Genomic DNA, 71107 nt, shown 5'->3' with positions numbered 1-71107 from the left:
AGATTCCAGAAAGTTTGTTCCTTTTTGTAGTAAAATGAAATTTGAAAGTGTTCTAAACCACTTTTCTTGAACCAGTGAATATCCAAAGAGAGCTAAATCTGAAGCCTATACAAAGCTTAGCCTATAACATGTGCCAAACCATACAAACTTCTGCTTTTGTCAGCCCTTAACACCTCTCTCTCTGAATTTTCATGAATTTCTACTTCATAAGAATGATTATTTTATATACACTGGCAGCAGCATACAAATAAAATACTTAGTATAAAAAGTAAAAAACAAAACAAAACAAAAAACAACAACTCCCCAAATAAACAATAGGCTCCTGAGGTTGGTCTTACACTTCCCTGGATCTGAACCCCACTGCGGTCCCTAATACACAGGAGTGAATTCTTAGATTAAGGCAGAATGCATTTAGGGTCACTCTATTTTATTCACTTTCTTTGATTTGGTATTGTTTCTTTAGCAAAACTTAACCTTAGAGTGTGGTTGGCATCATCCAGCTCAGGTTTCTGGTGTTTTTTCTCCAGGCACTTGGGTGTCACCTGTCATCAAACCTGGCCTACTAACTGTCTGTGATGTTCTGGACAACATGTCTTCTCCTGTCCTCCCTCACTTGATTGATTTGAAACTGTAGATCAGCACCATCTAACTCAGATAGAATTTGAACCATATACTATGTAATTTAAAAATCTTTAGTATCCATACTAAAAAAGTAAAAGGAAACAGGTGAGACTAATCTTAATACTACATTTTATTTAACCCAATACATTCAAAATATTATATCAATATGTAATCAATTAAATATTTAAATGAGATATTTTACCTTCATATTTTTTTCATACCAAGTCTTCAAAATCCATTGTGTATTTTCAAAGTTAATTCAGATTAGTCAATAGCCACAGGTGACAGTCTCAGGAATACCTGATACTCTTAATTTAGTCACGTTCATTCCTACATGTCCTAAGGGGGTGTGGGCAGCATTCAGTTGACCTCCCCTTTATCCCACCTCACATCCCAAATCAAAAGAAATGTTCACATTTCTTTAAATTGTTGTTGGTTGTTTTGTTGGACTATGTAATTATTGGCATAGTCACATCATTAAAATGTTTCTGAAGCTTTTCAGACTTTGAGCTGTTCCTCTTATCTAAAAGGCCCCATGCCATCATCACGCAGGTACTCCACTTTGATGAACTTTCCCAGGAGAAAACCAAAGCACCGGATCCCTGTCTGAAATACAAGGAGCAGGAGTCACAGGCTGACAGCCCTCCGGAAGGGCAGAAAGGAGCGACCAAAACTCCAACTCCACAGGTGAGCCACCTGTAAACTCTTGCTCCTCATCTTTACAAACAATTCATGCTGGCAGTCCGGTGGTGCTGATGGTTGCTTATCCTCACACATGAGGTTCTGGCCATCATCCACAGCTCCAATAACAGTAATAACTCCACCTGACCCACAATTCCTGTCTGTTTATGTGTCTTAAACATTCTTGGCTCTAAGCCACTTTCCTAAAGAGTAGAATCTGGTATCGTCTGTTCAAAGCCATTCTACTCACCTACTTTTACAGACCACAGCTCCCCAGGATGGAGCCTGGAGTAAGGGGAGGAGGGATGAGCTGTGGGATTTTACTCTTCCCCTCTCCCTTTTGTCTGTTTTATTTCCAGCTAAAATCTGTACTAACACACACAATTTTTATTGGTTGTCCCATAATCAGGAGCAAGGATTACATATCCCTCCACCTTAAAAAGATTAAGAGGCGGGTGCAAAGAAGATTGTCTCCAGATATATTTTTCATGGATAATTTTCCACGGGGACCTTTCTGCTCTTCTCCTTCCTCTCTTCATCTCAAATTGCTCCCTTACATGCTAACAAAGCCAATTTGTTTTGAACTGGCTAAGACCACATTTTGTTTCTTTTGTTAGGTGGAGTCTTCAAAGGATGGGAATGAACTTCTCAGTTGCTACTTTGGGCAGCTTCTCTCCAAACTAGATAGAATCAAATCTGATTACACCCTGAGTATTGCTAACAGGCTTTATGGAGAGCAGGAATTTCCAATCTGTCCGGTGAGTTGGGCAAGAACGGTGTTTAGAGCTATCATGGAACATACTGTTTACAAATCAACCGCCATCTGGAACACAGACCTCGTTGACAGGTTGTGCACTGTGGACTGGTTGGATGTCAAGGGCCCACTTCCTCTCCTATGGCGTCTGTGGCCCTCTTCCCAGTTTTCAACTTGAGCAGTTTATGAGGCTTCTTGTGAGTGGGCTAGAGTGGATGGAAAGAGGGTTATAGGACTAAAAGCCTTCAGAGCATGTGCGAGTTTGATAATGCTGTTTTCTCTTGTGACCTCTTTCCCAATCAAGGTGCCTGGTAGCTTCTCTTTCTATTGTTCCTCCTACCCCTGCCTTCCAAGGCACTTCCCTAAAATCACCTTTGGTGCCACCATCAAGCTACCCTGCTTCCCCTCCGACCCCCTGCCCCGAGAAATTGTGCTCACTTAAGGAGCAGAGTAGGGTAGCAGAAGGAGACTGTATTTGGCACCTGTCTTATCTCTGTGGCTACACTGCATTGTCCCTAGAGCTTCAGTTTCCTCTGTCACCACTAGAAGGAGCCATATACATGGCACTAGACATGAGGGGAGTGACCAAAGGCAAATGTGCCACACAACCTAAGGTTGTCCTAGAAAGGGAGAGGCAGCCTAAAATAAGTAGTTTTCTCACAATTGAAATGAGAGAAAACTCTATAATACATGCTCTTTCATTAAAAATCTGGCTTTATTGAGACATAAATTCATATATCATACAATTACTAATAAAAATGTACAAATTGATGATTTTGGTATATTACATTATAAAATTTAAAAATTGTATATCTGTAACAAAAATTTCCACTTTAATAATTTTAAATATACAATTCAATGGCATTAATTATATTCACAATGTTGCATAATCATCATCCTATTTCTAAAACTTTTTGTTATCATTTTAAACAGAAACTCTGTAACAATTTAGCAGTTTAATTTTTTTTGAATTAGAAGCATTTTACAGCTAAGTTGCTCAAGATAGTTGATATTTATCTTGTGATGTCTTCACAAATGGAATGTTCAAATACAAGGCTATTTGGTAGAAAGCCTTGTGCCATTATAACTGTGGACTGCCCCATAACCAAGCATTCTAGGTGAAACTGTCACTGCAATGAAACTGCCACTGCAGCAGCTGAAATGTCTGGCTTATCAAGACTGGGGGTAGACAGAGACTGACACACATCCAGTTTGAGTGACAAGGCCCACGACTGCTTCACTCCTTACTATTAGCATAATGATGTGATTTCCATTTGTTCTAATTTAACAGGCCTACCTAGATGGTGTGACTCAATTTTATCACACAACGATTGAAAGTATAGACTTCCGGAAAGACACTGAAAAGTCTAGACAAAAGATTAACTTCTGGGTTGAATCTCAATCCCAAGGTAAGAAAAACCAAACTTGTTTTAGCTGGTATCCCTTCCCATTTAAAAGCCAACAGTTCAGCCCAGCTTTTCACATTGCTCATCTGCCAGGGACCAGATGCTTACAGGTGTGGCCTGGGCCCAATGCTGCTTTCACGTGTGTCAAACAGTTAAAATGCGCAGGTGCTATCGTGACTGTCCCTTCTCTCCTCTGTCATAAAGGTGATGTGCCTTTTAGCTAAGCACAGGGTCAGCAGGACATTAACTTTTTCCATTTCTTTTAAAAGGTCAGTAAAAAGATTGGGAAGAGAATCTAGTTATTCATAAGGACATGGAAATAATAAAACCCTTTTTCTTATCAACTCTTCACTAGAAACAAGTATTCTGAGTGAAAGGGGATTTTCGGATAGTGATGAGTGGTGAACATTTGAGTTCAACATAGATGGCATTATTTTTTTTAAATTATATTTTATTAATTTTATACAGAGAGGAAGGGAGAGAGATAGAAACATCTATGAGAGAGTCATCGATCAGCTGCCTCTTGCACACCCCCTACTGGGGATATGCCCGCAACCAAGGTACATGCCCTTGACCGGAATCAAACCCGGGACCCTTCAGTCCCCAAGCCGACGCTGTATCCATTGAGCCAAACCGGTCCCGGCAGATGGCATTATTTTTTAATATGAAATTCCCTTTTTAACTTCATCAGCTCCTGGTAAAATGGAAATTTCTAAATGGACTGTATAAACATGGGGCTTTCAAAGCAGCGCCCCCACAACCCCCCCTCCCCTCCCCCCATCAAATTTAAATACAACCGGCCTCCCTGCCTTGCTTGCTGGCAGCCCAGTCATCAAACCATAATCCTCAGCCATGACCCCTCTGAGCATTGATCTCCATCTACCCTCTACTCTTTACTGTCTTCCTCCTAATGTTTACTTCAATGTAAGCCATTTCTATGGCTGTTCCAAAAGACATAAACTGTACTACTTTGGAATAGTATCAGCCATTGTGTATTGTGCATCTCTCACTCTTATGCTTAACTTGGCAGAGTACAGGGTTCTTCACTGCTGTGATGTTTGCATTAAAGCAAAACAGAAACTGCACAAAACTGGGGCTGATAATAGTTCAATTGCTCAAATGACCTTGGTGTTGATGACCTTTCTAGTACTCAGTAGCCACATTTGTAAAATAATGGAGTAGGAATGAGAAGATGTCTTATCTCCATAAAATTTCATAATTTGTATTTTCTTTAGTAAATGGAACCCACAATTTCACACTCTAAATAGTTTCTCCTCATAGGTTCAGTTTCTTATTTCAATATTTATAATGTTGTAAATGCTTTCATTATAATTTAGTGTTTTCTTTGATACTGTTGATCACTCTAATTTTTTAAACCACACCAGTGTTTTTAGCACTAAATGTTCATTTGCCCATAGAATCAAAACTCATCTTCCCTCTAAAATATCCACTGATACTGGAGTTTGTCTGTCATATTAGGAATATTTGGGACCCCATTACAATACCTAGTTTACAACAAAATAATTTAAAAACTATCCTTTAATTGAGCTGTAAGGAGCTTCAAATCTGCAATAGCATTTTATTGTGTTATATTTATTTATAATTAATATACAAAGTAACATTGCCTTAATAAGAACCCTCCCAAGTGTAGAAATTTTTAGAATTCATTTACATGATGAACTAAGAACAAAAGAAAGCTAGAGAAGGTTTAAGGCAGAGAGTGTGTCTTTTATTTTTTTTAAATGTTTTTATTTATTTTAGAGAGAGGAAGGGAAAGGGAGAGAGAGAAACATCAATGTGAGAGAGAAACATCAATTGATTGTCTCCTGCATGCCCCATACTGGGGATTGAACCCAAAACCTGGGCATGTGCCCTGACTGGGAATCAAACTGATTCCCAAGAATAGAAGGATGTTCAACCAACTGAGCCATACGAGTCAGGGCAGGGAATGTATCTTTTAAAAGACATCTAATTATAGGCTGGAGAACAGTTCAGAAGTAGACAAGGGTAGAGATGGTGAGAGGTGGATGAATTTGAGAGATATTAAGATATAGGTCAGCCGAAACCAATTTGGCTCAGTGGCTTGAGTGTCAGCCTGTGAAGTGAGGGGTCCTGGGTTCGATTCCAGTCAAGGGCATGTACCTTGGTTGCGAGCACATCCCCCCAGTGGGGGGTGTGCAGGAGGCAGCTGATCAATGATTCTCTCTCATTGATGTTTCTAACTCTCTATCCCTCTCTCTTCCTCTCTGTAAACAATCAATAAAATATATTTATTTATTATTTTTTTCAATAAAATATATTTAAAGAAAGATATAGATCAGAAAAATTTTACCAAACACTTGGATAAATGATGGATTGTTTAATTAGAGTTAGAGTCATCAGGAATGACTCTTACTTAACACTAACATGAAATCTTAATTTCTCAAAATGAAAAGCAGAGGCTATGAGCACAAATAAAGAAATCACCTTTCTGACATGCCATTCATGTCACCTTATAACAGATGTCATATATTTTAATTTACTTTTTCAAGTAAAGATTTTCCTACCTGGGAATATGCCCTATCCTCTTCCTGTCTCCAGTCTTCCTCACATTGGCTTAGGGCTGGGGTGCTCCTGCCTTTCCTTTAGGGGAATAACCAAACTCCGAAATTATTTCTCTTTACTTCTTTCACATGCCATAAAAAATTTCCCATGCCTTTAAATTTTCATTTAGTTGCCAAGAGGAAAAACTTTAGATTAAGGTATAAATGTCTAGTTTCTCTTTAGTTACTTAACTCTCCCAGAGTATTTTCTTTTTTTAATATATTTTATTGATTTTTTTACAGAGAGGAAGAGAGAGGGATAGAGAGCTAGAAATGTCAATGAGAGAGAAACATCGACCAGCTGCCTCTTGCACACCCCCTACTGGGGATGTGCCCGCAACCAATGTACATGCCCTTGATCAGAATCGAACCTGTGACCTTTCAGTCTGCAGACCGACGCTCTATCACTGAGCCAAACCGGTTTCAGCTCTCCCAGAGTATTTTAAATATATATATGGTGACAAAAATAATGTATTATTATGATATTTAAGTGGAAATCTTAAGGTGCTCAAGCCTAGGCATGCATTCCTGTAATGAATGATACTGTTGAGTTGCTATTTTGAGGTAGAAAAGGATGTGTACTGAAAATGAACTATTGCCTAATAGCCTGGGCTTTTCCGGTCTGCCTTAGGGCTGTGCTTTTCTGGAAGGAGGCCCCGCACTGAACCAAGCATTGGAAGGACCTAGGGATTGATCTCAGTCAGCTTCCCTGCTTTTGGGCTGTGTGGCCTCAGTCCTCATGAGCTATAGTTTATTATCCTAAAGAGAAGTGATAACAATATCTACTTCTCAAGGGTGATGTAGGATGGAATGAGGGAGGGCATGTGAAAGTCTCTAAAAGATAGGTTTTATATCATTGATGTGTACATTTATGTGCATTTTTGTTTATGCATAAGCATATGTATACTGCTGTGATGAGTGCTTGAGACAGGAAGTTTATGCAAGAGCCCTTCTTTCTCAAGGATGTGATAATATAATCAGGCAGCAGAATCTCTACTCTGAAGGAGAAATCAGGGTGTAAGATGTCTGGTGCCAAGTTCCCACTACAGTGAGAACCAGAAAATCGCCCTCAGTTACAGGGCTCTGAATTAGATGCTCCTCCCACCGCTCCCAACCTTACCTCTACTCCTTCCCCACCCAGGACTCTGAGTGCTTTAATTTTCTTGGATTAGTTCTTGAATGAGACACTCTCCAGCCCTGGGCATGTTCAGCTGCATTAAGAAACAAATCTGTCTATGAATATTTTTGATACAATTCATATTTAAGATATGAATTGTATCAAAAGTATTTTATTTATTTATTTATTTATTTATTCATTTATTTATTTATTTATTTATTTAGGTAAAATCAAGGAACTCTTCAGCAAGAATACCATTAACAATGGGACTGTCCTGGTGCTGGTGAATGCTGTTTACTTCAAGGCCAAATGGGAAAAATACTTTGAAGTTGGAAACACGGTTGATGCACCTTTCTCTTTAAGCGAGGTACTACATTAGAGCATGTGTGTGGTTTCTAATGATTCCACTCACAGTTTCCACTAAGAATGGTTTGTAGTATGTATCAATATACTCAAATCTAAAGCTTAGACCCTGGGTTATAGCTTGCATTTATAATAAGAACACATTTGCTGTTAACAAAAATCAGTATCTGTAGTTAATTGAGCTTCCTTCCTCCCTTCCTTCCTTCCTTCCTTCCTTCCTTCCTTCCTTCCTTCCTTCCTTCCTTCCTTCCTTCCTTCCTTCCCTCCCTTTCTCTGTCTCTGTCTCTGTCTCTCCCTATCTTTAGTGTCAGACTGAGCATTTTCCATTTGTTATTTCATTTGTTTCCTAAAATAACCTTATGAAAATAGGTGATATTATTATTATTCCCACTAAGGAGCTGAGGGGAAAAAATCACAAAGGTTAAGTTACATAGCCAAATCTATGCATTAGGATTCACATCTGTGTTTGCCTGAAAAACCCATGTTCTAAACCACTAAGCTGTAGAATAGGAGGAAAGGGAAAAGTCAGATCCAGTTGGCTGGATCACTGTCAAGGGCTTCATGTCCTCATCTGTAGATTGCTAATTCTTCCACCCCATACTGTGAGCTTATCTGAAGTTTGAGGTGTCTGGGGCTGTGCCGTTGCCTCTGATGGAAGTACATGGAACAGCTATTGTTATTTACTATGTAGGTGACTATCATTTAACTAAGGTTCCCACTGGCCCTGCAGTGGGGTCATTCAGTCCAGCTCAGACAGGGGGTCCAGTGAGGCCATGAGGCTGGGGTAGCTGAGATATAAAAGTTAGAGAGAGCTGCAGGGATTGTTTCTGCTGGCTGAGCTATGAGTAGGTGCCTGAATAGACAAGCTACCAATAACTAGTTTTAGGAGTTGAATAATCCATTAAAACCACAGGAGGAAAACGTGTTGGCAAAGTAAGGGCCTGTGGGCAGATGACTCTTAGGTTGGGTCACTGGTATGGCTCAGTACTTCTGGGGAAGACCCTGCTCAACTTAATGGCCCCCTGTTTTTAGAGAAGTTGGGGACCATGTGAGTTTGTAAGCTTATCATGGCAGTCCTGACCTTCTACCTTGTTCATTCACTGCAGAATGAGAAGAAGACTGTGAAGATGATGAATCAAAAGGGTATGTTTAAAATGGGCTTCATAGAGGAGATGAATGCACAGATCCTTGAAATGCCGTATACCAAGGACAAGCTCAGCATGTTTGTCCTCCTGCCATCTCCCTCTGCAGATAACCTGAAGGGCCTACAGGAGGTAAAGCTTCATTTTCCTGTCTCTCCAAAATGTTTCATTATAGATCTTTGGAGAGCAGCACCATCTACCATTTACATCCTGAGGCAGGGTGATATCTGAGCTGTTTGAATCTGAATTTGCTGAACTGTTTATTCCTCACCTGTTTAGAAAAGAACAAATGCCAAACATGTAGGCTAGGGTTTTCCTCTCTAATCCCATTTTGCTCTCTGGAATCGTATTTTTCCAGCTCGCCAAATCTGGATGGGGAGTAACTTGAGAATTGCTACAGATAAGATAGCGTTTTCTTTTCCCTGAACATCCTGACTGCTGGCCTCTCACTCAGACTATTTTGCTATAGCTGAATCCTGCTTCGGGATGCCTGTGCTTGGACAGCAGTGGGGATGCTGATACTGGAATAGATAGTGTGTGAGGTGGGAATTAATAAAAGCCTGGGAGCTCAACTACACATCCTGTAGGGTAAAGAGATACAGAGGAAGAGAGAAACAGAGAGAAACACTGGATAGTAATTATAATAATGACCATTATTCAAAATGTATTATGTGTCTGCACTATGTTAAGTATTTTAAATACATTATTTTGTTTAATCCTTGAGGAGCCTAATGGTATTATCTCTGTTTTATAGAAGAGATTGAACTTCCAATGTCAAGACTTGGTCATGCTCACCCAACTTAATCAACTGAGTTTTGAGTACTTGTCTGTTAGACTGTAAAAAAAAAACCCACTGGAACTCAAGTTGTTTTGTAATTTCTTGTCCCAAGTAGATCCCGGGAAAGGATCTGGGATGTTTATCTAAGGTGTCTCTTGAGATAAACTTTAACCATGCAGGTATGGGACATTCAAGTAGTTGCTAGCAAAGAGGCTACTCTATGCAAGCAAGACCAAGGGGCAGGCTTATGACCAAAAAAAGACCAGAAGCTTTACCTTAAATTTTAAGTGTATGCAAAATAATTCAATTGACTACCAGAGGAATTACACCACATAAAATTTATGCAGTTGCAAATCACACAGCTCTTTATTACTCACACAATTCCTGGTGCTATGGGTACAGGCTTAAATGGGATCCCAGTGCTGCTGTCTCCTCTGGGGTGCAGCAGCTGGGCTGGTCTTGTCCGGATGAGGGGGCCAGTGTTCCTCACCCGAGATCTCAGTCATGACTCAATCAGGAGTTACTAGCCGTTTTTCTGTCAGCTGGTAGGAAGAGGAGCATGGAGTGGAATCACTTGCCAGACTGACAAAAGGACGTGCCTTTGTGGCTGTCTTGACAGGCGAGCACTGGGCTGGTCAGGATCCCCATTTTTAAAGTCTGCACCCCATTTATAGCAGTTCAGATGGCTATCAATGAACTGCGTCAATGCACACATTATCTCAAACAGAGCGAGGGGTTACATGTGATTATCTATGGAGAGTACATCACTTACTTAAGAGGTTATCTTGACAAGTCACTTTGAGTTATTTACTAAAGTTCAAATTCTTTCTACGAGGTACACTTGCTTCAGGGCAGTGAGGAATGTGTTCTTACAATCACTCTTTAAGTTTCAAGTAAAGTTAATTTAAACATTTTAAAACCTTCTTAATATTTTTAAGGCATTTAAAAAGCATTTTTAAACATTTCTATATTACTATGACAGGTCTAAAGAGAAAAAAGATTTGCTTGGAGGAGTTTTAAATGAAATCAGAGTAGTTTGAGGTATAGGAAAAGAATTTAAAGATTGTTACTATCCTTGAACTCAGGCCCTGAGAAGTAATTGGGGTATTCTTTGCAGGCTCATAATCTGACCCTTAATATTTTTCTTTTTCATTTTGCAGCTTGAAAGAAACATCACTTATGAAAAAATAGTGGCCTGGAGCAGTCCAGAATATATGTCAGAAAAAAGAGTAGCTGTCTCCTTTCCCCAATTCACCCTGGAAGACAGCTATGATCTCAACTCTATTCTCCAAGACATGGGCATCACAGATGTCTTCGATGAAAAGAAGGCTGATCTTACTGGAATCTCTCCACATCCCAGTTTGTATTTGTCGAAAGTTGTCCATAAAACCTTTGTGGAGGTGGATGAAGATGGCACCCAGGCAGTTGGAGCCAGTGGGGCTGTGGGCAGTGTAATGTCTGCACCATCCTGGGAGACCTTTAATGCCGATCACCCTTTTCTCTTTTTCATCAGACACAACAAAAACCAGACCATTTTCTTCTATGGCAGGGTGTGCTCTCCCTGAAAAGGGCACAGTGTCTAGTACATGGGAGCTGGACGAAAAACAGCAATGTAATCTTCCCATAGCATAACGTGGGCATTTTTGCTAATATCTAAAGCCGATGGAATTTCATCACAGTGTCATGTCCCCTTCTTCCAGCTTTTGGCCTGGGATTGTCCTGCTCTTTTTCTCAATCTGTAGTTGATTTTCGTCGAAGTCCTTTAGTATTGAAGGACTCTTGCTCCCTCTCTCACCTCTCATCACCTTGAGTTTTGAAGCATATAAAAAGATTCAACCTCTGGACCTGAAGGTCAACATCATTGAGGATGATATTGACTTTAAGTTACCTACTTCCTTTTGAGGGAATTATGAAAATTCAAATCATTAGACCACTTCTAGGAAATGACAAACTCAGAAACCACTTTAATATGGGTGACAAGAGAAAATGTTTATATGGAATGTATTTTGGAAACTCAGCTCTGTTTCTATGGGAGTTAAAATTTCAGTGCAGTGGGCAAGATGCATCTTCCTCTTCCATGTTCTATTGCCCAAAATGTCCTGTAAGGGGCTTCTCACTTAGGAGGAAACAGAGCTTGGGGTGGATTTTAGCGAGAGCTTAAAGTTGTAAAAGTATATCAACCAGCATTCATTTTGCACAGACAATTTGTCTTGTGAATTTGACATTGAGCCAGGAGAGTGACAAGTGAATTTAAAAGAGATTAATCTCAGTTTCCCTCATTGAGTCTCTGAGGCTATCATCACGAAGCACTGCTCTTTGTCTCTTCTGTACCCTCTTCCCTTACTTAGAGAGCATTCTCCTAATAGCTATCCTGAGGTGGGGGAGGGGAGCACTTTTCACGGTGGAAAACTGGGCTCCTCAACCCCCTCTCCATACTCTGCTCACATGAACTTATTTGTCCTCCCAAAGGTCTCAGGCCTGGGCCTAGGCATGATGCATGTGAAATCTCCTGTCAGGAAGGCCACTGGCTCCATATCCAGCTCCAATCTACTGAAAGCCCAATGCCTGAGTGTTTGACTACAGGATCCGGGACCTTTGTTCTCTGATGTGTCAGTTTGAGTTATTGATCTCTGCCTTAGCTGAATGCTCTGGAATGACCCTGACATGCCTTAGTCTTTTTTTCTGTGAAGGTGGACTTCTGGTCTTGGTGTGGCCCCACTTCCCTGCCTTGCCTTATATCCATCTTCTTCCCAGTTGCCACCCTGTTGGTTACGTGTGGTGGTAGCAGCTTTTGCAGGAGAAGGTAGGTTAACTTCACATGCTTTCATACTGCCCCACCCACCCAAATTTTCTTCCATTGGCAATTTCTTTGGGCTGTGAGGGTCAAGTTCCATGTTTTTCATGCAGGCTGCAGAGCTCTTGCAAGTTCTTTACCCATAATTCATATCCCATGGATCAAATTTATCTCAGATAATCAAATACTTAGTGTCTCCAATGGTTCCTTTTGGGGCTGATGATCTTGAGGGCTGATTCCACACTGACCTTGCATCAACGCTGGACACTGAGCTGGATAATAATAACCTATACACAGGATTGGAATTGTCTGGCATTGTTTACATTCTTATCTTCTTTGGTGAAAAAAATCTTCCTATTTGTATTGTGATTTCTCAAAATTTTAATCCTAAGGGGAAATATATCTGTTTACAAAAATGAGAAAGAGTGAGACTCTTAAATCTTTCTGTAAATCAGTAAACGCATTCTTTATGCAACTTTGATTGATTAAAATGTTTCTTCTGAAATGAATAAAAGCACTTTTGTCATTACAATATGTACAGTGTATTACCAACTGACTTTTTAGTGATATAAATCTAATTTAAAATTTTTTCATTAAAAAATATAGAAATACATAATCTTTAAAACTACCAATTCATCTATTACGTAGGAAAGATATATTTTGTTCCATACAAATTCTTACAACTTTATACCACAATTACACATGGAAGCATACAAAAACAGATGAAAACTCACACTTCTGAAACCTAAGAGATGGCCCTAACCAGCATGGCTCAGGTAGTTGAGTGTTGCTGTCCCATCCACTAAGAGGCCAATAGTTGATTCCCAATCAGGGCACATGCCCAGGTGATGGGCTAGATCCCCAGTGGGGGTGCACAGGATGCACATATTTCACCAGTGTATTCTCTATACTTACTATTTAATTTAAACATCCTCATACTTTCTCTCTCCCACTTCCTCTCCCTCTCAAATCAATAAAAATATGTTTAAAAATAAAAATAGAAAACCAATGAACAATCAAAATATGAAAGAAATTTTTGCTGACTACATATTAATGGGGTGGAAGAAAAGGTCTAATTGAGGGGCTACCTGTGTGACAATCTATCCTACCACGACTGCCTTCCCACATTCAGAAACACAAGAGCTCTGCCCATCAAAATTCTGGAATCCATCTCTCTGCTTTGCATTTGCTGCTATATCCTAGCCTCTGTCTTTCTTAGCAGTTTTTTTTTCTTCTTTCAAGTATGACTCAGAGGAAGGTGAGGACAATCATTGGTACTTTCCACTCTAGGCACTTTAGTCATCACAAGCAATATCTTTCTTTCTTTCTTTCTTTCTTTCTTTCTTTCTTTCTTTCTTTCTTTCTTTCTTTCTTTCTTTCTTTTTTGTGGGCTAAAAACAGAACTCTGGGGGTAATATTTGGGTTTGTATATTTCATCCACTCTCTTTGTTTGGAATGTCAGGATCAGGGCATACATGCATTCTAGCAGTCTAACAGAACTACTCCAGATGGGAATCCATGGGACTGTGGAAATTATACTCAAAATGACTCTTCAATCTTTTCACACCAACGAGATTGACACTCCAGTAAGGCAGGTAGAAGCAGGAGATCACACAAATCAGTAAGCTAGCATAATTGCAGGAAAACCAACTGGAGCATGAAACTCCGGGGAGTGAACTCCTCCATGACTACTGCAAAATTCCTTCTATCCAGCAATGTTGTAGGACAAGCCAGGCAATGTAGAGTTCAAACAATAATTTATGCCAACTAGCCAACAGGTTCTCTACTACTCTTTACTTCATAGGCCCAGGACATTCTGTTTTATTTTAACCCAAGCCCTCCTTATGATATCATCTAATCATGCCTGTCTCCCTTTCCTACTCCTCCCCAGTTTGTCTTGGAGCTGGGAGAAGCCAGAACATTTGTTGCATCATCCCTGATGCTATTTACTTCTTTTGCATGTCCAGTATTGTTTTATTACATTGTCATTAACCTGTGCAGAGGTCCTGTAAATGGGGCAACAGGATGAGGAAGATGTGGAGTCGCCTCACCGGGTTCCTTTGTTCCACAGTTGAATGCCAACTTCATCCACATTACTCATGTTGCATTCTTGCTTTCCCCAATCCACTATCCTATTCTTTTCTTTTATTCAATAAAAACAACACTAAATTTATCTCACATATGCACACTGTTCACCAATGTATTCACTATACTCATTATATAATTTAAATATCTTCATACTCTAATACCCATTTCCATTCTAAATAATGTTATTCATGATATGCATCAAACAATGTGTTAGCCACAGATGGGTGAGAAGGATTTAAGAAGCGAGGACAGAAAGAAACCTGGAGCACTGTTTGGATTTATATATCTTATCCACTCTCTTTGTAAAGTAAATACACAACAGTGGGGCTGACAGGAACTCACACACAACCTTTGTTGATACACATAGTTTTTGAACACGTTAACCCATATCCAAGGTTAAAGAAATGGGTAAAAACTTTAGGGTTGTTAAAAAAAAAATGGTGTCAAATAAGGAAGGGATACATAATGGCATAGAAAAAAGTGAGATTTCAGGAAAAGGTTTATGGCAAGAATTAGAAGGTCAATAAGATGTAAAATGCAACAGCAAAATTTAAATAGATTTTAGAAGCAATAAAGCAGCCATACTGATATACTGGGAAATTAAGTTATTGCTGAGCAGGGTGTCTTTTAGGGTTTCTCTTAAAATGTATAGGGAATAATAGGAGGGTAATTATAGATAAAAAGAGAAAACACAAAGTAAATCAAGAATTATGGTGTTTCTGAGAAAGGAAGCAGATTAATTGGCATGAAATCAATAATCAAAGATATAATTTAAAAAATCCTTAACTTGGCTAGTCACCTGATTACAGATTTCTAAGTAATATAAGCAAAAATAGACATCCTAGAAACTTTAAAAAATAAAAGATTGAAAAAAAATTCTATTAACGTTTGAGCAAAACGAAAATTTACTTAAAGAGTTAAACAATTAACCCAGCTGTGTGGCTCAGTTGGTTGTGCATCATCCCATATACCAAGAGGTTGCTAGTTCAATTCCAAGTTAGGGCACATACTAGAGTTTCAGGCTTTATCTCCAGTGTGGGGTGTGTAGGAAGCAGCCAATCAATAATAATCTCTCATCATTGATGTTTCTATCTCTCTCTCTCCCCTCTCCTTTCTTCTTTGAAATCAATAAAAATATTTTAAAAAATAAATAAAATCCTTTAAAAAGGATAAACAATCAGATGTGAATCTGATGTTTGTGTTAAATTTCTGGAGAAAATAAAGCCTTAGTGTACAAGTTTGAGGGTGTAAATATATGATTAAAGAATTTCATGCTGAGTCATGTTGTAAGAAAAGTTTTCTTTGCTCCATTTTTGCACTTGTGAATGTAATGTGTTTAAACCTCAGCACCTGTGCTGTAAACATCATAGGAACTGAAATGAAATTCTTGTTTTGAACAGAATCTAATGCAATCAAAGATTCCAAAAGTTATTAAAGGAATTTCTTCAGTGAAAATATGATTTCAATTGACCATCAAAGGAAGAGGAAAAGTTATTAGTTTCGAGTTTTAATGATTTCTCCAAATTGTATGACTTTTCTCTTTAGCTTATTTTTTTTTTATTTTTTTACGTTAGGAACAGGCAGGGGATGAGTTTCAACATCCAGAATAAGATTATAGAAGCAGAATCGCTGAATTGGAACAACAATAATACCTAATATTTATTGAATACTTATTGTGAACTGGTATTGATCAAAGACCTTGATATGTGTCAGCCATTTAATCTTCTTAATCTTCCTGAAACATTATTATTATTAGCCACTTTAACAGATGAGGAAACTGAGGCACAAAGAGATGAAGTTCTTTGTGTATAGTTGAACAAGGATTTGAACAGGCTTTCTGGCTGGATATTATACAGTGGATTTCTAAACACAGCTCTATCTACCCTTCCAAGTAGAAATAAAGAATACAAGAGGTCATTTATATCCATTCATTTATTTTACACATGTGAACTTTGAGAGTCAAGTGTCCATCAAGATCAAGTTTTAGGTGGCCAATAGAGTTGAGAGTACCAGTATTCTTTGTTTGAAAGTGAAAAATTCAGGTAGGAGGAAGAGTTATGAGGCAGGCAACCATCGTGGGGACAGGTTCAGTAGGAGCAGCCTGGTAGGTGTGCGTCTTCCTTTTCCTGCCTTATGACAAGTGGAGAGTGACAGACAGAGGCCTTTGTCCCCAGGCTGCAGCAGTAGGTGTATCTACTTGAGTCATAGAGGCACAGTGGAGCCCAGGTGTCTCCCGTTGACAAAGAGGACAGTTCCCACTTAATGGTTATAAGCTACTGGTTCCCTTGCCTGGAAGCACATGGGCGCCTCCTAAATTTCCAAGGTAGGTTGTGGTAACCCCAAAATAGCCTTCATACAGGCTAATATCAGATGTAGAGATAAGCATATAACCTACATTACCAAATATTTAAAGGAAACAACACTTGAAAAAAAGAACTCAATCTCAACAGAGTTAATAAGAGACATTAAAAATCTATCATAATAAAACCATAATATGCTAATTAGACTGGACACCCTTCTGGATGAAGCCAGGGCTGCGAGAGGAAGCCTGGATCCAGTGCCAGAGGGAAGCCAGTGCTGGCATCCAGGGGAAGGAAGGCCTACTCTTGCATGAATTTCATGTATTGGGCTTCTAGTATAAAATAAGAACAGAGAATTATTAAATATTTATTTAAAATTCTTGGAAATAATCTTAATTTTTACAAAAAGGTCAATAAATTGATTAAAGTGGCTGAAAAGTCAGCTGGAAGATTGAACATGGGGTCCTAGAAAAACTAGGAAAAAATAAATAGAAAGTACTTAAAATGTTAAGAAGTATGCAAAGTAGTTTAAGAAGTCCCAACATTTAACAAGGAAGATTTCAGGAACAAAGTTCTGAGAGAACTTTGGAGAGGAAGTACTCAAATATATAAGGGAAAAAAATGTACAGAATTGAAAATATGGTCATACAGATTGAGAGGGTCATTAAGAACTTACACTTCCACACAAAATTATTGATCAATGGAAAAAAGTGTTCTCAAAGCTTTGTGAGGAAGAGAAATATAATTCATACAATGGAATGAGGATCAGATTGTTATTAGCCTTTTCTTTGATCCAACAAGAAGACACATAACAATATTTGCAGTTCTGAGAGAGGAAAAGAAACTAAAATTTGTATCCATACAAACTACCAGGTTTTCCCGAAAATAAGACATCCTCCGAAAATAAGAGCTACTTACAGGTTTCCTTCTGAGTGAAATATAAGGCATCCCTCGAAAATAAGGCCTCCCTAGACTAACCATGAGAGATTTGGTCCACTGATTCTGAAAGAAATGGAGTCACAAGAAATTCACCAGGAAATTCAGGAATTGGATTGTTATGATGATGTTCCAGAAGATGATGACATGATTGTCATTGAATAAATGAGTAAATTCTTGATACTGTAGGATTCAGTTTGTCTGGTTTGTGTTGACAACTACCGTACCGTATACAGGTAATAAATTTCCTTTACTTTCATTTAATAATAAATGTGTACCGCATTCTTCTTCATGGAAAAATAAGGCATCCCCTGAAAATAAGACCTAGTGCATCTTTGGGAGCAAAAATTAATATAAGACACTATCTTATTTTCGGGGAAACAGGGTATTACTCAAGTGTGACAGCAAAATGCATGAGCAAGGACTCTAAGTGTACCATTTGCACATTTCAACCTGAAAGAGTGCCTTAAAGTTCTACTCTAAAAAAATTTAAAACATGAATTGAAGAAGAAAACGTGGGCTATGTGTAACAGTGATGCCTCCAACATAAAAAAGATTAAGACATGATTTAAGTTTAAATTAGAATAAATAATTTAAAAATTAAGATTCAGATGATTTCAACATGAGAGGTCAGTGATAATGGGGTTGAGGAGTGAAGAGGGAATTAGATGGAAATAAAAGCCATTGTTATATTTCAGGGGATGCAAGGGAGAATGGAGTAACACTTCACATTAATGGAAAATTATGTCTGGATATTTGTGTTAACCTAAGGAGAACCAGTTGAAGAACCGAGAGAGAATGCATAATTCAAAAGGTTAGGGAAAAAAGAATAAAAAACTAGTGTTCAATTCAAAAATAAGTAGAAAAGAAGAAAAAACAAACAAATGAATTAACAAGAAAAAATTTCAACTTGTCTTTTAAAATTTATAATTTTACATTATATTTATAGGAGACAACAATGACAATAGGAAAATTAAAATAATTATAGAGAAATTGAGGTACAAGAGAAATATTAACAGGAGGGAAGTGAGAATCACAATAATATCAGCTAAAAAATCAAATCAAAGTCCAAAAGAGAAAGAGAAAAAGGTAAATATTTCACTTTGATAAAAGTAGCAGGCTCAATTCCCAGTGGGGGCCATGCAGGAGGCAGCAGATCAATGTTTCTTTCTCATCAATATTTCTATCTCTCTAGCATTCTCATTTCTCCTCTCTATAAAATCTATAAAACCATATGAAAAAACCCCACAAAGCATTCCATTGTGCCTGTCTGTGCAGATGTACGTTCTGGCTTCTCCTTTGTCCAAATGATACTTACTTCTTTAATGACAAGTCTTACTATTTGACAGAATCTCTTCTCCCATCTTCATGAATGTTTTGGCTATTCTAGAACCCCTGCTGCTTTATATAATTCTAGTACCAGATGGTCAATTAAAAAAAAAAAAAAAAGAAAAAGGAAAAGAAAAAGAAACCTCTTGGGATTTAAACCACAAATAAACTCTCCATTTTTTTAGATCTTCTTAATTTCTCTGTACTATGTTTGATCTTTTTCTAGATAAAGGCTTGCACATCTTTCATTCTTACTAGGCACATGATTCTCTTTGATACTTTAAGAAAAATCACATATTAAAAATTTTATTGTCTAACTATGTTGTTAACATATAAAAATACTTAATTTTTAAAATGTTGACCTTGTATTCCTCAATCGTGGTAAACTCACTTTTTAATTCTTTTTCTAAAATATATTTTATTGATTTTGTACAGAGAGGAAGGGAGAGAGATAGAGAGTTAGAAACATCGATGAGAGAGAGTCATCGATCAGCTGCCTCTTGCACACCCCCTACTGGGGATATGCCCGCAACCAAGGTACATGCCCTTGACTGGAATCGAACCCGGGACCCTTCAGTCCCCAAGCCGAAGCTCTATCCATTGAGCCAAACTGGTCTCGGCTCACTTTTTAATTCTTATAATGTATGTAGCAATTCATTCTTGAATGATTATTTTACTTTCATTTTGAGTCTTGAAACTTTTAATTAATTAAGTAATGAATTAATTAGATCTCTGGTTCAATCTGAAGGAGGCAGTGAGAGTGGGCATGCTTATTTTGTTCTTCAGCACAAAGAGAAGTCTCTTTCTCCATTTCTTTCTATTTGTAAATGCTATTGAAAGGCTTATAAGATGAGCATATTCCTGGCTCAATATGACAAATTCTCTGCATCATTAATGTATCAGTTCTAGAGAGTCCCATTTGAAATCCTTAGAGTCTATTTTATAGGCCTTGATAAACTGATTAAAAATATTTAAAGGAGAATGTATGTATGCAAGAATTGCCAAGGAATTTTTTGGAGAGCGAAAACAGTGAGAGGATTTGGGATAGATATTAAAACACATTTGTCTTAGGTCAGCTACCCTAGAAGCAGAGCTGAAGACAGGGAGTCTTGTTTGGGTATTTGGAGGGGGTGTGTGTCTTTGAGAGAAGCAAGACTAGATAAGGGAAACATGTTAATCAGTCATATGGCCTCAGCAAGAGTTTGGCTACAGTCTGATCCTATGGGAGAAGCTCTGGATGACAAATTGCATTTACAAAATGAGTCCTATTTTGATGTAAGGGGATTGTCCTGTCCTTTAATATCCTTATGCCAATGACTCACTCCTGAGGTGTGTTCTGGCGGGGGTGGGATGCTGTGTATTTTCCGGCAGGTGGTTTCCATTTAACTAAGAGTCATTTGACAGAAGGGCAGCTGTAAATTATCATTCAAACCAGTAATTGGGTGATAGAAACACTGGCTGGTTAAGAGAATCGGGGTGGGACCCCAGCAACATCCACGGCATTGTAGGCTAGAGACAAAAATATTATAAGTCAGTATTAGTAATAGACATGTAGAGGTTGTGCCAAACTTGGGATGGGATAGGGAACTCATCAGTACTCTGATTCAAGGCTTAATTATCTTCTTTCCTCATTCCTAAGCATAGAAACCATTCTTATAGTTTCTAATTATTAACATATCTACCTTTAGTACATTTTTGTTATTAGAAGGGGAAAGGATCCAATGCTTGAAGATTTTGATGACATTGAAAATTATGGTTAGAAAGATTAAGGACAGGCATCTGTAACCAGATAGAGAAATTTTGGTGTCCAATTAAATTTTGGTTACAGCTGTAGTCCCTGGTGGTGGCAACCCCCACAATATGGCCATGTATATGGGTTTCCAGAGGAGAGGGGAGGCGAGTGTCAGGAAGTGAGAGATAGACGTTGACCTGGAATGTGAAGATGTACAGAGGGTTGCCTAGGGGGACAGGAAGACCATGTGCCAAGCATCAGAGTGCAGGGCTATGGTTGGGGACAGGATGACAAAGATTTTGTAAGTCTAAAAAGGGACATTGGAAGTGAAGGAAGAACGGCTTGGAAGAAGCAAGAGTAGAGAGATGACAAATGGGCACCTTGCTTTCTGATCTCAAGATTTGAGTGACGTCTGCCTGTGAAGACTTTGTAGGGTGTGGTGGTCTCAGGGAAAGCCAGGCATCCCTGTGAGAGCCGGATGATAGAGAAAATGCTTTAGGAAGAAACAGAGAGCAAATGGAAATAGCTGGATATTGGAACAGGGATTCTAGGGTCCCAGAGAAAGGAATTAGAAGACATACTGATAGGAATATCCTATATAATAAAAGTCTAATATGCAAATTGACCATCATGCCAACACACAAGATGGCTGCCCCAATGTGGTCAAAGATGGCCACCCACATGTGGATACAAGATGGCTACCACAAGATAGCTAGCAGGGAAGGGCAGTCGTGGGTGATCAGTCATACAAGGGAAGGCAGTTAGTGGTGACTGGACCAGCAGAGGAGGGCAGTTGGGGCTTCCAGGCTGGCAAGGGAGGACAGTTAGGGGTATCCAGGCCTGCAGGGGAGGACAGTTCGGGGTGACCAGGCTGGCAGGGGCAGGCAGTTAGGGGCAATCGGGCTGACAGGGGAGCAGTTAGGCATTTAACAGGCTGGCAGGGGAATGGTTAGGGGGTGATTAGCCTTGCAGGCTGATGTGGTTAGGGACAATCAGACAGGCAGGCAGACTATTGGTTGGGAGCCAGCAGTCCTGGATTGTGAGAGGGATGTCCAACTGCCCATTTAGGCCTGATCCAAAGGGGTCCCAGATTGAAGAGAGTGCAGGCTGGACTGAGGGATATCCCCCACCCCTGTGCACCAATTTCATGCACCAGGCCTCTATTTAAAACATAAAACATAATTGTCAACCCAAGGAGTCCATACCATTTTTAAAAAGAGTTTATTTATTGGGGGTGACAATGATTAATAAAATTATATATATTTCAAGAATACAATTCTATGATACATCATCTGTATATTGCATTGCATGTTAACCACCCAAAGTAAAATCTTCTTCTGTCACCATTTGTCTGACCCCTTTACTACCCAACTTCTTTTTGGTAATGTGTCTATGAGTTTTTGTTTATTTTTTCATTTCATTGGCATCCAGGGTTGACTCCATAACTAAGTGCTAATAAGTGCTAATTAATTCTTTCCAAATCTTCCTCAATTTGCACATTTATCAGAGAGAGTTAGAAAACAAAGTTAATTATATACAGCTTTGAATTTGCTTTAAAGAGGTGTAATCAAAATAATTTTTTAAAAAGCAAACAATGAGTATTGAGATTGGCACAGGTATCAGCCAGCCCTTAGAAGCTGTATCACTGAGATAAGTTGCTTCCTTAAGCAGACATTCACATGAGAGGGAAGAGCTTAGATATCCTTCTATTGTAGATTTGCTGCTTGGTAATGTGATGAACCTCCACACCATCAGTCCAAGCACTGTGTCCTTTAATGAACTTGTAGAGCCAGTAAGTGTGCCCCAGGATTGGTAGGAAAAACTGGAATTTGGAGCTAGAACTTCCTGTGAGTTTTTTTTTTTTTTTTTTTTTTTTTTTTTTTTTTTTTTTTTTGTAGTGTTGTTTTCCTGAGGTCAGTGAGCTTGTTGGGTGTTTATGAATTATTGATGCTTAGCCCAATGTTTGCTACATAATAGATTCTCAATAAATGTTTATTTAATGAATTAAAATGAGAGACATCATAATTAATAAACAGAATACTTGAGAACAAGAGCTAGTGTGTGTGTGTGTGTGTGTGTGTGTGTGTGTGTGTGTGTGTGTTTGGCTGACTGCCCAAACTTTTCTCATGACTTTTTCTCACTACATTTCTGGCAAGATAGTTCCCCCCCACCCCCATTTTTTTCTTTGCATTTGGCACCCCCCACATAATGAACCACAAATTTAACTTAATTACAGAGTCTGGGCTTGTCAGGACATAGCTCTGTACATCTGTGGTAAATAAGTATGCATTGATTCAGAGCTTCCTGTGGCCATAAACCACTGGTTCCCAACCTCAGCTGCACATTAAGTCACCTGGGGTGATAAAAACTCTGATGCGTGGTTCCCAACCCAGTGATGCTGACTCAGTTGCGTGGGGTTTGGGCATAGATCTTTTTTCCCGTTTTAGTTCCCCAGGAGATTTTAATGAGCACCATTTTAAGGTGGGAACCAGTTCTTCTCAGAGGAATCCCTGATATCATTAGGGTTGAAGGCCCTCTCAAAGTATCCCCCTGGTTGGGTAATAATTCATTTAACTTGGCTGTTCTAATGCTGTGTGTGGTCCTGGGTTGAGCTACTGTGTTTGGTTTAATTTTGTTTTCTGGTTAATTTAGATCTCTTTATACTTGGATCCCCAAAAGAATTTCTAAGAGATTTGGGAGAAGTGAGAAATTGCAGCTCTCTTCCTCTAAGTTTAATGTGTATCGTATCTGAGCTACAGTTCACAATGCATTTACTGACAACTTCAAGTGCATAACTTCATGGCCTTGAAGGAAACAGAAAATGCAATCCTCAATTTTGTCATAAACCTTGCATGCTAATTTTATGAAGGGCATCATCATTGAGAAACCAAAGGTTGTTTCACTGGAAATGCAAAAATGGTAATGACTAGGGAGAGGCAGAGGGAGAGAGATATAAATTAAAGATGTAAATTACTCATGTTACACGTGCTTCACAGGTCCATGCTCAGACACCTCTGTCTCCCCAGAAGCCAGGTAAGTTCTCTCTCCAGCTCCCACTGAAGACATTTTGTGTTTTGAGAATGTTTGTTGATTTGAAAGAAGATTTTTTATAGTGGGTAACTTTCTTGGGGTGGTTTTATTTACTTCAGTGTCTACATAGCCTTGAGACAGTTTCTTCTTCATGTTGTTTGATAGCAGGTTAATTCATTGTATTTCTGGGTTCACCTGCAAGGAGTCCCTGTGAGGAAGTCCAGGGGTGAAATGGAAGTTTGAACAGCAGATGTCAGATGTCTTAGCTAGCAGTGTGGGTCCTTGGTTGCAAAGAACCTTCCAAAGTCTGTAGGCTGTCAAAACAATTTATTCTGCCTTAATCTCACTCTTGTTTTAGGATTTTTTTTTTCTTAAAGCCTTTATTAACCAATTATAACATACCTAGCTGGAAATGAAGGAAATATAGAAAGAAAAAAGAGAAAATATAAAATGTATTTTATTTGTGGTAAATATTAATTGTTCTTAAAATTTTGTTTGATGAGATAAAAGCAATGTAAATTTACTATATAAACTTGAAAAACTGTAGAAAATTAAAATAAAAGAAAAATATAAAAAGGAAACTCTTTCACTTCCACTTAATCCATGGCTAGAGATATGTCATTACCGTTGAGGAAAACTTGAGCCCAGAATCAAGTTTTCATGCAGTTTGGGGTTGGAGTTTAAGAGAATTCATGTATCATCTCTGCATAGGATTTTGAATCAATTGAGAAAGTGTTAGAGAAGGACACACTCTTGGCTTTATTGTTGTTATGTCTGGGCCAGAGAACACAGCTTGAATCCAAGGCCTCGGGACTTTCCTCTGGCTTCCCCTTGCCTGGTTGTGGGTGCAGCATCTGGGCAAGCCAGACAAGGAGGGCAGGCACTGGACCTGCTGGGAGCTTACCTCAGGGAGGAGGTGGCAGGCAGGCAGATACAGGCAGGTCTGACAGAGAGCAAGAGAGAATCAAACCAAGGCCATCATCTAGCTCCCTTCAGAAATGAGAATTGAGAAGCACCAGGTGGTGCCCAGCTGATGCACATCTCCGGTCAAGAGAAGGCTACGTTAAGGGGTGAGAAGCAGGCCACAGGGACTTTTCTATCTTTTTTTTCTTCTCTTTAAAGAAAACATTATACTGAGGTATAATGGATATGCCAAAAGCTTACATATTTAATCTATACAACTTAATCACTGTGATCAAGACCATAAGCATATGTATCACCTTCAGAAGGGTTTGTAGCTATTATCCTTGTCAGAGGCAATACTGTCTAAAATACTCTCTGAGAGCTCTGCAGCTCAAATCTCAGTATCTGAATTTAATTTGTTTATTGACATATTCCATAGCCCCTCTTTCTGGATCAATGCAGAAAGAAAAGCAAGAAGGGTTCCCTTCTTAAGCAATTCCAACAAGTGCTTATTTGGTTTTTCTTTTCAAAAAATTATTTTTCAATTACAGTTCACATTCAATATTATTTTGTATTAGTGTTGCTTCTTGTTGCTATTCTAGATCTCACTAGAATCATCATGGAATCACTTGGCGCACTGACCTTTGGGTTTAATCTTTTCAAAGAACTGAATAGAGAAAATAATGGCAACATCTTCTTTTCCCCTGCGAGCATCTTAGCGGCTGTTGGCATGCTCCTCTTGCGAACCCGGGGAGCCCCCGCTGCCCAGCTGCAGAAGGTAGGTAGGGTGGCGGCCATGGCTTTTCAGGCAGCCTCTTTGCTGGGATGAGCCTTTGGAAATTGCCTCGAGAACATGAACTTTTTGACCCTTGAGCCAGGATACAAATTAAGCGTGTGAGGACGTGAAGTAGTTTTAGGCTTATCTCTTTCCTCTCCAAATTCCACCCTGCTATCTGCTCCTGGTGCATGAAGTTCCTCCAGGTGAGGGCTGGGTGAGGCCATGTCCAAAGACATTATCCTGATAATTAAAGACAGAACCAGGCTGACTGGGAAAAGTTGCATAATTCCCACTGGGGTATAAACGACACATCAAAGATGAATACATGCAAGGGTGAACCAATTTAAGCTCCTTTGAAGAGAGCCAGAGCTTTTCATGATTTTGCAAGGAGATAACTTGTGTGACACTGAGGAGTCTTTAGCAAATTTCCAAATTCCCTGGTTGATTCTGTGTGGAGTTTCCTCTGCTCTAATCCCCACCATGATATTTTCTGTCTTTTCTAGGTGCCTCTCTCTGAAAAAGACACAGATAGCTCAAGAATCAAAGCTGAAGAAAAAGAGGTGGGAGACATGTCTTACCAACTGCATTAAGGTGGCTTAGTAGATGTGGGCTCACTAGGGAAATGTGTAGAAGAGGTACTACTTCATGCTTATTAAAAAAAAAAAATCTTTATTGTTGAAAGTATTACTCATGTCCCCTTCTAGTCTATCCCCAATCCCAACCCCACCCCAGATCTCCACCACCCTATTTCTGTCTTCATAGGTTATGCATGTATGCAAACAAGTTTGTTGGTTGATCTCTTCCCTTCCACTCACCCACCTCAACCTCCCCTCTGATATTTGACAGTCTGTTCCATGCTTCTATAGCAGAAATAATCACAGCAGTGCAATAGTGTTACTAGGATTATCTATACTAATAAAAGGGTAATATGCTAATTAGACTGGATATCTTCAGTACATCCTTCCAGATAAAGCCATGGTGGCAGGGGCCAAGGCAGAGGTAATTAGGGGCAATCAGGTTGGCAGGGGAGGGCAGTTAGGGGGTGATCAGGCCTGCAGGGGAGAGCAGTAGGGGCATCAGGCTGGCTGGCAGAGGTGGTTAGGGGTGATCAGGCAGACAGCAGGTGAGCAGTTAGGAGCCAGTAGTCCTGGATTGTGAGAGGTGTAGGTCTCTCTTTCACGGCCTGCGTAGAAAGAGTTCCAATTCAGGGTTCAGGTTCTGGAGAAGGGCCACACACAAATGAAAAGAGACTTGAAGAAATTCAATTTGGTTATATGGGGGGCCAGGCGGCAGTCCAACTCTAGTGGGAGAACTATCCATGCTCTGGCCCTGCCATCCCCTTTTATTGAAGCTTTGGGGGAAAACATCTTAGGCAACATAAACAGAAATTTACATGTAGCTCCTAGGCAGGAAATAACAGAAACTTTCGAGGGACAAACTAGGTAGATTCTGCTTCAGCTAACAATATCTCAACTAAAGGTTAGAGCAATTAAGGTTGTTGACCAGCCTTCCTGGCTTCCTGTCAACATTTCTTTTTTAGTGAAACTGATTTGGTTTCCAGTAGAGAGGGATGTCCAACTGCCAGTTTAGGCCATTGGACACTTCCTGAGGGGTTCCAGATTGGAGAAGGTGAATGCTGGGCTGAGGGACACCCCCACCCCCATGCACAAATTTTGTGCACCATTAGTGTTAAGAGAACTTAACTGGTATGCACACTAACCACTATGATAGAGCCTGGTAAAGACTAACAGACTGAGAAGTCCTTATAGCAGAGTGGATGGGTTTGGAATGAAACAGATTTAGGTTAAAATCCTGGGCTGGTCAGTTAGCAGCTGTGCTACTTTGGGCAAGTTATTCCTCTTCTTTGGGCCTTTATAAATCTAGTAGACTGTCTGGGACACTGGTGACTTGCCTAGTGATTGTCATGGTAGTAGTAAGTGATATTACTATACTAGAGGCCCGGTGCACAGAATTTGCACACAGGGTGGGGGTGTGTGTCACTCAGCCCAGCCTGCACCCTCTCTAATCTGGGACCCCTCGGGAAATGTTTGACTGCTGGCCTGGACATCTTTCTTGCAATCTGGGACCACTGTCTCCTAACTTCTCACCTGCCTGCCTGCCTGTCTGATCAATCCTAACTGCCTCTGCCTGCCAGCCTGATACCCTTAACTGATCTCCCCTACAGGCCTGATCACCCCCTAACTACCCTCCCCTGCCAGCCTGATCACCCCTAATAGCCTCTGCCTCTGCCCCTGCCACTGTGGCTTTATCAGGAAGGATGTTCTGAAGATGTCTGATCTAATTAGCATATTGCCCTTTTATTAGTATAGATTGTATTTTTATTTTAAGTCCCTTCATTGCCTACTCTGATGTTTTATTAAAAAATATTAGCATAGGATTAATGTCTTCTTGGGGATTCTTTCAGCTGTAGGGTTGTAATATTCCTCCCCTGAAATACAGAGTGTGCAAACATAGGAGAGATGTTAAGTCCATAGGTGGGGCTGGCATTTGGAGATAGTTAGAGCTCTCAGGAAAGGCACATCTACCTTGACAGTAATCATAGCTCAGCCCCAGACCCTTATAAGATCAGGGGTTAAGTCACCCAGCAATATGGACAATTCATTTTACACCCCACATGTCCAGGTTGTCTGGTTTCCTCATGTGTATATAGAGTCAGGCTTCCTTTCAGGTTTTGTATAAAAGAGTTGGGGCAGATAACTGCTCTAGTGTCCACTCAGTCAAGAAGCACTGTTGTTTGACAGTACTTTCACTCCCAAATAGAATCTTTGTGTTAATTGGGGGGGGGGGAGTAGAACAGAGATACTAGAAAATTTAAGATAGTATGTGGCTCACATTTGTTGTTTTTATTTCATTTCTATGAGAAAGCTCGAGTGTATAACATATATTTGGGTGGTAGGGTAGGTGCATGTTCCACTTTATTAAGTATTACCTAATATTACCTGGACGGTGTGGCTCAGTGGTTCAGAATGTTACACTATGTGTTGTCTTCTAGGTTGAGACTTTCAACTCTTTGAAGATAGTAGTCTTCTCTCTGTGTCTAATGTTGCTGTTAAGAAGTTGGTTTATTTGTCAATCTTTAGCAACTGCATTTAAGTTTTGCTAAGTTTTTGTTGTTTCTGCAATGTGTCTAGACATGGAGTTATTAATTTACCAAGACAGATTTACTGTGTTTTCTCAATATGAAAATTCATACTTTTTTTTAAATCAATTTTGAAAAAGTCTCAGCCAATTAATATTTTGAATAATACATGTACTCTAGTCTTTATTGCCTGTTGGAAGGATGCTAGAATTCACATTCTATCTTCTAGATTTCTTTATCTGTCATACATATTTTCACCACTTTTTGTTTTTATGTTTCATTCTGAGAAAATTATTCAGATCTATCTAGTCTATCAATTTAGCAGTGCCTAATTGGCTGTTAAACCCAACTATTGAGCTTTTAAATTTCAATGCTTATTAAGCATATAGGAATTCTAGTTGATTATAAAATGAACTTTATAACAGTCTCTTGTTTTCTCTACCATATTTTCAATATCTTTTTTCAAAATACTGATTTTTAGGTGTGATATCTGATAATATCAACACCTAAAGTCCTTGAGAATCCAATATGGCTGTTTGCTTTTCTTTTTTCTTTTATCAATTCTATTTTCTCATGATTTATAGTTTTAGAATATGAGGGAATATTTGCTTGGTAATCTAGGTTGTCCAGCAAAACCTGAGATGTAGTTACCTTTCTAATACAGATAATTGTTTTTTTCTGGAATAAGATCCTGGGATGTTATCAACCCAGGGCCACTTTAAATTAATTTCTTAGTTTGGGGTTTCCCCATCAACACAGGAAGTATAATTTCAAAACTCAAACCTGTTTGACAGTAGGTCCTTACTCCCTTTCTCCATTTTTCAAGTCAACTTAGTCACAACTGTCCCACTGGAGAAATACTTCCACTACATCCTTCTCTTTATATCAATCCATTATTCCCCATAGGTTCAATACCTTGATCTGCTCACCTCACATATCAGTCAACCTGAGCAGCCATGAATGATCATTGGACATTTAAAGGCTCACAGTAACAAGGAGGGAGCCAAAGGTCAAATTCAGCCTCAGATACTTTGTTAAAACAGCATGTATTTCCATCTGAATGTCTTCAAATGTTCATGAGTTCATTAGCATAAACATTAACTGAGGGTTAAGTGCCAGATACTACTCTGGGCATTGAGTAATCAGTCATGAAATGAAAAGATGAAGCAAGCAAGCAAACAAAAGACTCTTGGCTTTATATTCTAGAGAGGAAGAAGGCCTTTCCATTCTCAGTGTAATCAGGGATAAGCTTTTCAGTTCAAAAATAAAATGACTCTCCCTTGAATCCAGCATGAATAGTGAATAGAGGTAACCAGACATCACTGAACAGGCAGGGGGCAGTGTTCCTCTCTGTTTTATGGACACTGTCATCTTGCCCTGCCATGAAGCACTCACTCCTCAGCCTTCAATCAGAAAACTGATGGATTCCACAAAAAATGCCTAGAAAAGTTCCCCCCCACCCCAGAGTTAAGAACAAAAATATCAGTTCAGTCCTCTCCTCTCCTCTCCTCTCCTCTCCTCTCCTCTCCTCTCCTCTCCTCTCCTCTCCTCTCCTCTCCTCTCCTCTCCTCTCCTCTAAGCTAACAAAGGGCTGCTTACACCATCAGGATTTACTTTTCTTATCCATTGTCGGAACAGATATGGCCAAGTTTAAGTGGATAAGAGTCATCTGAGGAATCATTTATCTCCCCCAGTTGCTTAATATTGTAGAAAGCTAAAAGCAAGCATATGAACCACTTAGTGGGCAATTACATTTGAGATGAAAAATGCAACCTGAGCCAGAAAAGCTTGATCTGTGGTATTGAACCAAAGAGCAAGCTTCTTTGTGGAGCTGAGATTGGTTGTGATTTACATTAGTGATTTGTGTAAAAGCCAGCTGACATCCAGGGACCACACCAAATTCACGGGCCATCCTCAAAGCTGTCAAGCTGAGGAAGAGACCCAGCAGTCATGCCCTCCTGGGACAGAAGCTAGGCTTGATTTTGCTAAGATAGCTCATTGAGTTTTTGTTTTGTTTTGAAGATTGAGAAGACTGAAGAGATACACCATCAATTGCAAACATTTTTGAGTGAAATAAGCCAACCCAATAATAATTATGAGCTGAAAATAGCCAACAGGCTATTTGGAGAGAAGACATACCTTTTTCTTCAAGTAAGTTTTGCCATGTCCACCACTTCTGTGACTGGTATTCATGAGTGGCCAACGGCTCTGTTAGGATTATGGGTCCTGGTGGCATGCTGCCTTCATTGACTGCCTGACTTGGCCCAGATCACTTGGCATCCCCCCTGCCTGTTTCTCAGACATCCTGGCCCCTTGAGAGTTCCTTTGTAATCTTGGCAGTTTAAATCTGATTTTTGCTTTAACCCTATTTGCACTTGCATAAAAGATGCATGGAAGTATTCAAAGTGATTTGCCCCCAAACCCTGCTTAGAATATTGGTGATCTTGAACTTATTTAGAAATGTTGGCAATAGATAAATTGAATTTCAATTTCTTTCTATTTTCCCCCCTGTTTCTCCTAAAGAAATACTTAGATTATGTTGAAAAATATTATCATGCTTCTCTGGAACCTGTTGATTTTGTAAATGCAGCAGATGAAAGTCGAAAGAAGATTAATTCCTGGGTTGAAAGCCAAACACATGGTAGAGTATGGATGGGTCGTTCATCATAAAAATGCTCCTTGAGTGCCCACTGTGAGTGAAGCCCTGTGGTTAGCACTGTGTGGGGGACCAGGGTGGACAAGCTTTGGGAGGGGCTTGGTATGGGTTTTACAGGGCTAGAAATGCAGGCCTGAGCATGAAGGGTGGGTGGAGGCTCTGTAAATTGAAGAGAAAGCCAAGGAGAATCAGAGGGGATCATAGAGCCAACTTCATGGAAACACTTAGTGGAGAATTATTTACACCTGGTTGTGGTTCATAATATCTTTGAGGGTCCTGAAACTGGGTCATGTCTGTCTTGGGTTCACATTTTTTCCTTTATATCAGAGCCTTTCTGAGTGGAAATACAGGGGTTCCTTTTCCATTATCAAGTGAGAAACATTCAGCTCTTCCATTAAGACCTGCTTTTGTTTCCAGCCATGTGGCTCATTTGGTTGGAGTATCATCCCATACACTAAAGTGGTTTAGGGCTTGATTTGTTCAGGGCACATATCTAAGTTATGGATGGGTTTGATTCCCGGTTGGGGCACATCGAGGAGACAACAGATTGATGTCTCTCTCTCTCTCCCTTCTTCTCTGTCTAAAATCAATAAACATATCCTCTGGTGATAACTACATCAAATGGATAAAAATAATAATAGCTAACATTTATTGAGTTCTTATTGTGAGCCAGACAGTGATCTAAGTAATGTACACACATTAGATCATTTACTCCTTTCAACAACCCTATGAAGTGGTTTAATTCCTGTTTTACTCATTTGGAAGCTGAGGCACAGAGAGCTTACATAACTTGCCCATATTTCTTAACTGGTAAGAGGCAAAACTGGATACTCACAGAGGCAATCTGATCCCAGAATCTAAACTTTAAAAAAAAATTACTTTATTAAGGTATCACATATTTTTCCTCATCACCCCCCCCCCCATTCCTATCCCAAACCACTCCCCAAGCATGTCCCTACCCCCCTGTTGTATATGACCACTGGCTCATATGCATGCATACAAGTCCTTTGGTTGATCTCTCTCCCTTATCCTCACCCTTCTCTACCTTCCCTCTGAGATCTGACAGTGTGATTGATAGAGCCTAAACTTTTTAACCTCAGACCTCAATTCATCCAATGGGATAAAAGGCGGGGGTGTTGTCAGCAGAGCCTGCAAGTGTGGCCAGGCTAAGGTTTTTATTGTTTGTTTTTGTTAATCCTAATCAGAGGATATTTTTTCCCCCCATTTACTTTTCTAGAGAGAGTAGAGATGAGGGGAAAGACAGAGTGAGAGAAACATCAAAATGAGAGAGATGCATTGATTGGTTGCCTCTGGCAAGTGCCCTGAGGGGGAGAGGGGTGGGGTATGTGCCCTTGACTGGGAATTGAACCTGAGACCCTTCAGTGCACCAATGTGAGCTGATGCTCTCACCACTGACTCAAACCAGCTAGGGCCTAGCTGAGGTTTTTAGTGACCAGTCAAGTCCACCTGCATTGTATCTGCCAGGCACATCACATCATTGAAGATGGGCCAAGTTTGTTGTTTGTTTGCAGAAAAAGTCAAGGACCTGTTTCCAGATGCCACTCTAAGCAGCACCACAAAGCTGGTGCTGGTGAACATCGTGCATTTTAAAGGACAATGGGACAGGGAGTTTAAGAAAGAACATACCAAGGAGGAGGAATTTTGGCTGGATAAGGTATGGTTCTTTAACTATTGATGTGGTTACACATGGAATGTACATTCTGAAGTCATATTTCCATCAATGTACAGGGTGGACAGACAATGCTTATTTGAAGGGTCTGAGCGTTAGCACTGTTTTAGGTTGAGAGTGTCATTTCAGTGAACTCCCCTGGTCATTTCATGCCTCTTTGGACACTGGACGCTCTGTGGATTTGTTGCAGAACACAAGTAAACCTGTGCAGATGATGACCCAGCGCAACTCCTTCAGCTTCACTCTCTTGAAGGACCTGCAGGCCCAAATTCTGGGTATTCCATATAAAAACAGTGACCTAAGTATGTTCGTGTTGCTGCCCAATGACATTGATGGTCTGGAGAAGGTAAAACTTTGCATCTCCCCATTTTTGATCTCATTTCTGGAGGCTCTGCATCTCAGAGCTCATTCTGGGTGAGCATGGAAGTGGGGCTTCTGAATGGGAGCTGGGGTCTGGCGGTTCCCAGTGGAAACTATTTCAACTTCTGCGCAAGATGTCTAATGTGGAGCAATAGATGACATCAGGTTTATTGAGAACAGCCAACACAAAAATATTTAGGAATGAGCTAAAATAAACATTTAAGGGATTGTAAAGATCACCAAGTATTCTGAGAAATGGTTGATTATCTAGGTACCTATTTTCTAGGAAAAAAAAAAAAATCACATGTGCACATATCCAGCAAATTTTGTATGCATTCAGACCTTCTGAATTTTTTTTTAGACCTTCAATTTTTAAAGATGTTTACGTTTATAACAAATTGAGAAAAAGTTACAGAGGTTTCCCACATACCTCCTGTCCCACATAATCAACACCACTTTTCAGAAAAAATGGTTCTTCTTCTTCTTTTTTTTAATCAAGGATGATCCTAGTGCACAAATTTTGAGCACCAGGCTTCTAGCATTAATTATAATTTGCTTATTATATAATTTACTAGAGGCCTAGTGCATTAAATTCGTGCATGGGTGTGTGTGTGTATGTGTGTCCCTCAGCCCAGCCTGCACCCTCTCCAATCTGGGACCCCTCAAGGTCAGGCCTAAATGGGCAGTCAGACATCCCTCTCACAATCTAGAACTACTGGCTCCCAACTGCTCACCTGCCTGCCTTCCTGACTGCCCCTAACTGCTTCTGCCTGCCAGCCAGATCACTCCCTAACCACTCCCCTGCCAGTCTGATTAATGCCTAACTGCTCCCCTGCCAGCCTGATTGCCCCTAACTGCCCTCCCCTGTCTGCCTGGTCACCCCTAGCTGCCCTCCCTTGAAGGCCTGGTCATCCCTAACTGCCCTCCCCTGCAGGCTTGATCACTTCCAACTTCCCTCCCTTGCAGACCTGGCCTTCATCAACTGCTCTCTCCTCCTGACCTGATTGCCCACAACTGCCCTCCCCTGCTGGCCATCTTGTGATGGTCATCTTGTGTCCACATGGAGGCAGCCATCTTTGACCACATGGGGACAGCCATCTTGTGTGTTGGAGTGTTCAATTTGTATATTATTCTTTTATTAGGTAGGATAGAGGCCTGGTGCACAGGTGGAGGCCGGCTGGTTTGCCCTGAAGGGTGTCCTGGATCAGGGTGGGGGTTCCCTTGGGGTGTGGGGTGGCCTGGGAGAAGGGCCTGTGGTGGTTTGCAGGCTGGCCACACCCCCCTGGTGACCTAAGTGGAGGCCCTGGTATCTGGGATTTATCTTCTATAACTGAAAATTTGTAGTCTTGAGTGGAGGCCAGGGCAGACCAGAGCGGGAAGCTTGGCTTCCTCCATCACTGGGGGCAACCCAAGCCTCCTGCTCTCTCCAGCTCTATGGCTGCTGCCATATTTGTTGGATTAATTTGCATACTTGCTCCTTATTGGCTTGTGAGCGTAGCAGAGGTATGGTCAAGTTGCATGTTTCTTTTTTATTAGACAGGATATAAAAATATTTTATCTTTAAAATTATATATAATATATATGCATACAAAGACACTAGGGAAATAGTAAGAAATTGAATTTCTCATCTTTAAAAATTCACTAAATGCTATTGACTTTCATATATACACAAAAAATTTAAATAGAGAAATGTAAGACAAGTGCCTGCTATATAAAGACAACAATTTAGCAAAATGAAATTTTTACTTTGGTTATTAAAATTAATGATTTATGACTGAAACAAATGAATGTTAAACTGTTTCAAATGTTTATAGATGATCATGCCATTCTTCCCTCTCCCCCTTTTTTTCTTAATAGATTATAAATGAAGTAAGTCCTGAGAAATTAGTAGAGTGGACTAACCCAGGGCGGATGAAGGAAAGGACTGTGGATTTGCACTTGCCCCGTTTTGAAGTGGAAGATAGTTACGATCTGGAGGCGGCACTGGGCGCCATGGGGCTGGGGAATGCCTTTAGTGAGCTGAAGGCTGACTATTCAGGCATGTCCCCACGTTCAGGGCTGCATGCCCAGAAGTTTCTGCACGGGTCCTTTGTGGTGGTGTCCGAGGAAGGTACGGAGGCTGCAGCAGGCACCGGGATGGGCTTTGCGGTCACATCAGTGCTCAATTATGAAACTTTTCACTGCAATCATCCCTTTCTGTTCTTCATCCGGCACAATGAGTCCAACAGCGTCCTCTTTTTTGGCAAATTTTCATCTCCTTAGGCCATGAAGGTTTGGCAGAAAAGCAGTGTTGAAGTATTAATATGACTATGGTAGTAGCCCATTCTTTGAAGAAATTTGATTTTTCTTGCTTGCATTTCAATTCAACCTTCAAAATGAATGATTTAGTGACTGCACTGGGTGTGTGTGTTTAAAATTTTCTTTAAAAGTGAAATGTTCTTTTGTGTCATGTATAAAGTGAGTTAAATCAAGGCTTATAAATATGCTGTTGATTTCTTCTAAAAGTAAATGAATGATTTGTAGTTTTATGCACTAATGAAAGAAACTGTCTTGTTAGTACAGACTATGAATTAAAGATTTTGGGAGTCTCTCTAGTTCCAATATTTTGAAAGATTATAATAAAAAGTGAAATAAAACAATAGTTGACTCAATTTATGTGCTACTTTTCTCTTTCTCAGAGTCAGTGCGGCAAACTGCATATAGAAAAGAGAATTTAGAAACACATTAGCCAAACATAAATTAAAACTCAAAAGCCAGGATAAAATGAAGCAATACACCAGGCAGAGAGGATGCCCATATTTTCACCCCCTCTATTCTAACAGAGCATATTATTCATTGTCAATTGCATAAGTATCTTGATATTGTAAATAAAGTCAATGTGGTCATAAAATAAGATAGATTCATTTTAATCCTTGAACTTGACGTTTTATAAATGTGTACACCTGTGCAAACACCACCACACCCAACATACAGGCATTTCCATCAGTCCCCAAGGTTCCCTTATCCTGTTTCCCTGTCAACCACCCCATACAGCCCCAGCTCACACAACTCCTGGCCTGCCTGTCTTAAATCATTACAAGGTATATTTGTCATTTCTAGGGTTTTACTCAAGTGGATTCATATCATAGTTCTCTTTTGTGTCTGCTTTCTTTTGCTGAGCACTGAGATAATCCATGTTGTTGGAATATCAGCAATTCATTACTTCTTATTGACAAACAGAATTCCATTATATGGGTAAATCCACATTTTATTTACTTATTTACCCACTGGGCACTTATGTTGCTTCCAGTGTTTAGCTACTATGCATAATGCTTAGATGCACATTTGTGTGCATAAATCTTTGTGTGGACATATTCTTTCATTTTTCTTGGGTAGACACCTGTGAGTGAAAATGCTGAGACTTAATGGTATATATAATATATGTTTAAATTTATAAGAAACTGCCAAAATGTTTTTCAGAGTGGTTGTACCATTTTCTCTCTTATGAGCAATATTTGAGCATTCCAGTTGCTCTGCATCCTTACCAGTGGTTGGAGTGGTCAGCGTTTTTCATTATACCCATTATTGTGGGTGTGATGCTGGCATCGCATTGTGGTTTTAATTTATGCATTTCTCTTATGGCTGATGATGTTGAGAATCTTTTCATGTGCATGTTGGCCATATGCATACCTTCTTTTGTAAGATGACTATTCAATTTTTTCCCATTTTTATTAAATTGTTTTCTTATTGTTGACTTGCAATTGCTTTTGATATATTATGGAAAAAAACCTGTCATCTATATGAATTTAATTTTGCTGTCATTGGTGGTGTCAACTGAGCAAATTAAAATTTTCATGGAGTCCAATTCGTTAATTTTTTTCACTTATGGTTTCTATTTTTCTGTCTTATTTAAGATATTTTTGTATATCTCAAGTTTGCTAAGACTTTCTTCTAGAGTTTTTATGGTATTAGCCTTTACATTTAGACCTCTGATTTACTTTCAATTATTGTGAAAGGCTTGGGGCTCATTGTTTCTCATGTGGTCTTTCAGTTCTAGCACCATTTGTTGAAAGAGATTGTCCTTACCTCAATGACTTAATCACCCTGGAAACTTTATGCCACATTCATATGTGGGTATTTTTCTGATCCTCTGTTCTACTGATCTAAATGTTTATTATATGTCAATATCTCCCCATCCCTGAACACATTCCTTCCTGGGATTTGATTTGTCTAATAATATAACCACTCAGGCTTCCATATGACTAGTATTGGCATGGTATGCTTTTTTTCTATCTTCCAATTTAATTTAGATGTGTCCTTATACTTAAAGTGAGTTTTAATTTTTAGATTAAATTGATTGGGGGTGACATTGGGTAATAAGATTATATAGATTACAAATGTACAATTTTATGATAGATCATCTGAATATTGCATTAAAAACAGACATTACATAGTGGCATGTTGTGATCATCCCATGGAGATAGAATGGAGTCCCCCTATTCCCACACAAAAAATTGGTTGACATTGAGACTGATAATATCACACATGCACCAAGAAAGTATGAAGAGAATGATTACTTATGTAATGAGGCTTTTTGGGGAGAGCACTGTGTGGTCCCTGGCATAGGAGACCCGGGAGGGCTTTTATTGTGATTAGGATTTGGGTTTGGGTGAGGGTTCCTGTGCCTGGTTAAGCTGTGATTGCTTGGTTTGCACCTCCTGCAGGTGCCAAGGGAGGGAGCTCAAGGGCTTTCTTGCCAGCTGTCCTAAACAGGCTCTCTTGAACACCCTAGAACCTGTGTGGTGAAGACTGGGTACAAATTCCCTCTGTATCTGAGGCTCCCATGGGTTCTATACCCTAGTGCTACACAGACATAGCCTTCAGCATTTGTCTGGAGCCCTGTCTTCCTCCCATGTTCTGCCCTAGGCAAGTCAGTGCTGGTGTCCTGTCTCTTCTTGAAGGTACTTGTCTTTCCTTAGATTTCAGACTGGATGGTGGCCTTATAACTTTCTGATGGCCTTAAGAATTTGTGTATTATCCAGATTTTTATCTTTTATCTCCCTCCTGACCCCTCATCCAATCATGGTGGAGCAGCACTCTTTCCAGCTTTTTCCATCACAGCAGAAACTGGAAGACTGTGTGATTATGGGTGATTCATGTCCTCTAGGCTCCTGAGTCAGGTCAGGCCCAGGAAGCTTCCTGCTGCTAACCCAGAGTGCCCGGCCCCATGCCAATTATTTCCGGATAAATTGTGCTATTTTCTGTATTGAGGGAGAGGCTCTTTCCTGTGAGAAATGTATTTCCGCTGATACTCTCTGAAATATGCTGTTCCTGAGCCCTCTTACCAATGTCTTTGCTTTTCTCCCTACTTGCTCCAGGGCCTACTGCTCAACCTCAGCTGTTTTCACCATTTGCAGTTGTCAGGGAGGAACAAATCTTCCTCTACTCTCAAGGTTCTTATAGCTGGTTTAATAATCAAATAGACATAAAGCAGACTAGCAAATAACCAAATTTGATACATACATACCTATAGGATCCATTTGTAGGCCAATCAGAGACCCCACATGCAGGAGAGGTTCAGAGACAGAAAGGGAGCATGGGTGTGTAAGACATCTTGAGCAAGAGTTGAGGTGGAGTGACTTGGGAGCTTTAAAGAGTCATTGTAGAATGATAAAACAGATGTTTAGTAAGGAGGAAAATTGTCATGTTCTACAGGCAGGTCAAAAATGCTAACTCTGATAATCTCCCATTATGGGCAAGGCTCCTAATCCAAATTCTTCCAGGTAGTCAAGGGAGGGCAAAAGTTTCTCCTGAGCCTGCGATTAATGTCCTTAGCTCATAACAATCCACATATCACAGAAGAAAATTTTGGAGTGACTATTTCTGAACCTCCACACAGCCTTTATATGAATTATAAGACCAGGAATTATACCTACTTCCTAACTTAACTGAGAAAGAAATTTACAGAGACCTTATTCTTCTTCTCCTTCTCCTTCTCCTTCTCCTTCTCCTCCTTCTCCTTCTCCTTCTCCTTCTCCTTCTCCTTCTCCTTCTCCTTCTCCTTCTCCTTCTCCTTCTCCTTCTCCTTCTCCTTCTCCTTCTCCTCCTCCTCCTCCTCCTCCTCCTCCTCCTCCTCCTCCTCCTCCTCCTCCTCCTCCTCCTTCTCCTCTTCTTCCTTCTCCTTCTCCTTGTCCTCCTCGTCCTCCTCCTCCTCTATTTCATCTTCTTGCTTATAGAGGAAGAAAAGAGGAAAGACACTGATATACAGAGCCATTTTCATGCTGGGAATCTCATTTTAATTTTTTCTTTTCCTTCATTGAACAAGCAGGTTTTTCATGTTCAACTTGATTTGTGAACTTAAGCAACAGGAAGGAGTTCCCAGGTATTAGAAGACATAATTTATGGTATGATTACTTTTATGAATCAATACATTGACATCCTGAATTTGAAATATATAAATTAGACACTTCTGGGTTTGTGACATTTTCTGCCTCTCCCAAACTATCCCACCAAATGCAGTCTTCCTAGAGTGAGATTTGTTCACACTAACTACTGTATCTACATTTTCTGTTTGACCACTCACTGCAGTCATCTTTGGACACTTAGCATCTAGATCAATGTCTGAAAATTCAAGAGCTCAAAAAATCTGACTAGTTTAATGTTCCTGCACATTATAGGCAATGTTCTATCCACCAACTTATTGGAGGAGCAAGGAGTCAGCATCTAACAACAAGTTATCAATGAAGAATATGAAAGTGGAAATGTTTAATGCCCACATATCTGTTAGGCATGAACTTCAGTGTAGTTAGTATTGGGCTTGTTGATGGCAGTCAAGGGTGAGTGTGTCTGGGAATGAATACCCCCCAGGCCTGTGCTGTCAATGATCTGGGAGGATAACAGATGAGTGTCTGAGTGGCAATGTGATACGTAACATTAAGTTTATCAAACCATGCTGGGAAGGAAGCAAAATGAAGAGTGACAGGTCTGACCCTAACTATTTTGGTTCAGTGGATAGAGCACCAGCTCTTGGACTGAAGGATCCTGGGTTAGATTCTGTTCAAGGGCACATACCTCAGTTGTAGGCTCAATCCCCAGTGGGGCATGCAGGAGGCAACTGTTCCATAATTCTCTCTCATCACTGATGCTTCTATCTCTCCCTTCCTCTCTGTAAAATCAATAAAATGTATAAATAAAAAAAGGTGACAAGTCTGGAGTCAGGAATCAATATTATCTATCCCAGTTCTGCCCTGACCTAACTGATCCCAAGGATGGCAATTAATTTTGTTTCAATTATTTTTATTTTATTGCTTAAATATAGAGAATTGTAAAAAGGATCTCTACTAACACTTCTAACGTTACATTGGTGACTACTTATGTGATAGTCCACTATATATCTAATTTTAATGGAAAATAATCCAGACATACAGAGGGAATTAAGGTCAACCACTTTAGCAACAAAAGTGGTTCATGTCAATTTTGTTCATGTCCATTTCTAAATCTTCCTCCTATGTGCCAGCTTCAGGGTCAGACAAAAAGAATATAAATCTGGGCTTTGGAAATCGTTTTATGGGGTACGGTAGTTAAGTTCACCTTTCTGAGCTTCCATTTCTTCATTTTAAAAATTGATTTTATAAGAGTTTCTACTTTATTGAGTTGTCGTGAGGATAAATAGACTATGTGCTCATTAAAGAAACTGTAACAGGGTATGCATCCAGTTGATGTTGCCTGCCATTTTCCTTGCCATTAACATCAAATCACCACTCTCACTGCCCTCATCATTATCATTATCAACATCACCAGTAGCAATAATAGCATCCTTTAACTTCGCTTGGAAACCTAATCATGGCCATCCTGTCCTTAGCCACGATATTAAAATCTGAGTTCTTATTTCATCATTTCTAAAGTATTAGTGGATTACAGGTGAGAGAGACATTTTTGACAATGTTTGATTTATACTTCCATGACAGTATTTGGAAGCCAGTGTTCCAGGAAGCTGTACACCAAGGTGTCTATTAATCCCATAAAGCATGATCAAAAGTTCTGACTCACTAAGCTTACTCCAACTAATCCCTGTGATTTGACAATATTTAGTTCTGATCCTGTGTTTGTTATGTGTTCTGCATCTCCAGGCAAATTTTCTCTCATTGCCACACCTCAAACTTTTCACTGCAAGAGGTGTGGGCAGAATAACTGGTTCTAAAATTAACATCCTTTCCATGCCTTTCTCTGGGGGTCAGCATAAAGTCCCAGTACCTCTGAGCACTGGTCTAACTGCTGTATTTATGCAGATGTGTATTTGGAGGGTGAGGTATTGAGATAGAAAGGATGACCTTCCTGGCAACACCATTTGTGCAATCTGGAACATGCTCTGGAGATCAAGAGTTTAATGCTATGATGGGCTTCATCAGTCCTGGGATGCAGAGCTCCAGGTTCCTCTGCAGTAGCTGCCTTGGTATTGCTTTCAAGGTCATTGGCATGCAACCCCTGGAATAAACATGACTGCAGGGAGTTGAAATGCAGACATCTCTCTACTTGTCATATGTAATTTATCATGAATGAATTTCACTTGAGTCTGATCACTAACTTAGAGCATATTAAAAAAAATACAAGCTTTTAAAAATTATTGTTAGACATAAAATATAGGTTAAGAAATCCTTTTTAGAAAGGAAACAAATGCATTCTTAGTCTTCAATGAAACATGAATCTTCTTAGGCAACATTTTGGAGTATGAGTGTTTTTGGTTTCCAACCATTAGGGTACATAATTATCAGGAACAGAGATTATAAAGTCTTAGATGTTAATATTCTAAAAGGCCAGGGCCTGGCTCTGGGTTTCTATGCTCTGGGATGGCCCTACCCTCTGGGGAATGACACACACAGAGCCACTTGGGAGGGCAGAACCTTAGTGAATTCTGGCTTCTGGGTCTACTACAAAAAGTCTTCCTGAATTTCTGAGTTTGCCTCATTTGTGAGATCTTTAGGTTTTATGGATTTATAGTTTTATGACTGCCCACTAGATATTTTCTGAGTAATTTTAGGTGCTTACATGTGTTTATTACATTCATACTGTTACTGTATTTCCAGACATTGAATAAACCCTTGACCATCAACATGAGGGCATTTTGTTCCAAATGTTGGTCTGCTTGTATGCTGAATTTGGTCCCTCTATTCTGGTCATCAGGATGCTAGATTTGTTTATTTATTTTTGTCATATCTGAGAACCTGCTGCCTTAGCCAGCATGGAACATAGCAGGTGCAGAATAATTGTTAAATGACTATATTACACTACTCACAGTGAGGCAACCTTGGATTTTTTATAATGTCTTTTATAATATAAATACAAATGAGTTCTTATGGAAGAAACATTAGGCTCCTGAGTGACTTAAAGGGATTGAGTCAATCCTTCATTCGTCACATAGTTGCTGACCCCTGTGTGTGCTCCAGGTGTACAACACAGATAATTCTGACAGAGCCCCATTCTGATGGAGCCGACAAGATTAAACATTGAGGGTTTTCCCCAAAAGGGGATAATCTCATTTCATAAGGGAAGAAGGTATGTATCCTTTCGTTTCAACATCAGCAGTTTGTGAGGCTTGGCTTTCATCCTTGACTAAGGAAAAGCAACAAGTAATATGAACAAATAACCATTTTATTGATAATGTATTTCATAAAATAAAAATGTAGACTTGTAAGGAAAAAATAGCACATGATATAATTCTTAGTAGACAATGAACACAATTTAACATTGGATTGAAATGTTACAGCAGATGTAAATAAATTTCAGTAAATGTAGGTGTAAGGCTAATACATTTGAATAGTAGATATAATTTTTGAAGCAGCAAATGTGGTATTTCACATTTAGATTGTAGAGTGTTGAAATATCTTCTTACCTTTCCTTGAACATTTTAGCCCAAAGGTAGCATTATCTCGGGGAAATAATCTACATGTGTTTGTAGAAAGAAAGAGACAAACATGCTCTTTCGCACATTACGTTCTTAGTGATGACTATGAGATTGGAAAGGAAAGCTAAAGAGAACCCATTTCTTGCAATCAAAGTATTAGAACAACTCCGTCACCCTCCCCTTAATGCAGCAGCATGCTAACTGCATCTAAGGGGACGAGACTCTGCCAAAGAAGAGAATGCTGTTTGTCTTGTTGTGCTTGATGAGGAACAGGAAGGGGTGATCACAATGGAACATTTCATAAACTGGTGCTGATGTGACAGAAATTACTGCGCCGGTAGCAGCTGCAGCCTCTGTACCCTCCTCTGTCACCTCCACAAAGGACTTGTGTAGGATTTTCGATAGCACGAGACCCCGGCTCCCTGTCATGCCTGAGAAGTCAGCATCCTGTGGACTGAAGGCATCCACCATCCCCAGGGCTGTCAGTGTGTCCTGGAGGTCATAGCTTTCTTCCACTTTGAACCGAGGTAACTGCACATTCACATGTCTCATGCTCATATTCTTTGAGCTCGTCCACTCTATTAATTTCTCTGCAGTGAGTTTGTCTTCAAGCTATAACAATGGGAAAAATAATAAATGATATGATTCTCAGTGGACATTGAAAACAATTGTACATTGAATTAAAATGTTCCAGCAAATATAAATACAGGAGATTCAGTTAATATATATTTTATAATATATAGTAATATATAAGTACATATTACATATAATATACCAAGTCTTCTATATTATATGTAAAACAATAGAACCATTAAATAAAATTATTTTATAAAAGATGAATTACATATCTCCATTCTTAACTGCCTGTCCTCTGCATGTTTACATTTTAAATAGTTCTCTTCCAGTAAATGATTTTTGGACATAATTTTTTTATAATTTATAGCATCCAACTTATTTTTTATACTTTTTTTGTTGCTTGACCTATTTGTAAACATTTCCATATAGCTATATATTTCTTTAATCAAGTTTTAATTGTTATATACTGCCATTAAAATGATAGTCAACATATATATCTTTTCATAATTAATATTTTAAAAGTATTTACTGTTCTTCAGCCCCTAAGCTAAACTACTGTCAATTCAAAGCTGCACCATTGTTCCTTGTTTTGAAATGCTCATTATTTTTAGGCAGTTTGGTCCAAAAGCTTTTGCCTTGCTTAGACTAATTAGCAGAGGATATATTCCAGGATTGGGGCTCCTAATGTCATTTAAAAAATATTTTTTTTTATTGATTTTTCACAGAGAGGTAGGGAGAGAGATAGAGAGCTAGAAACGTCGATGAGAGAGAAACATCGACCAGCTGCCTCTTGCACACCCCCTACAGGGGATGTGCCCGCAACCAATGTTCATGCCCTTGACAGGAATCGAATCTGGGACCTTCTAGTCAGCAGACTGACGCTTTACCACTGAGCCAAACCGGTTTCGGCTCCTAATGTCATTTAGACTCATAAGGAGGACTGTTGCGTGGGAGGAAAGAGACAGTAAAAGTTATCCCATATCCCACCAGGCTACTTTCCTGGGAGCTTCCCCTGCTAGTGTTGCCACAGTATATATTTTTATTGTGGTAAGCTCACTGCAACTCCAGCAGCATCCTTGACTATTATATACAGGAATTGCAGATGCCATTTTTGGAATGTCCTCAATATGTCAGGTATTGTTATTGATATTTTTTACACATTATCTTTAATTATTATAACAATACTAAGAGGAAATTTTCTCTTTTTTTTTTCTCTCATAGGAATGAGAGTCCAAATGACTTAGAGCTCTTAGGAATAGACTACTTCTAAACTGAAAAGTAAAAAATAAAAATGTCTATTTGTCTACTGTCCACAAACCCACTGTGAGTCAGTATGCAAAAACGGTGTTGCAATTTGCTTGCGTGTGTTTATGGGTGAACCTGCATATTTTTTCCATGTATCACCTACATCAAAGTCTTAGTTTTTTTGGTCTTCAAGTGAATAAACTGGAATATATCTGAGGTTCCTATGGTTGCAAAATAGTCCATGTGTGTGCCAAGGTATAAGTATTTTTCCTGAACTGACATTTATGGTTTTATCAGAATGTTAATGAGACCTGTGATCCTAAAAACTTCTATATATTTTTCCATATCACTCACACATGATACTTAAGATATTATTTATTTTTTGGAACAAGGCATTCTGCTAGGTTCTCCTTAATACCTCTCCTTCAGGCTGTATGCAGAGAAGAGACAAAGTATCTATTCTTAAACCCCTTCAGACATCACCCATGGGCTGTGAGCACTGCTTCCATAAATAGCCCACACAAGAGTTGTACTACAAGGAAAATGGACAATAGAAAGAAGAATTGGAGATACAAGGTTTTACCTGCTGAAGACCATCAATTTCATTTGGCAGCAACAACACCATGCTCAGATCTTTGCCTTTGTATGGTATTTCAAGGATCTTGGCTTGCATATCCTCCAGTGATGTGAACTTGAACTTATCTCTTTGTTCCATCATTTGCACAAATTTGCTTGTATCCTGCAGTAAATTAGTGTGGCAAACAAATGCCAAGAGAGGCATAAATTAAAAAAAAATAATAAAAGAATAATATTATTGAGTAGCAAGCACATTCTCTTTCTAAGAGATAATCTGGGACATTTATGAATTAGAGAGAAGAGTTTCTTTAAGGGTTCCTAACTAAATAAATTAAAAAATAAAAATAAAACAAGAAAGTGCAGCTATGAGAAATTCTATTCTTTACATGCAGTTCTACATTAATCAAATATGTGTTGAAATGGAACATTCTATGTCTAGCTACATTGCATTATATAAGAATATAATAGACAATACCTTATTCAGCCAAAATTCCTTCTGCTTAGTTCTTTTTGGATCAAATCTTTCATTCCACTGCCCCTTGAAATAGATAGCATTCACCAGAACCATAATGGTGGTGCTGTCAAGAGAGCCTTCGGGAAAGAGATTCTTGATTTTTTCTGTAAAAGAAAGAAAAACAAAGGTCTATCATGAAAGGTACAAATGGCTTGTCTGGAAGATGCTTTGAAAATTAAAGTGATCATTAGTTATTTGTACAAGTCACAACTTTAGTGATTCCATGACCAAATAGTTGACAAGGTGCAACCTTTCTCATAGCACCAGCCTGATGGAGTTTCCCCCATGGAAAAGTCACCCCTTGTAATTAGGAAGGTGCCCAGGTTCTCCTAGGGTGACTAGTCATCTCACACTGAATACTGATGAACTGATTTTATTTACTCTTTCAACAAATGCATTTCCTCCCTTTGTGCCTCCCTCCCTCCTGACTTTCTCTCCTCCTTCCCTCCCTCTGTCCTTTCCTTTCCTTTCCTTTCCTTTCCTTTCCTTTCCTTTCCTTTCCTTTCCTTTCCTTTCCTTTCCTTTCCTCTCCTCCTCCTTTCCTCCTCCTTTCCTTTCCTCCTCCTTTCCTCCTCCTTTCCTTTCCTTTCCTTTCCCTTTCCTTTTCCTTTCCTTTCCTTTCCTTTCCTTTCCTTTCCTTTCCTTTCCTTTCCTTTCCTTTCCTTCCCTTTCCTTCCCTTCCCTTCCCTTCCCTTCCCTTCCCTTCCCTTCCCTTCCCTTCCCTTCCCTTCCCTTCCCTTCCCTTCCCTTCCCTTCCTTCCTTCCTTCCTTCCTTCCTTCCTTCCTTCCTTCCTTCTTTTATTGTTTTCTTTTCTTTCAAATTTAGGCTCATGACTCAGGGAAATAGGGCCTGATGTTCTTTAGAGCTAATGTCACAAGCTCTATAATCTGAAGCACAAGCTCTATGTCATCAGCTGATATTCCCTGGGGTGTCCTCCTCTTCATTCCACACTTTGAGTTGCTGTTGGTTTAGTCTGGACTGCAGTGAGGAGGGAGAAGATGGCTCATAGGATGGAGACTTTGTTGAACTTTGTACTGTGGTGAAGGAAGAAGCTGTGGGGATGACCAAGTGGGGCAGGCAGGTGGCAAGACGGGGGATTTACAGGAAAGTTGTTTCCCAGTTAACCAAGGTTAAGGGATCCCTTTCTCATCTTTTCTCTTAGGGATCACAATCCAGAAGTTAAGTTTCTGATTTAAAGTAAAAGATGTGAACCCACGATGGGGTCTGAGCAGAGAGTTGGGGTCCACAAAGATGACATCAGTCTCCAGCTGCGTTTTCATGATTCCTCTTGGGCTCCCCTTGTTTCTGTCCACATTTACTTGGACCATGCCACCATCTGCAGTGCCCTCCCCCAGACTCTCTTTTGACTCCTCTCACTCCCTTATCCTGGTTTCTCACACAGTGTTAGCACAGGTTCATGCACAGTGGGGACTCAGGGTGATTTTTCATGGGTAACCCTCTCATATTATACCATTCGTTTGGCTTTCCACCCAGGAATTAATCATCTTTCGGTTTTCTTCTGCAGCATTCACAAAATCAGCAGATTCCACACTGGCTAGGTAGAATTTCTTAACATTATCCAGGTATTCCTTTGATGTGGGAAGGAAGAAAGGAGGAATCAGGAGTGATTTCTCAGTAACTATGCATTCCCAAGTTAAATTATGTTTTATCATGACCAACTATAGTACATCAGCTCACCCCTAAACCCACACTTTACTGGTGGTTTGTCAGGCTCAGAGACACTCCAGTGGACAGAACTGTGGTGAGGAATCCTGACTGACATACCATGAATAAATGACCCCCAGGTGGGTCAGCCAAGCTCTTGTGACTCACTTTTCCCAATTTGATCACTGAGGATAGAGGGCCAGGAGGCAGGAGACAGGTGTGGCAGACTGTGAAACTCACCTGAAGAAACTGAAACTTCTTTTCTCCATAGAGCCGGTTGGCAAGGCTTAGCTCATAGGCATCAGTGGGTTTATTTAACTCAGTCAGAAGCTTTTGAAATTGCTCGTGCACGTTTCCAGACTTTTCAACCTTCAAACATTAAAAGTGAGCTCACTGAATTCTCTGTCATGTAAATACTAAACCATGTACTTAAGTCTGTAACATTTGGCAACTCCATAGATGACTTTTGTTGTTATTCTCTAATATCTGGTGTATTTTTACCTCAAATATTCTTCATAATCCTTCCATTGAATCTTCCAGAAACTTTTTTTCTTTCTGCTTTAACATACTCCAGTTTTTTCTCTTGTGAACTACAGAGGCAGCACCATTTCAGTATTGGGCTGTCTTTTGATTGGTTCAGTGGTTAAGCTTAGCTCTCCAGCTAAACTTAAGCTCCTTAAGGACTAGACTGTATGTCATTTCTAACAGCCACCAATGGCATGAGTATGTTGAACTTGTATGTTTTAATATTCTGTGACACAAAGCCCTGTTATACTCCTCGGCAGTATTATTCCTAAGACCCATGGGCTGTGATTTATGCTTTTTACTCATAATGATCATACTTGAAGAGTGGAAACAGTGTGTGCCTGATACATTCCTAAGGGCTTTACATCTGTATCTCTAAGTCTTTAGTTTAATTTAAATGAAAACAAGAGGCTCAGAGAGTTAAACAACTCCCCTAAGTAGACAATGTCACAGAGCCAATTTTTGAAATGAGGCTTGCCTGAATCAGAGCCTTCCACTTGCTAGCTCAGAGTTTTGGACTTTTAAGGCTATAAATCCTATATCTCATACAATCATTTCCCATAATATACTTAGTTGTATGCTTATTTTTCATAATCCATTTGTGAGTTAATTAAAGTTATATGATTTAACAATGTTATTATGATTACTAGAATTATTATTATCCTATAATAGTAATAACACATTATTTTTATCAAGGTTCCAATAATCCAGGCACTATTTCAATGTTTTGAATATATAATCATGAATAGAGGCAGATCTTTTATTGCCCTAGTTTATAAGGATCAGGTCATTGTAGCTCAGAGCAGTTGTATTTTGCCCACAGTTACAATGTGTGAATAGGAGAGCAGAAATTTGAAGCTAGCTTTTTGGTTCTAGTACCCAAGCTCTTACTCACAATGCTGATCTCCTCTCAGGAAAACAAAAATATGAACTAAATAAGTATGTAATATGAAATAAAAAACAACACTGTTTGTCTAGCCTATTTTGCCTAAGATTTCTCCTAAAAAATGGACTTTTCACAGTTTATGTGAAATTCTCAGTTCACAAGGACCCTCTTGGATTTTTGATGCTCCTTCTAGTCCCAAGTGCTGTGTGACTCACCTGGGATGTTGTGGCTCCTCCTTTTGTGTTCTCTATGAGCTCATTAAAACGAAGAGCCTAGAAGGGACAAGAAGTGGAACAAGAAAACTTTACTCAAAAGATATGTCTAGCCGAGACCGGTTTGGCTCAATGGATAGAGCATCGGCTTGGGGACTGAGGGGTCCCGGGTTCGATTCCGGTCAAGGGCATGTACCTTGGTTGCGGGCATATCCCCGGTGGGGGCTGTGCAAGAGGCAGCTGATCTATGACTCTCTCTCATTGATGTTTCTGACTCTATCTCTCTCCCTTCCTCTCTGTACAAAATCAATAAAATAAAAAAAGTAAATAAAAAAATAAAAATCTGTCTACAGCAGAGGACATTAAGAGAAAAACACACACACACACACACACAAAAAAAAAGAATGGAAGGACAAAAGTAAATCTAACACCCCCCACGCCCCCAAACAAAACAAAATAAAGCAAAACAAAACAAAACAAAAACAAAAAAAACCCCAAAAATCCAAACCAAAGCAAAACAAAGAAAAAAGAATAAAGAACACTTTAGAGTTTGCTCCTTGAGAAAACACAGCCAAGCTGGGTTGTAAAAGAATCCAATTCTTATTCATTCATTGCTGAGGACACATGTGATAATGTTTCCCATGGATTTAAGTCAATGCATCACTTCTACCAATAATTCTCCATTTAAGCCTCTGGTTGGTGGGCAATGGTAGGGGTTCATTCCAGCTACTAGAGGAAGTGTAGGCATACGGAAGCAGTTTGGCCAGTCATGTGAATACTTGCTTCTCCTGTGCTACCCACGGGGACAGCCAGCTGTGATCAACTGCATACACACCAACAAAGGGATCAGCCCAAACTAGTCAAAGTAAAGAAAGCTGACACCTACCTTCTGGATTTCTGATGCAGTGTGTTTTTGGGACCCTAAGTAAGTCATGGCTAAGGCTGATGTGATACTAAGCGGGGAATAGAAGATATTTTCCTTCGATGATTTCCTGAACAGTTGGAACAGATCATATGCAAAGTGGGTATTTGCTTCACTGAGTGAATTCATGGTGTCGGTATGATCTGGAACTCCTGGAAAAGCAGCAGATTCATTATATAATGACTTTAACAAACAGAAGGTTACTGTATAATCAATTATTCTTAAAGTAACAACTTGTATTTGGGTTTTAGGATTCTGGCAACTCAAGTGTTTCTTGTGGGTTTTTTTTTTGTGTGTGTTGTTGTTTTTTTAACTTTTCAAGCCTTCTATAGAGTACATGTATTAATTTATAATTAGAAGACAAGTACAATTATTATTTTAAGAGTTTTATGAGAAAGTAAGAGGACATCTTTATCTTTCCCTTGCAACTGGCTGGACTAGGTCTGTGTAGAAAAAACTTTATAACAGATGCCAAGACCATGGTCCATGTGGATAACATCCAGCCAGCTCTCCTGAGGCATCTCTGCCTTTTCCTTCAAGGCTATGTAGTTGCCTCTCTTCACAAGTGCTCCTAAGAGAGTTGTTCTTTACTGGGAAATAAATTTGATAAAGGAAAAATCAAGATGAAGCAGTATTTGAATTTTGCCCTGACAGAATAAGTAAAATCCCCTCATACAGAAAACAATGCATGCATGTTAGAAAACACATAATTGCTATTATTACACAAAGGATTTATGTTGTTAAATGGGAGCAGATGAATCACTTACCTGTGTTCCTGGAGGAAGCAGGTGGTCAGGGAGCCTGTAAGTCTATGTGTGGTGAATGGTGAGATCCTAAATATATACCTCTCCTGCCCCGCCTTCCTATAGTTGCAACTTCAAGTAATTCAACATTTGATTTCTCAACCCTTACCTGCAGAGGGCATGAAATATTTATTGGTAAAGACAGGAAAGTTGCCATATTCCTCGACCTTTTCCCCCTTTACCGCAGTTGTAGCCATCATTGGGCCATAGGTCATGCATGCAGTTGCCTTACTAATATCAATGAGAATAAAGTAAAAATCCAAGATTCCTCACATTCCTCCAGATACAACCACCCATAACTAACACTTAAAAAGTATTTCTACTCTTGACAGTGAATTGTCTTTACAGTCCACTTCAAACACCAAGCAACCAAAAACTTACATTTGCAAATGGAAGTTGTGAAAGGGCTTGTGTATCCTACCACTTCCCTTAATGCTTATACCACATAAACAGGAAAACAGCTTGACTTATGACCAGGTGTTGAACAATATGGGGAGACAGGAATCATCAACAATTGATACAAATGACCATTTGCATGGCAGTATTTTGCATGGCAGCATTCTAACTATGAAATAAAACAAATCATTTGAGCAGCCAGGATCATGACACTTCTCTGTCAATCTGCCCTTTAGTATGCCAGCTTCAGATCATGGGCTGGAGAATAGAATTAATGGCCTGTAAGAAAAACTGAGAAAAAGGGGTTCATTGAATGCCATGGTTAATTTTGGTAATATCGGAGCCTTAATCTCTTAGTGGGCATGGTGTTCCTTGAGGCAGAATAGTATTAAAACGTGTTGATGTTTATGAGCTGGAATATATATTTGCTCACTTATGACTTTAATAACCTATTGAGGCAGATCTCTTTGTTATACCCACTTCACAGAAGACAGAACTGAAACATGGAGCAGTTGAACAGAAGCCCATGTTTTTATAGGTGATGACCTGCACAGGTGAAATATTCAGACAGATAACCTGGCTCAGGAACTGTACGTGTATCCACTATCCACACTATAGTAGGCAGACTCTGGGTTATAACAAGGTATTTCCTTGTCTTTCATTGAAAAGAACTCTTTTCTTCAGCACTCACAATAAAGAAATAACTTCACACAGAATCCAAAGGGGCAGACAAGGGTCAAATACTAAGCCCCTTACCTTTTATCTGGGCTTGATAGTCACCAGGAGAGGAGGCAGGGCTTTCAGTCACTTTTTTAGGGCTCCATCTAGAGGTAACCTTGAACAATGTGTGGAGACTGGAATGGGGTGACCTCCTCTGAGCTCAGAGAGAAAATCAAATCATGCCTAACACTCCCATCCCTCAAACAATTCTGTCCAGCTGGAGTTCAGTAGAAATGAATGACCCTGAGAGAAAAGGAAACTGAAAACAAGGTGTTTTTCTCCAGAGTACACTGTACCTGAGGCATGGCAGTGGCCAGAGAGAGAGCTGGCATTCCAGGCTTCTAGCTCCTATCCCACAGGGGTAGGGATATTTGTCCTATGGACCAACTTTTTAATTGAGATAGAATTCATGTACCATAAGGTTCACCTTTAAAATATGAACAAGTCACTGTTTTTTAGTATGTTCACAAGGTTGTACAACCACCACCATAATGTAATTCCAGAATGATTTTATCACTTTTCAAAGAAACCCCATACACAGTTCTCTTTTCTTCCTAAATCTGAGTGGGGTGAGAGGGAGTTGTAGATAGAAAAGTTTTTTTGTTTTTTTAAATAAATCTTTATTGTTCAGATTATTACAAATGTTCCTCTTTTTTCCCCCCTCCTCCATTGCTCCTCTCCACCAGGTTCCCACCCTACCTTCTGCCCTTTTTCCACCTCCCATTGTCCTCATCCATAGGTGCACAGTTTTTGTTCAGTCTCTTCCTGTACCCACCACTCCCCTTTTCCCTGAGAATCTTCAGTCCACTCCCCTTCCATACCTCTGATTCTATTATATCCATGAAGTTTTTATTAACTAAGGCATAAGTCCAATTCTATATAGTAAAAGGCTAACATGCAAATTGTCCCCTCCACTGGGAGTTCAAACAGGAGTTTAACCAGGAGTTTGGCCAAGGGACAGGACCAGTCGGCCAACTACCTGAAGCCCCTCCCCCCAGCTGGCCTGGCCCAATCTGTCCCAATTGGAGTAGGTTGGCAGATCCCACCTGTGCATGAATTTGTGCACTGGGCCTCTAGTAATAGAAGAAAACAACTAGAAATAAGACTCAGGATGAAAAAAAAATTACAAACATAAGAAATAAGAGTTCTCAGTCAAGGTTGTATCATAGACCATTGTCATCAGATAGGGCAGAAATTCTTGGAGCAGGAGAAGGATGGTTTTATTTGGGCTCAAAAAGAAATTGACCTGACTCCCAAAGGACAGAAACAAGTAGCTCAGCCTGGACATGGAAGAAGAAATAGTGTGATGAGGTAGGATGAATTGGCCTTCCAGGGAACTTGTGAGGCTGAGTTCTGAGACGAAGCCACCACGATCCCTCACACAGAAGTTGGGTTTGAGGAAAAGGCAGTAATTGATAAGAACCATCAGTTTGTTTAAATATGGAGTTTGGGTTAGCTCAAGTAAGCAGATATTTCATTCTCTTTCCTCCCACCCCACTAATAGACAAGATTATGAATGACATCTGTGTCACTGAAGACTCAGCAATTCTCAGAAGTTTTGTCAACTTATGTCTCTGGGTATTTTCTGAATATGTACTGACACCATTGGTTCCAGGAATCTAGGAATCCAATGAAATACAAGAGGAAATTAAGTTTCAGGAACCATCCTTCTATTGCTAGTGTCTTTACAGGTTGGTTAAGAAATATTTCCTAGTTTATCCTGAACCTCACTTCCCTGTGAAGGGCATGATGATTTGACAGCATTGTTAAGTTGTAAATTATAGGGGACATTCTCTTTCATTTTTTTAAACCAAGAATGTTGTTGTACCTGTTTACAGGACAACTGGTTAGTGGAGAAGATTCTTCAAGCTTAGAATAATAGAAAGCCTGGTTAGCACAGTGCCAGAGCAGGGGCTTATTGGTAAGGGAGGTTTGCAAGGTTGCATAACTTTTGGGAAGCCAAGTTTCCGAGTCCATTCAATCATCATATACTTCCCATCTTATTACCTCTAAACCAGTTTATATTTTCCTGGAAATAATCCTGCCCTTCATCTGCATCTCCCAGACTTGCAGAAGTTATCACTTCCTTGAGTCTTCTGGTGGCCCAAAGTCTAATAATGGCTACTCCCACACATACTATTTATGATCCGTTATTGCAAGAGGAACTTGTATTTTTGAAATCGTCCCAGTGATGTCTTCTTTACGCTGTGAGGGTTACTTGAGAAAACTTGGTAACTAATTGTACTCTATGTAAAAAAAAAAAATGTTCTTAAAGTTTACGGCATTAAATTGAATACTTGGTCAATACCCATTTTGATTTATAATATTCTTATGATATTTATCTTTTAAAAAGTATTTAAAAAATTTCTGAAATACTAGATTCTTGCCATCGTAGTTAAGATAGTTCAGAAACATAGGAAAGTGTGAGTAGGGACTCTGTCTCCACTCTCAAATAGGACTGCTGTCATAAGGTACACAGATGAGCTTAATTACTATGAGTGAAATTTATTCTCTCACACTTCTGGGAGTTAGATGTCTAAAGTCAAGGTGTGGCTAGGCCCACATTACCTCTAAAGGCTCCGGGAGAGCCCTTCCTTGTGTCTTCCAACTTCTGGAGGTTCTTAGTGTTCCTTGGCTTGTGCATTTAGCCTCTATCTCACATGACATTTCTGCATGTCTCTTCTCTTCTTACAAGGGTAATAGTCATTGGATTAGGAGCCACCCTGATCCAGTGCTACCATATCTTAACTAATTATGCCTATGACTTATTTCCAAATAAGGTCACACTTTGAGATTCTGCATTTTTGAGAGGTACTACTCAACCCACTGTAATCAGCATTCCCATTGGACAACAGCTATTAATTATTAAATAAGGTATATATTTGTATCCATATGATCATGAATAAGCCTGAATAGCCTAGACCCTGGGAGATCCATGAACACCAGAATGTACTTCTTCATGTTTATCTATTGAGGGTGATGAGGACAAGATGGTCAGTGTTAGCACTGCCATCATTCTGGGGCAGCACATAGGCAGACCATGAGGCTTGCAGTATGTGGAACATTCTGTGGCATGGTATGGAGTGACTGAGGTAATGTCTCCTGTGTTGTTTGTCCACTCTAGACCTCATGAAATGAGCTCAGAGAAGCTGTACCCTACTTTCTCCATTGTTTTTTGGGATTGTGGGGTAGAGGGTGCTAACTTCTAGTGGCAACAGTTGAGTGACCGTAGAAGTAAAGTCCTAGTTTCAAGGGAAAAGATTAAGAGAACAATATATGAAATTGGCATATAGCCCTTCTCAAGACCTTAAAGGAGGACTAGTTCCAAAGGCAAGATGTGCTTAATGATGGACATCTTCTGACCCAGTCCCCCCAGTCAGATGGTGTGTGTGTGTGTGTGTGTGTGTGTGTGTGTGTGTGTGTGTGTTTGTGTGATTAGGCAGAAAGAGAAGGAGGTGGGGGAGAAAAACAATGAGAGTGGGGAGTCAGGGAGGAAAAGAAACACAGAGACGGAAATAAGGAGAGAAAGAGAGAGGGAAACAGAGAGAAAAAGAGAGACTGTGAGATAGCATAGAAGGAAGACAGAGACAGGGAGACAGATAAAGAGAGAATGACTCCACCGAAGTGGATGGCATGTCATGAAATCACTATAATTGACTGTATCTGGGAGCCGAGAGACTTGCTCTAACCTAAATACCTTCTAAAAAGTGGCCTTCAAATTAGAGTTATCCTAAAGGTGTCCACAGAAGCTCTTCTGTTGAATGAACATTTCTAAATATCAAAGGCATGTGTTCTCTTCTCCAGAATTTATCTGCCAGAAAATTGTCCTGTGTTCACAGTAGTACATTTCTCAATTCTCCCACATTTCATAAAAGAAAGGCAAACTTGTCACCTGCCTCAAATCTCACACCAGTGAGATGCCCAGGAGTAACAGGGGAAATCTCATTGGGTCAATCAAGATGCTCTATGCCTTCTAGGGCTTCCTGCTTTCTTATTTTATAGGCAATCCTGGAAACTGAAGAATGGAATAACAGAGGTAAGTATTTTAGCACAGATTGGCTTATTCTGAATAAGAATATATAAAAACTAAGGCAGCAGTGGTTAAAGTAAAGACAAATTTTCAGTAACAACACAGCGTCTTTGAAGCTTAGATGACTGTGGAGATTGTGTTCTTCTGAAGACAGAGCAGAAAAATATCTACAAAAGCTGCTAGACACTAAATATGATTTTTCTACCCATGAATTTACACGTGAGGAAATTTTTTTCCTGTCATTCCTGATACTTATTACAGGCACAAGAAAATGCAATACTAATTGGCATGTTTTACTGGGTTATATATTTTCAAGATACATTTGATAAAACCTATAAAATTTATTTCAGATTTTCCATACATTCATCAATTAAAACATAAAGTTGATTTCATCAAATCTCATCATGAATATTTTCTCCTATGAAAGTTACTTTTCATTTTATTTCATCTCTCAAAATGAAGACTGGTTCAATCTTCTATAAACAAAGTCCAAGATTCTGTATTAGATAAAGAACCAATGAATTTTTAGCACAATACATTTTTATCTTATATTAAAAAGCATAGAAAAATTTTTAATGATTAATCTTATTAAGAGATGTTGCTCCAATAAAAACATTAGCTTTTATGCTTAGTAAGTGTCAAAATTTTAATGTATTGATTAATTTTTTCAAATTTATACTAACAATAAATGTAGCAATAATTCAATCTATAAGAGACCTTTTAAACATTTAGAGCAATATGTTCATGGAAAATTCAAACATTTTATATTTTAAATTTATATAAATCTTTTCATGTTGAGATGGATAACAAAGTTATCAGTAAGAGATTTTAAAATCTAAAAATATTTAACTAGAATAAAATTCTTTGAAGGCAGTGGAATGGAAATATAATTTCCATGTAAAAAGGAATGATGTAAAATATTCAAAAGTAAAAGGGATTGTTCATGTATTTTAAAAATGAATGATATCATTCACAATATATGTAAAGTGAACCATCATGCTGTATGCCTTAAATGTATACAGTGATGTAGGTTAATTATTTCTCAATAAAACTGGAAAAACATTTTGAAAAGGATCATAGTGGATATCATATAGGCAGACTCCACTGGATGCTTTTAAAAGAGTGATGTAACAGTTTTATTTTAAAAGAGTGATGTTAATAACAGGACATAAATTGTATTCTTTCCAACTATTTATATTATTTAGATGTGATAAAAAAATATGTCAGGGTTTAATAAGTAAGAAATTATGAGTTGTTTTTGAGCAAAAGGTTTGCAGGGCCCAGGCGTCTTCAAACTACGGCCCACGGGCCACATGCGGCCCGCAGAGGAGTCTGATCCGGCCAGCCAGGTTTTTTGGGCAGTGAGCGCAGCCGAGGTGTTACAGTAGGAATTAGTAGTTCATATAGTCCGGCCCTCCAGCTCTCTGAGGGACCGTGATCTGGCCCCCACTTTAAAAAGTTTGAGGACCCCTGGCCCAGACCCAGGCCTTGGTGGAGCTGTGTGCTAAGTTCAGCACATCCTGGGCCAAACCTCTGGTGACATCATGTGGCAATGGCTGCAACAGCAACTCTTTAGTACACGCTCCATAGGGACAAAATCCATTTCTGGCCTTTTCTCTTTAAAACAAGGGCTGACCATTTCTTGTCACACACCAACTGGGTAAACACCCCAGGTTCTGAAAGTTATTAAGGGAGGGAGGATCCAGGAAGAGAGAATGACTTCATTATAGAGAGGACGTGGCTGGATGACATTTCATCGGATTATGAAACAGAATTTGGTATTTCTACCAACAAACAAGAATCCTGGCCCAAATGGCTTCACTGGTGAATTCTATTGGATTAAAAGTTTAACATCAATCCTTATGAAACTTTGCCAAAAAATTGAAGAGGAGGGAGCATTTCCTAATTCATTCTATGAAGGCAGCATTACCCTGTTATAAAGCCAGATAGACACTATAAAAAGAAAACTACAAACCAATGCCTCTTATAAATGTTAATACAAAAGCCCTCATAAAATCCTGGCATACTGAATTTAGCAGTGTGCTAAGGGGACTGTATATCCTGACCAATTAAGATTTATTTCTGGAATGTAAGATTAGATCAACATACGAAAATCAGTCAGTCAATGTACTAAAAAAATTAAGGAATTAAGAATAATTTATTAGTAACTATGCTTTACCAAATTAAATTATCTTTAATCATGACCAAAATTAGTGCAGCATTCCAGATCCTAAAGGAATCTAGTTTTTCTTGCCCTGTGTTTTTGTACAGGGGCCAGAGGTTGTGACTGGCCTGGCCCTTGTAGTTCTTATTACTACTGAATGGTGCACTTCAAGAAAAAGTATCAGGGAACTTTGAGAAATGAGATTCTCAAAAGTCCTGGACTTCTGGACTTTACCCAGCATGCCTGAGGGATACATATGAAGAGAGAGAAAGAGGGAGAGAGAGAAAGAGAGAGAGAGAACCTCAGGTTAAGGGATCAGGTCAAGGGTGTCACCTGTGCTTCTCCATGGTTTCAGGTCAGAAATTTGCTGTTATTAAAAAGAGTGTTTTTATGCTTACTCTTTGCCAGTTTTGTCCTAGGTTCTATGAAAAAGAAAAAGTAAAATGAGACAGATTCTACCTTTATGTTGCTCAGCCACTCATTGGCAATATCTGCCAATAAATGCACAAGAAATAGAGTAAATAAATAACTTGAGAGGCTAAGTTGTAGAATATGATGAAACTCAATGGGCAAGACAGCAACAAGAAGTCTCTGTGCAGTTGCCTAGGAAATCTGGGACCATTGTTTTAACACAATACACCTCAAAGCCTTAGCTCTTTTTGCACAGTCTGCACCCCAGGAGCAAGCTCCAGTGATTCTACAAGCTTTGTTTTTTAATAAATTAAGCAAACATGAACTAAAGGGACTATTACCTTATCTCTATTCATTGTGCTGTGTAATTGAGAAACTCAAAGCTATAATAGTTTGCCTCTTCAGGTGAAAAAACCAGTTAGGCAACAGAGCAGTGTCCAGACATTCATACAGTGGTGCTGTGAGGGGTGGGGATGGAGGTGGGAGGGTGAGGGTGAGGGGGTGATAGTAGGGGGTGGGGGTATGGTTATAGAATCTCAATTCAATACTTTATGGGCTGTATTCCTTGAGGCTGTGGGCTGGTACTATAATCTTGGAGAAGCAGATAACCAAATAGGCCTTGGTTCCAGAATCCTAGACTTGAAACTAAAAAGGACCTTCGAAGCAAAATCAGCAGCAAGCATAAATGACAATAATATATTTAAAGTGTGAAACATATATAAGCAAAATAAACATTTAGCAAAACTAACAGCAGCACGAGTGTTTTGATGGGTCGGCTGAGTTGTGGCACTACGTGGGGCCAGCTTCAGGCCTCAGAGATGGGGTGGGTGAGATACCTGGACCCCAGAAAGGACTCCAGAAAATCATTTACTTCAACTGCCTGATTACAACTGCAACAAATGCGGGCCCAACAGATTTTCTCAAGATTGCCAAGGAAAGAGGACTAGTAATTTGGCCTCAGTCGGAAGGACCTAAGTAAGGGGCATGGTCCCTACTCCCGGAACCCTCCTGGAGCTTGTCGGGTAACCAATGCCTTCTCCAGTTCTCAAAGCTTCTTCCTTCTCCTCCTCCACCACTTAGATCCCTCCACATTGAACTTAACTCTTTTTCCACCCCTTTCTTGTCCGGTATGCTATAGAAATTTTTGGTATTCTTATACTGACTAAATCAATTATTCTAACTTGAATCTTTTAAAATTGTTACAAGTGAATATATCAAATATTTTATATTTATTTCTCTAAAAATCAGTACATTAATTAAACTGCTTGGTGACCCTGCATTCACTCTGATTTGAATACCCCTCCTTCCTACTCCTGAAGCTCTCTCTTGGGTCCCAGTCCTAGAAAAATTTCTTTTTTTTTTTTTTAACTCTCCAATTGAAAGTCAATAATGTACACAAACCTCAGATAATAGTAGCAAATAAAATTTACTGTTTCCTGCTTTCAGCACTACTCAATACATAGGTTGGAAATCTAAAAATAACAAGGCAACAGTAGAGTAACTCCCAGCTGTCAGCCTGTGTACTCTCTGGGTAAGCCTTTCTTTGGGAAACTGAACTTTGGCCCCCCTATCCCACCAATACAAACATTGGAATGCAGTTTCCAAGGAACCTGGAAACTGAGAAGGTGGTGCCAGGCTGGGGTAGAGGGCTGAAGATTTTTTGAGAGATTGAGAAACCCAGAAAGAAGATCAGCTTATTAGCCAAACCAGTGAGAATGTTCTAAAATTCAGGCTTGGAGCTATCAGAGGAGCGGTTTAATGGGGTTCCAAAGATACCAAGGTTTGGTACCATGGACGTTCCATTATATTTTTGACCCACTCTTCCACTGCTCTCTTCAAGATATAGGCAGAAGGACAGCTGAGTGAGAGACTGTAGCTCTAAGACTGAAGCTATTGGGTCTTTGATGGCAGTTAAGACAGGAGAAAATATTTGGGATCTAGGTGAAGAGTTTTTAGGCTTGACAAAAAACACACAGTCCATAAAAAGAAAATTCAATAAATTAGACTCCTCAAAATTAAGAACTTTTACTCTGTGAATACCTTGTGAAGAAGATGAAAAGATACATTAACCAAATGCAGTGCTAGTATCTAGGATAATAAAGACTTCTCAAAACTCAACAGTAAAAAAATAAGCAATCTAAGTAGGAAATGGGCAAAGTCATAAAGAGACATTTCATAGAAGAGTGTATATAGATAGCAAATAAGCAGATGAAAAAAGTATCAGGGAACTTTGAGAAATGAGATTCTCAAAATCTCTGAGGCCTGAAGCTGGCCCCCACGTAGTGCCACAGCTCAGCCAACCTATCAGAACACTCATGCTGCTGTTTGTTTTCCTAATGTTTATTTTGCTTATATATGTTTCACACTTTAAATAATATATTATTGTCATTTATGCTTGCTGCTGATTTTGCTTCGATATGTATCATTAAACGCAAGGGAAATAAAAAAATGCCACTCTACACCTATCAGAGTGGCTAAAATAAAAAATAGTGACACCACCAAAGCTGTTGGGGATAAGAATAGAACTAGATCACTATGCATTGCTGGTAGAGTGCAGCATGGTACAACCACACTTAAAAAAACAGATTGTCAGTTTCTTAAAAAAAACACACACACAAAACCTCAAAGAGTAAACTGCACATGAAATTACCATATGACACCCAAACTGACCATTTACCCAGAGAAATGAAAAAAGCTTGTACATAAATAATTATAGCAGCTTTATTTGTAATATCTTCAAATTGTGAACAACCCAGATGTTTTTCAGCTGGTGAATGGTTAAGCATAATGGTGATACATTCACACCATGGGCGCTGCTCAGAAATAAAAAAGAAATGAACTATTGATAAACATAGAAACTTGGTGAAACTCCAGAGAGAGAATCTGAGTGAAAAATGGCAATCCCAAAAGATTATGTACTATGCAATTCTGTTTATATGACACTACTAAAATGACAAAACTATCAAGATGGGAAACAGAGTAATTGCCAGGGTTTAAGGATAAGACTAAGGAGGAGTGAATGTGGTTTTAAAAGAAGAACATAAGAAACCCTTTTGGTGATATCTTGATTTTGATAATGTTGATATTCTGGTTGTGACATTTTACTATAATTTTGAAAGTTATTATCATTGTAAGAAACTCAGCAAAGGATACTTAGGATCTATCTGTTTTGTTTCTTACGACTGCATGTGAGTGAACCTACAATTATATCAAAATAGAAAGTTTAAAATAAAACAATACTATTAATGTATAATTTACATATAGCAAAATGCTCCTATCAGTCAGTTTAATCAGTTTTACAAATGTGTGTACTCACTTAACCCATAACCTATCAAGAAATGGAACATTTCTAGCACTCCAGAAAGTTGCTTTCTCCAAGAGAAATAACCACTGCTTCCATTTTTGTTACCATATGTACTTGCCTGTGTAGTTATTGGTCTTATTTATTTATTTATTTTTTGGCCTGTCTTCATTGACTCAGCATGATGCTTTGCAGATCAACCCAGTGTTGTCATGTGTATTAGAGGTTTGTTCATTTTTAATGCTGTGTCATGTTGTGATGTACAGATGCATCATAGTTTGTTTACACTTTCTCCTCCTGATGGACATCTAGTGGTTAGCTCTTATGTGTAAAACTACTATCAACATTCTTGTACAAGGCTTATTGTGGAAATATGTTTTCATTTCTCTTGGATAAATACTTTTCAGAGGACTGGTTAGGTCACAGGTTAGTTGCATATTTAACTTTTTAAGAGGCTGGCACTTGCCCCAGTGGTTATATTCCCACCAGCAGTGTAGGAGAGGCCTGGTTGCTCCTTACATTGATCAACACTTAGTGTAGTCAATCTTTCTTATTTACTCATTCTAGTGGGTGTGATGTGGTATGTCTTTGTGTTTTAATTTGCATTTCTCTGATGACTAATCCTGCTGAGCACCTTGTTATGTTCTTGCTGGCCATTCATACATAATCTTCAGTGAAGTGCCTGTACAAATATTTAGTCCATGTATTTATTTATTTATTTATTATTATTTTTTAATCCTCACCTGAGGATATTTTTCCCCATTGCTTTTTAGAGAGGTTGGAAGGAACAGAAGGGGAGGAGAGGGAGAGAAAAACATTGATGTGAGAGAGACACATTGATTGGTTGTCTCCAGCACAATCCCCAACTGAGGCCAGGGATTTAACCTGCAACTCAGGTACATGCTCTTGACTGGGAATTGAACCTGAGACTGGTGGTTGGGTTGATGCTTTCACTGCTGAGCAACACTAGCCAGGTTTTGTCCATTTATTTATCTCTATCTTGTAGGGTTGTATTAGTTCTTTGTGTAGTCTATATATAAACACCTTTGCAGGTTTGTGCATTGTGAATATTTTCCCTAACCTGCGGCTCACCTTATTTCTTAATTGTGGCTTTTGATGAGACATATAGAATTTTTCAAAGACAAGTTTCAGTGAATTCCTTTTGACTTGAGGAAATACTCCAAGAGGACAGACCAAAAGTACTGAGACCTATCCAAGGCTTGAAGTATTCATCTTTGTAATCCTTAGGGTTGCTTATTATGGTTGAAAGGCACTTTCTGTGCCTCCTGGAAAATAAAACAGTAAATAGCTGATTTTTTTGGGGGGTCTGTTCTTCACACTCTATTTTGTTATACCTGGTCTTTGTCAAGTGTTAACTAAATACAAAGTTTTCTAAGTGTTGTTTTCAAAACTCTTGATTTTCACATGGCATGACTTCTTTTGAAACAATTGCTATCTGTTATGGAAAATAAATGGAAAGTAGGATTCATTGAAAAAAGTCCCACCATTTTTTAAAACATCCTACCAGAAAATGGATGTTTTGCAAACTGGTTGTGGGGATTGCATCCCTAGGATTTGGGAAGCCTAGGAGGTACAAACCATTGCAAAATTACTGTTGGAATATCATTCTTACTTTATATTATTGATCATGTGTGGATCCTGGCAGTCAGTGAGGAAGCCTTTGGTGTGTTCCTGACCAGGCTACCCTCCAGTTTTCCAAATGGCCAATTCCAAACCTTCATCTCTTGCCTTACCCCAACCTGAACTGCATCACTTTCCCTTCCTCTCAATAAAAAGATGACCAGCTTAGTTTAACACGTGGTTATTGAGTGCTTACTACATATTGGGCATTTAGCAAAAACATAGTCCCTGTCCATGAGGAATCAACAGTCTAGACAAAACTTTTAAGAGTTATATGTGAAACTTTATTTAAATACATATTCATCCTTCTCTGCTCTTGTGTTTGGGAAGGGCCATATGTCATTGTGTAAAGTTAGTTTTTCCTCCCACATTATGTCTTACCCCTTACATCTCTTGAATACATTTCCCCATCAATTGTTCTCTCTCTTTCCTCTAACAACAACCACTTGGTGGCTAGTTTATTTTTCCCTTCATTACAAAAACTTAGTAGCCAGCTTCACCTCAAGCTGCCTGTGGACCTTTCTTAATTCTGTATCTAATTCAAACAAATGTCAGTAAATATATATATTTACCACAGTCTCTCAAGAAAATGCCAAATAGGTGGGGCTGCCTGATAAAATACAGAACACTATTAACACAATGTCTTAGGATACCATTTATGCAATGGCTTCACTTATGCTCTCCTGGTTCTCCTAGTTACCTCCAGGTTTTTCTTCTCCCTTAATTTCTGATGAAATTCAGCAAGTACAGGTGGTGCTAGTGGCGACATGGGTGAGCTTTGGGACTAGCTAGGGGCAGAAACCCAGCTTGCACTCCACTCTTCAACCCATGCTCACTATTCTAGGATATGAGACACAGTAAAGAACACTTATTTTTTTATTTTTTAAAAAATATATATTTTATTGATTTTACACAGATAGGAATTGAGAGGGATAGAGAGTTAGAAACATTGATGAGAGAGAAACGTCGACCAGCTGCCTCTTGCACACCTCCTACTGGGGATGTGCCCTCAACCAAGGTACATGCCCTTGACCGGAATCGAACCTGGGACCTTTCAGTCCTCAGGCCGATGCTCTATCCACTGAGCCAAACCGGTCTTGGCAAAGAACACTTATTACCTCACTCAAATCCTGAAAAATTATGAGAGAAAGTGAATTCAGGTGGATGGAGATAAAAATATTTATGACAGATAAAGATAGGTTGAAACAAGGTTAGATATGAGCCTACAATGGGTTTTCTAATTCTGGTTCTTAGAGTTAGACATACATCCAACCTAGTCACAGAGGTTACTGGACTGTCAATGGAGGGAGCTGCCCTGGAAAACCTAGGGCAAAAAGAATAGACCAGAATGTGCACTTCCATTGGACAGCTAGCACCCACATCAGGAAACTGGAGGGAAGCTCTTCTTCCAGAACCACCAGCAGGCTATGGATGAGATGTGTTGGCCACCACTTCTGAGACACTTCAAATTCTGTCACCCCACTTCCTAATTTAGCTGCTAGCAAGACTATCAGTTCTGCACAAGCTCTAAATAATTTTGTGCATTTCAACTTGACAGCACCTCCCCTTACATCTCATTTCCAGCTCCAGAGCTTTTCTGATTCCTTGGTGTGGGTTGCACATGCTTGATACGCATTCGAGTGCAACCTGAGTTCATAGGTCAATGGGATGAAAGCCAATGGGATGAAAGCCAATAGAGAGTTCATAGGTCAATGGAATGAAAGCCAATGGGATGAAAGCCAATAGACAAAGGCTTCCCTCAATCTTCCACTGAGAGGGCCGTTTCAAGATACTGTTTATAAGGTTCTTTTGGAGGTCTATGGGATCAGATACCTGTGGCCAACTTCTAATGAGTATTGCATAACTTTTTCTATCTCCTGAGATAATTTTCAAAGTAAATTACATGCCTGCAAGATTTTGTCTAAGACTAAAACACTAGGAGTGAATGAGAGAGTAAAGAGAGGCAAACAGTGCTCTATAATTATGTCCTTCCACCTGGAAAGAAAAACCAAATAAGCCCAAAATCCCTAGCTGATTAGGCTCAGTGGATAGAGCGTCTGCCTGCAGACTGAAGGGTCCTGGGTTCGATTCTGGTCAAGGGCACATGCCTGGGTTGTGGGAGGCAGTCAATCAATGGTACTCTCTTATCATTGATGTTTCTATTTCTCTCTCCCTCTTCCTTACTCTCCGAAATCAATAAAAATATAATAAAGAATATGAGCCCAAGATCTTCCCCTCTGATAGGGAAAATAATAGGAGTACAGTATAGAATAAGGATGAAAAATACCTCCTTTGATCAGCCCTTCTTAATTAGCAAAGAAGCTAAGAAAATCAATCCTTTTTAAAAATTAGACCTCAAGGGAGATGAAAACAGATGAAGAGGTGCAGGATTGGCCTTAAGCATGGATATGAGGTTTCCAAGCTATGGAAACCTCTGGCTGGAATTGGCTCACATCAGAAAACCCTTGCTTTGAGCACAGAAAGACTGGATATATTCTGGACTCCTTTTTGTTCTGTGATTGGTTGCATACAGCTATTTTTATGGGCATAGTGGCTATTAGTGTCATCATTTTAAACCTAACCTTTCTAGTTCTCATGTCTAATAGACTGGTTTCCTTTTGTCTAGGGAGGACACCTTGCATGCTGAGGATGAAGAGAGAAGTCACTGGCCCTGAAGGCTTTTTTATAACCTAAGTGCAGTGCACTCAGCTCTCAGTGCTTACCTTTGGGCAGTGGAATCAAGCCAGGAGGCTGGGCTGTGGGTAATGTGGACAAGAAAGGTCTTTGGTAAGCTGGGCTTGTCGCATAGTGCTGATTCTGGCTCCTGCATACCACAGACATTTTTTTTTTTTGTCTCCAGCTTTCATCCCTAACCCTAATCTATAATCTCTTTTACATAGGCTTGAAACATACTTCTGAACTCACTTTAAATATGATTGGCTTGTTGCTTCTACCAAGCTTTTAAACTGAAACCACAGAATAAATCCTGCTGGAGCTCATTCTTCTGTTCTTTTTATGGGACAGGAATTACCTGCCAGCAGATTGCTGAAGTTCCAAGTAAAAACCTATGCTTCATGGAGGAGGGCACAAAAGACCTAGGGACGAATGTGCCTTGGGCCAGGAGGCATCCATCACGGCCAGAATCTTTCCCATTTGAGTAGCTCTGTGCTTGCATGTGGACATAAGCAATCCCTGGGATGTGGAATATAGCTCTACCAACTTGAATAAGTACATGTTACACTTTGTAGACAGCTGGCTTATTTTCTTGAATAGAGGTTAGCTTGCCAATGTTTCCCCTTTAGCAGAGCAGAGAATGTTCAAGAACTGGGCGCTTCTCCAGAAAACACTGGCCGTCCTGAGAATCTCAGGGACTCAAAGCAGCTCTGATGACATTTAAGGAGCCTTCCTCTGAGGGCTGAACTTACCTCCCAGAAAGTGTAGAGCTGAATCACTAAGGACACAAATGGAAAGGGAGGGGCAAAAAGTGAAGGCTTTATATTTCCTCTTCAGGGACGCAGCTCCAATCTCTCCTACCAAACTGCCCACTTCACCACCAGAAAGCAACAAAGGTAAAGAGCTCCAGCTGTACTTTGTTGTCAAAGGGGAACAGATCAGAGTAGCAAAATATGGCATTTGGACTGGTTGCAGTGAACCAAATGAGGAGCAGCTTATTCTTTAATCAAGTGTGGCTTTGTTGACACCTTATCATACCTGTATATCCTAGTGTTAATTTAATTAAAATTTCTTCCTTCCATAGATATTTAGTGAGTGGCTAGCCAGGGCTGGACTAGGTAGTGAAATAAAGCATAAAAAACAAAGTCTTTGTTTTAATGGAGGTTGTACTCTAGAGGGAGGGGGTTTCAGACAATAAATATATGTATAATATATAACATACACTATAATATATGAATGCACATATAGTTTATTTATATTTTATAAATATATATAATATATAATGCAAACAAATAAGTACACTATGCATATATAATATATATAGGGCAAATAAGTAAAACTATATATATATAGTTTTTTATATATATATATATATATATATATATATATATATATATATATATATATATATTCACACACACTATGGTAATGGACTGAAAGATAATTGGAGAAATGTGGCCAGTGAAATCCTTATTGATGATGTTATCTAAGCAGAGAGAGAAATGAACTGCTGGAGTGAGCCATTTGGGTAATTTTTGAAAGAGCATCCTAGCAGAGGAATAGAAAATGTAAAAGCCTTGAGGTGGAATCTGCTTGGCATGTTAAAGGACTGCAGGGTGGTGATATGACTAGAAAGAATAGAGAGAGCTGGTGGGGAGGCTGGTAGCAGATGAGACTGAGAGCTGTAGGGGCCAAATCATGAAGGAGTCTTGTCTCTGCTCTGAGAGAAAGGAAAGCCACTAGGGTTTTTGACCAAAGGCTATAAGCAGTTCTGCTGTTAGTACATAACCAACTGGTATTTAAAAACATCACTCTATCTTCTCTAGAAAATATAATGGGTCAGGATTAAAGTAGGAAAATGAATTGGGAGATTACTTCAATAATCCATGAGAGAAATGATGATAGCTTTGACTAGGGTGGTAGCTGGAGAGTGTGAGAAATTGGTAGATGGTGAGTATTTCTGAAGACAGAGAAAACAGGATTTTTTGATAGATGGAATGTTATGTGAATGAGAAAGTGTTTAAGGATGATCCCACAGTTTTTAATCTGAGGAAATGAAGAAATGGAACTGCCATTTACAAAGATCAAGATGGCTGCTAGGGGTGTAGGCTGCAGAGAGGTTCAGGAACTCACGACTTTGCTGTTGGACATGTTAAATTTGAGATTCAGATAAGACACTCAAGAAGATATGTTGAGTAGGTAGTTAGGTACATGAATCTGGAATTCAGGGGCAATATCAGTTTGGTAGCTGAAAGCATATCAGTGACAATTAATGCTTGAAATTGGGTGAGATCACCTGTCTGAGTGTAAATGGAGGAGAGGACTAAAATTTGAGATTCTGCAAATGAGGCCAAAAAGGAGTGGCCCAGTGAAGCAGGTGGTGAACCAAGAAAAAACAATGACCTGGAGTTTAAAGGAAGAAAGTGTTTGATGGCAATGGAAGTTTTTGGAGAATGTCATTTCCCCAAGGACAAGAACTGTGCTCAATAAGTTTTGTATCTACAATTCCTTATAGTTAGGATTGTTCAATAAGAGTTTATGGAATTGAATAAAGCAAACTCTTTCTTCCTAACAAACCATTGTCCTTAGATAACACATATTCCAGAATTATATATTTCTCTCAGATTTTCTTCTTCCAGTCCCCCATTTTCATTATATCATGACTGAGGCCCAGGGCTGAGGGCTTTGGGTACCTTCTCATGGCATGACCTATTTGCTAGTATTGCTTTATTTTCATGGAGGAAATGAGCAGAGAAGGTTGCCTGAGTTTGCCTTATTGATTCTCACATTGTTTACTCATGAATGACCAGGATGCAAGTGTTCTCTCCTTGCGACAGTGGACAGTCTAGTGGGAAAGCACCTCATTTAGCTGAGTCTATGTAGCTCAAGAATTTTTCTGTGGGGGGTGTCATTAAACATGAAAATTCAGAGCACAAAGATCGAATTCCTTCTGCTCTTTTGCACCAGAACAATCACAGATCACTTTTAGATGTGAACAAAAGATAGCTTTGAAGCATTGGTTGAAAAGAATAGTAAATCTTCTATTCATTAGAATCTAAAACTACTGTGAATTCCCCTCTCTAGCATTTTCTACTTTCTGAAGCAATGTGCTCAGGCTGTTTAATTCATGGAATGTAATAACTAAACTCAATGTATTATCTATATCTCCAAATAATATTCTGAGCTGTTTTCCCTTCTGTTCTCAGGTAGTGCTGGTCCTAAAATGGATTTTCTCAGCACAACAAATGTTGAATTTTGCCTTGATGTTTTCAAAGAGCTGAACAATAACCATGCTGAAGATAATATCTTCTTTTCCCCACTGAGTCTGCTTTATGCTCTAAGTATGATACTCCTTGGTGCCAGAGGAAACAGTGCAGAACAGATAGAAAAGGTATGGAATACACCAAAGATGTCCCCAGAGTCTGGAAGTTTTACCTGTGCCCCCTAGGGGTCAGCCAAATTCCTTACATCTTTATACCAAGAAAACTTTCATCTTGTGAAAGAACACACTTGGACAAATCATATTTCTTTAAAGTGGATAATGGCTTAAATAATGTAAAGCATCATAATGACAATAATACAATACATGTATACACAGTCTCTTCCTCACCACCAGTGGTTTCACACATACATTTCCACAATTACTTTTAGAGTTCTTCCCTTCTATGATTTAAACATAACAGAAAGTACATATACAATACTATTCTTGCTCTCTAGAAGTTTAATTTATAGTACAATTTTTAAAAATATATTTTATTAATTTTTTACAGAGAGGAAGAGAGAGAGAGAGAGTTAGAAACATCGATGAGAGAGAGAGACATTGATCAGCTGCCTTACTGGGGATGTGCCCACAACCAAGGTACATGCCCTTGACCGGAATCGAACCCGGGACCTGTCAGTCCGCAGGCCGACGCTCTATCCACTGAGCCAACCAGTTTCGGCTTATAGTACAATTTAATATTACTTTAAGAATTATTGAGTTTTTTTTAAAAAATTCATTAATGTATTTGAATGTCATAATAACCCTGTGTGGCAAGTAGCTATTATTATCCTTATTTCATTTTGTTGGGGAAACTGAGGCTAAGAGAGGAAGGGTGACTTTTCAGGTTACACAGGCCAATATACAGTGATTTTTCATTATGTATATAGTTTATTGATGTGAAAAGCCTAGAAGAATATCATTTAACAACTTCCAGGATACTTGCACATTCCATTATTATTTGTCTTTTCCCCCATATTTTGATGTACTACTTTCATGACTTATTTTTGCATTTAAAATAGGTATTGTGCTGGAGAACCATGTAATGTTTTACGTGGCCCTGGATAGGCTCTGTCATAGTGAATAGAGTGAGAAAGGAAGGAGAGGGGAGAAGAGTCTAGTGAATGACAACTCAATCCTGGACCCTCACAGACAGTGGTCCCAGTCATGCCACTCAATCTCTCTTTGGCTCAATTTCTCTAGCAAAAAATGGGGATAATAGTATCTACTCATAAAGTTGCTGTGAGAGTTAAGATATGTAAAGGCTTAGCCAGAACCAGTTTGGCTCAGTGGACAGAGCATTGGCTTGTGGACTGAAAGGTCCCGGGTTTGATTCTGGTCTAGGGCATGTACCTTGGTTGAGGGCACAATCCCAGTAGGGGGTGTGCAAGAAGCAGCTGATCAACGATTCTGTCTCATCAATGTTTCTAACTCTCTACCCTCTCTCTTCCTCTCTGTAAACAATCAATAAAATATATATTAAAAAAAGATATGTAAATGCTTAGTTCAGGACTTGGATTTTAACATCTTTAAATGTTAGTTATTGCATTGGCCTTTTCTGAAATGG

At 39.3% G+C, this 71107-nt stretch overlaps 4 protein-coding genes and 2 long non-coding RNA genes across 19 annotated transcripts in view; 4 read left to right on the top strand and 2 right to left on the bottom strand.

Moving 5' to 3' along the window:
• SERPINB12 (serpin family B member 12) overlaps positions 1–11009 on the top strand; it is a 20346-nt gene extending 9337 nt beyond the window's left edge. For 4 of the 5 annotated variants that reach the window (XM_036418297.2, XM_036418296.2, XM_036418298.1 and 1 more), the window contains 6 exons: positions 1174–1308; positions 1920–2060; positions 3348–3465; positions 7386–7528; positions 8631–8798; positions 10605–11009. In XM_036418297.2, the coding sequence (XP_036274190.1) occupies positions 1174–1308; positions 1920–2060; positions 3348–3465; positions 7386–7528; positions 8631–8798; positions 10605–11009 (1110 nt within the window). The remainder of the gene's footprint in view (positions 1–1173; positions 1309–1919; positions 2061–3347; positions 3466–7385; positions 7529–8630; positions 8799–10604) is intronic. The other variant, XM_045574300.1, reaches the window with a different exon arrangement.
• A 1217-nt stretch (positions 11010–12226) lies between these two features.
• LOC118707663 lies at positions 12227–23523 on the bottom strand. The gene is made up of 3 exons (XR_004984354.1): positions 23512–23523; positions 13336–13338; positions 12227–12360 (listed from the first exon to the last, which is right to left on the bottom strand). It is a non-coding gene; the product is annotated as an uncharacterized LOC118707663 (long non-coding RNA).
• On the top strand, positions 19381–35791 carry SERPINB13 (serpin family B member 13). Of its 8 annotated transcripts, XM_036418300.2 has the most exons (8): positions 23499–23656; positions 25159–25334; positions 25838–25894; positions 30457–30585; positions 30958–31075; positions 32623–32765; positions 32971–33126; positions 34998–35791. In XM_036418300.2, the coding sequence occupies exons 2-8, from the start codon at positions 25176–25178 to the stop codon at positions 35400–35402; spliced, it is 1167 nt and encodes a 388-aa protein (XP_036274193.1). In that variant the 5' UTR covers positions 23499–23656; positions 25159–25175; the 3' UTR covers positions 35403–35791. The 8 variants fall into 8 exon arrangements, with proteins under 8 accessions (XP_036274198.1, XP_045430257.1, XP_036274193.1 ...); XM_045574301.1 differs by lacking the exon at positions 32971–33126 and having other exon boundaries at positions 23498–23656; XM_036418304.2 differs by lacking the exon at positions 30457–30585.
• A 3545-nt stretch (positions 35792–39336) lies between these two features.
• LOC123651491 lies at positions 39337–42955 on the top strand. The gene is made up of 2 exons (XR_006740250.1): positions 39337–39955; positions 42538–42955. It is a non-coding gene; the product is annotated as an uncharacterized LOC123651491 (long non-coding RNA).
• On the bottom strand, positions 42747–50981 carry SERPINB3 (serpin family B member 3). Its single transcript, XM_036418299.2, has 8 exons — positions 50910–50981; positions 50107–50294; positions 49224–49280; positions 47838–47966; positions 47404–47521; positions 45893–46035; positions 45425–45580; positions 42747–43632 (listed from the first exon to the last, which is right to left on the bottom strand). The coding sequence occupies exons 2-8, from the start codon at positions 50269–50271 to the stop codon at positions 43228–43230; spliced, it is 1173 nt and encodes a 390-aa protein (XP_036274192.1). The 5' UTR covers positions 50272–50294; positions 50910–50981; the 3' UTR covers positions 42747–43227.
• A 15449-nt stretch (positions 50982–66430) lies between these two features.
• Positions 66431–71107, top strand: part of SERPINB11 (serpin family B member 11) — a 12484-nt gene continuing 7807 nt past the window's right edge. The window contains exons 1-2 of one of the 3 annotated variants that reach the window (XM_036418291.2): positions 66431–67177; positions 69488–69672. In XM_036418291.2, the coding sequence (XP_036274184.2) occupies positions 67072–67177; positions 69488–69672 (291 nt within the window). In that variant the 5' untranslated portion in view covers positions 66431–67071. The remainder of the gene's footprint in view (positions 67178–69487; positions 69673–71107) is intronic. The other 2 variants (XM_036418290.2, XM_036418292.2) reach the window with 2 other exon arrangements.

Source organism: Pipistrellus kuhlii, unplaced genomic scaffold (genome assembly GCF_014108245.1).
Source record: "Pipistrellus kuhlii isolate mPipKuh1 unplaced genomic scaffold, mPipKuh1.p scaffold_m20_p_6, whole genome shotgun sequence".
Lineage (NCBI taxonomy): Eukaryota > Metazoa > Chordata > Mammalia > Chiroptera > Vespertilionidae > Pipistrellus > Pipistrellus kuhlii.
This window is presented reverse-complemented; position numbering and strand designations above follow the sequence as displayed.

Excerpts from the sequence above, each read along its gene's own strand:
- SERPINB3 (XM_036418299.2), bottom strand. The coding sequence starts at position 50,271 with ATGAATTCACTCAGTGAAGCAAATACCCACTTTGCATATGATCTGTTC. Across the intron at positions 47,967-49,223 it reads GAGGAGCCACAACATCCCAG|GTTGAAAAGTCTGGAAACGT; the intron begins GTGAGTCACACA and ends TAATGTTTGAAG. Across the intron at positions 45,581-45,892 it reads AGGAATTTTGGCTGAATAAG|GATACAAGCAAATTTGTGCA; the intron begins GTATTGTCTATT and ends AATTTACTGCAG.
- SERPINB13 (XM_036418300.2), top strand. The coding sequence starts at position 25,176 with ATGGAATCACTTGGCGCACTGACCTTTGGGTTTAATCTTTTCAAAGAA. Across the intron at positions 25,895-30,456 it reads TCAAAGCTGAAGAAAAAGAG|ATTGAGAAGACTGAAGAGAT; the intron begins GTGGGAGACATG and ends TTTGTTTTGAAG. Across the intron at positions 32,766-32,970 it reads AGGAATTTTGGCTGGATAAG|AACACAAGTAAACCTGTGCA; the intron begins GTATGGTTCTTT and ends GATTTGTTGCAG.